The 72,089-nt window shown below is 36.2% G+C and overlaps 1 protein-coding gene and 1 non-coding gene across 2 annotated transcripts; both read left to right on the top strand.

The window, feature by feature from the left end:
- Positions 1–14,085: 14,085 nt before the first annotated feature.
- IPO7 (importin 7) lies at positions 14,086–65,294 on the top strand. Its single transcript, XM_077769137.1, has 25 exons — positions 14,086–14,303; positions 26,604–26,685; positions 30,276–30,429; positions 31,862–32,020; positions 35,957–36,113; positions 37,887–37,976; positions 40,928–41,022; positions 41,383–41,467; positions 44,094–44,228; positions 44,622–44,721; positions 45,681–45,757; positions 45,918–46,034; positions 48,501–48,590; positions 49,008–49,173; positions 49,351–49,511; positions 52,263–52,391; positions 54,122–54,188; positions 54,267–54,392; positions 54,839–54,936; positions 56,379–56,474; positions 57,128–57,348; positions 57,442–57,647; positions 58,799–59,005; positions 61,357–61,473; positions 62,286–65,294. The coding sequence occupies exons 1-25, from the start codon at positions 14,220–14,222 to the stop codon at positions 62,381–62,383; spliced, it is 3,117 nt and encodes a 1,038-aa protein (XP_077625263.1). The 5' UTR covers positions 14,086–14,219; the 3' UTR covers positions 62,384–65,294.
- LOC144235619 (small nucleolar RNA SNORA23) lies at positions 48,736–48,919 on the top strand. Its single transcript, XR_013336261.1, has one exon. It is a non-coding gene; the product is annotated as a small nucleolar RNA SNORA23 (small nucleolar RNA).
- Positions 65,295–72,089: the final 6,795 nt, after the last annotated feature.

Here is a 72,089-nt window from a genome sequence, read left to right as displayed (position 1 = left end):
CATTCATCATTGTCAGGGAGATTCATCCATGTTGTGTGTATATCAATAGTTTATCCTTTTTCATTGTGGTGTAGCATTCTACTGTATGAATTTATTTATCCGTTCTATTAATGGATATTTGGGTCATTTCTGGTTTTGAACAATTACAAAGAAAATGGCCATCAATATTCTCATGCTGGTCTTTTGATGTACATAAACATTACTTTCTGTGTGATGTATATCCAGGGTCATATGTATGCTTAGTTTTATTTATTTAAAGGTTTTCTTTTTTAATTAAAAAATTGATGTTTATTTATTTTTGAGAGAGAGACAGAGACAGAGACAGAGCATGAATGGGGGAAGGGCAGAGGGAGAGGGAGACACAGAATCTAAAGCCAACTCCAGGCTCTTAACTGTCAGCACAGAGCTCAATGGGGGACTAGAACTCACGAACCATGAGATCATGACCTGAGCACAAGTCAGATACTTAACCAACTGAGCCACCCAGGTGCCCTTAAATGTTTTATTTTTAAGTAATCTCTATACCCAACATGGGGCTCAAACTCACAACCCCAAGATCAAGAGTCACATGGTGTACTGACTGAGCCAGCCAGGCATACCCTTGTATACTTGGTTTTAGTAGGCACTGGCAAATATTTTTCCAAAGTGATTGAACCAAATTGTACTCCACCTGCAAAGCATGAGAGTTCTAGTTGTTTCACGTCTTAACCAACACTTTGAGTTGTCCTTAAATTTCAGATGTTCTTTGATGAGTAATGCTACCTAATGGTTGTAATTTACATTTCTTAGATGACTGATGATGCTGAACATCTTTTTATATGTTTCTTGTCCATTTTGGTTTTCTCTTTATTAAGATGTCTATTTAATTCTTTTGTACATTTTTAAATTGAGTTGTCTTTTTTAAAAAACTGATATATAGGAATTCTTTATATATTCTGGATATAAGTCCTACTCAGATTTAGATTTATGTATCTTATTAGCTTGCCACCATTTCTTTGTTATTCTTAAATAACAATTTTATTTTAAAATAGCTTTAGATTTGAAGAATTACTGCAAAGATAGTATAGAAAGCTCCCCTACACCCTAGACCCAGTTTCCCCTATTATTAACATTTATGTTAGTATGGTACATTTGTTACAATTAATGAACCACTACTGGTATATCATTATTAACTAAAGTCCATATTTTATTCAGATGTCCTGTTTTTTCCTAACGTCCATTTTTCCTTCTAGAATCCCACCTATGATACTAAGTGGCATTTAAAATTTATATTTACTTAGATGTCTCTTGGTTATGATATCTATTTTAAAAACTTTTTTATTATGCAATTATAGATTCACAAGAGATTGCAAACATAGTCCAGATAAACTGTGGAAAATAGTATGTAGATTCTTCAAAAAATTAAAAATAGAATTACCGGTACTTCTGAGTGGCTCAGTTGGCTAAGCAACCAACTCTTGATTTTGGCCCAGATCATGATCTCACAGCTTGTGAGATCGAGACCCGTGTTGGACTCTATGCTAACAGCATGTAACATGCTTATGATTTTCTGTCTCTCTCTCTCTGCCCCTCCCCTGCTGTCGTATGTGTGTATATACATGCACACTCCCTCTGTCATTTTCAAAGTAAATAAAAATAAACTCAAAAAAAAAAAAGAATTACCATATGATCCAGTAATTCTATTATGAGTATTTACTCAAAGAATATGAAATTACTGGGGCACCTGGTGGCTCAGTCTGTTAAGCGTCCGACTTTGGCTCAGGTCATGATCTCACGGTTTGTGGGTTTGAGCCCCGGGTCGGGCTCTGTGCTGACAGCTGGCTCAGAGCCTGGAACCTGTTTCAGATTCTGTGTCTCCCTCTCTCTCTGACCCTCCCCTGCTCATACTGTCTCTCTCTCATAAATAAATAAAACATTTAAAATTTTTAAATAAAAAAATTTTTTAAAGCAAAGAATAGGAAATCACTAATTCTAAAAGATATATGCACATCTATGTTTATTGCAGCATTATTTATAAAAACCAAAAGATGGAGGCAACCCAAATGTTCATATAGATGAATGGATAAAGAAGATATGATCTACAGCTATATCTATATCATCTATATAATTTAATGGAATACTACTTAGCCATTAAAAAGAGTTGAAATCTTGCCATTTGCAGCTACATAGATGGATCTAGAATGTATGATGCTAAGCAAAGTAAGTCAGTTAAAGAAAGAAATGCCATAGGATTTCCTGTTATGTAGAATTTAAGAAACAAAACAAATGAACCAAGAAGAAAAGAGATAAACAAAAAAGCAGACTCTCAAATTTAGAGAACAAACTGGCAGTTACCAAAAGGGAGGTAGGTGGGGGAATGGATGAAACAGGTGAAGTGGATTAAGAGTACACTTATCATGATGAGCACTGAGTAATGTGTAGAATTGTTGAATCACTATATTGTACACCTGAAACTAATATAACACTGTTAATTAAAAAAAGAGTACAGAGAAATCCCGTGTACTCTTCACCCAGTTTCCCCATTACACATTTTTTAAATGTTTGTTTATTTTTGAAAGAGAGAGAGAGAGAGAAACAGAGCATGACTGGGGGAGAGACAGAGAAAGAGGGAGACATCGAATCCAAAGTAGGCTCCAGGCTCTGAGCTGTCAGCACAGAGCCCCATGTGGGGCTTGAACCCATGAAATGTGAGATCATGACCTGAGCCAAAGTTGGATGCTTAACAAACTAAGTCCCCCAGGTGTACCCCCCCATTATATCTTAAGTAGCACAATAGTAAAATCAGGAAATTGACATTGGTGTCAATTGGTATGTGTGTAGTTCTATGTCATATTATCACATGCATAGATCACCACATCTCCATTGTGCTATCTTTTTTATAGTCCCCCTTCTCCATTACCATCTCTAACCCTTGATAACTACCAGTTTGTTCTCCACTTGTATAATTTTATCATTTTACCACTACTGACTTTTGAATTCACTTTATTTTCTTCAGAGTAGTTTTAGGTTTATAGAAAAAGTGAACAGAAAGTACAAAGGGTTCCATTTGTCCCTTCACTCCTCCCTACATAGTTTCCCCTATCATTAGTATCTCTCTTTAATATGGTACATCTGTTATAAGTGATGAGCAGATATTAATATATTCACTCTTTGTGTTGTACATTCTATGGGTTTTAACAAATATAAGAACATGGACCCACTATTACAGTTTCATGTGGAATAGTTTTACTACCTAAAAATCCCCTGTGCTCCACTTGTTCTTCTGTATTCCCATCCACTGAACCTCTGCCAACCACTAATCTCTTCATTTTCCCCGTGGTTTTGCCTTTTCCAGAATGTCATACAGTTAGGACCATATAGTATGTAATCTTTTCATGTTGGTTTCTTTCACTTATCAGCATACACGTAACGTTCTCCTGTCTTTCTGTAATTTAATAGCTCATTTCTTTTCATTGCTGAGTAATATACCATTACATGGATGCACATAGTTTTATTTATCCATTTAGCTATTGAACAATATCTTGGTTGCTTCCAAGTTTAGCAATTATGAATAAATCTACAGTAAACATTCATTTACAGATTTTGGGATGGTAATATGTTTTCAGCTCATCTGGGTAAATACCAAGGAATGCAATTGCTGGATTATGTGGTAAGAATATGTTTAGTTTTGTAAGAAACTGCCCAACTGTCTTCCAATGCGGCTGTTCTATTTTGCATTCCCACTAGCCATGAAAGAGAGCTTCTGTTGTTTACATTCTCACCAGCATGTGGTGTTATCAATGTTCTTTACTTTAGCCATTCTGATAGGTATATAGTGGTATCTCATTGTTTTTTCCTTTTTTAAGTTTATTTATTTTACTTTGAGAGAGACAGAGAGAAAGCGCATGAGTGCACACAAACTGGGGAGGGGCAGAGGGCAGAGAGAGAGGGAGAGAGAATCACAAATAGGCTCCATGCTGTCAACAGCCTGACATAGAGCTTGATCTCACAAACTATGAAGTCATGACCTGGGCTGAGGTCAAGAATTGGATGCTTAACTGACTGAGCCACCCAGGTGCCCTGGTGTCTCATTGTTTTAATTTACAATTCTTTACTGACATGACATGGAACATCTTTTCATATACTTATTTACCATCTGTTTATCTAATTTGGTGAGGTGTCTGTTGAAATTACCACTTGTTGAGTTTCCAGTACTATGTGCATGGCTTGTGGTAATTGCTTGGTATACATGATCTTACAACAATCTAATGATACAATTACTATCGTTCCTATTTTACAGAATAGAAAATTGAAGTATTCATTCATGTTAAAGCTGAGAAATTTTAGAGCCCCTCCCTTTCTGTCTATATAAATAATGGAATATTACTCAGTGATGAAAAAGAATGAAATCTTGCCATTTGTGATAACATGATTGGAGCAAGGGGTATTAGGCAAAGGAAACTAAATCAAAAAGAGAAAGAAAAATATCATTGATTTCACTTATATGTGGAATCTAAAAACAAAGCAAACAGACAAACTTAACAGAAACAGTCTCATAAATACTGAGAGCAAGTTAGTGGTTACTAGAGGGGTGGGATGGGGGAATGAGTTAAATAGGTGAAGAGGATTAAGAGATACAAACTTCCAGGGGTGCCTGGATGGCTCAGTCAGTTAAGTGTTTGACTTTGGTTCAGGTCATGAACTCGTGGTTCTTGAATTTGAGCCACACGTCAGGCTCTGTGCTGACTACTGGAGCCTGGAGCCTGCTTTGGATTCTGTAGCTCCCTCTCTCTCTGCTCCTCCCCAGCTCTCACACTCTGTCTCTCTCAAAAATAAATAAACATTAAAAGTTTTTTACAAAAGATACAAACTTCCATTTATAAAATAAAGAAGTCATGAGGATAAAGTATAGCATAGGGAATATTGTCAATAATACTATAATAACTTTATAGGGTGACAGATGGTAACAACATTGTACCATGGCAAGCATTTTGTAATGTATATAATTATCAAATCACTATGTTGTACAAATGAATTGTACAAATAATACAATATTGTATGTCAACTATACTTCAATTTTTATCATTTTAATTTTTTAAATGCTTATTTATTTTTGAGAGAGAGAGAGCATGTGCAGGAGGGGCAGAGAGAGAGAGAGAGAGAGAGAGAGGAAGACAGAGGAACTGAAGTGGACAGCAGAGAGCCCAATGTAGGGCTTGAACTCATGAACTGTGAGATCATGACCTAAACTGAAGTCAGACGCTTAATCAGCTGAGCCACCCACGTGCCTCAAACTTCAATTTTTATTTTTTTATTGTTAAATTTTTTAAATGTTTTTAAAAATTTATTTATTTATTTTATTTTTTTTAATGTTTTATTTATATATAGGAGAGAGAGAGAGAGAGAGGGAGTCACAGATTGAAACAGGCTCCAGGCTCTGCGCCGGCAGTCAGCACAGAGCCCGACGCGGGGCTCGAACCCACGAACCGCAAGATCATGACCTAAGCGAAAGTCGGACACTTAACCGACTAAGCCACCCAGGCGCCCCTTAAAAATTTATTTTTGAGAGAGAGAGGGAAACAGTGTGAGCAGGGGAGGGGCAGAGAGAGAGGGAGATACCGAACCTGGAGCATGCTCCAGGCTCTGAGCTAGCTGTCAGCACAGAGCCCAAAGTGGGGCTCGAACCCATGAACTGTGAGATCATGACCTGAGCTGAAGTCAGCCGCTTAACTGACTGAGCCACCTAGGCACCCCTGTATTTTATTATTTATTCTTTTAATTTTTAAAATTTTATTTTAATCAAAGTTAGTTAACATATAGTGTAATAATGATTTCAGGAGTAGAATTTAGTGATTCATCACTTACATGTAACATCCAGTGTTCTTCCCAAAAAGTGCTCTCCTTAATGTCTATCATCCATTTAGCCCATTCCCCCCCACTCAACACCTCTCCAGAAACCCTCAGTTTGTTCTCTATATTTAAGAGTCTCTTATGGTTTGCCTCCCTCTCTCTTTTTATCTTGTTTTCTCTTTCCCTTCCTCCATGTTCGTCAGTTTTGTTTCTTAAATTCTACGTATGAGTGAAATCATATATTTATCTTTCTCTGATTAACTTATTTCACTTAGCATAATACACTCTAGTTCCATCCACATAGTTGCAAATGGCAAGATTTCATTCTTTTTGATCTCTGAGTAATATTTCATTGTATGTATATGCCACATCTTCTATATCCATTCATCAGTCAGTGAACATTTGGTCTCTTTCCATAACTTGGCTATTGTTAATAGTGCTGCTTTAAACATTGGGGTGCAGGTGCCCCTTCGAATCAGCATTTGTGTATCCTTTGGATAAATACCTAGTAGTGTAATTGTTGGGTTGTAGGGTAGTTCTATTTTTAGTTTTTTGAGGAATGGCCATATTGTTTTCCAGAGTGGCTACACCAGTTTGCATTCCCACCAGGAGTGCAAAAGGGTTTCTCTTTCTCTGCATCCTCACCAACATCTGTTGTTTCCTGAGTTGTTAATGTTAGCCATTCTGACAGGTATGAGGCACTATCTCACTGTGGTTTTGTTTTGTATTTCCCTGATGATGAGTGATATTGAACATCTTTTCATGTGTCTGTTTGCCATCTGAATATCTTCTCTGAAAAAGTGTCTGTTTGTGTCTTCTGCCCATTTCTTCACTGGATTATTTGTTTTCTAGGTGTTGAGTTTGATAAGTTCTTCATAGATTTTGGATACTAATCCTTTATCTGATATGCCATTTGCAAATATCTTCTCCCATTCTGGCAGTTACCTTTTAGTTTTGTTGGTTGTTCCTTTGTGTGCAGAAGCTTTTTATATTGATGAGGCCCCAATAGTTCATATTTCAATTTTTAAAAATTCATCAAAAAAGAGAGAGCATTAAAGAAATAACTAAAAATAATAATAACAAAATTAAAATTTAGTGTGCTTTCCCCCCAAAATCTAAATAGTCCCATAGCTATTAAAGCTTGCATTCATAATTCAAAGTCTTTCCAAAGAGAAAATTCCAGGGCTCAGTTTGTTTCACTGATGATTTCTACCAAATATTTAAGGAAGAAATAATGTCAGTTCTACACATGTTCTTTCAGAAAACAAAGGAGGAAGGAGTACATTTTATGAGACTAGCTTTACCCTGATACTAAAACTAGGTAAAGCCATTTAGGAAAAGAAAACTACTGACCAATTTCCCTCATGGAGATAGATACAAATGTCCTCAAAAAAACTGGGTAATGGAATTCAGCAATACATAATGTTTTGTCTAATGTTCACACATTATGACCAAGTGAGGCTTATCCTAGGAAGGTAACATGTGAAAGTCAGTCAGTATAATTCACCACATTAAAAGAATAAAGAAAATCCATATAATGATATCAATGCTCTAGAAAAATATTTGGCAAAATTCAACATCCTATTCATGTTAAAGACTCAAAGAAGACTAGAAATGAAAAGAAATCTTTTCAATGTCATAGAATCTGTGAAAACCCTACTGCTAAAGAATGGGAAGAAAGTAAAACCATTTTTATATGCAGAGTACCTGATTATATGCACAGAAAATAATAAGGAATTTAGAAAAGAAACTACTAAAATCAATAAGTTAGCTTACCAGGGCTGTAGAATACAAGGGCAAATGTGAAAAATCAATTGTATTTCTAGATATAAGTAAAAGCAGGTGGAAATATTTTAAAATATTATTGACTATAACATGAAACATTTAGGGATACATTTAAGAAAATGTGTGTGAAAATATGTGTGTACTGAAAACTAAAAATATTGCTGAGAGAACATTTTTAAATATTCAAATAAATGGAGGTATATTCCATATTCAAGGATCAAAATACTCAATATTGTTAAGATGTTAATTTTACCCAAGTTGATGTAATGTAGGGCATGAACTCATGACCTTGGGATTGAGAGTTGAATGCTCTATTAACTGAGTCAGTCAGACACCTCTATAGATTTTGTTTTAAGATTATTTTTAAGTAATCTACACACCTGACATGGGGCTCAAACCCACAATCCCAAGATCATGAGTCACGTGCTCCACTGACTGACTCAACCAAGCTCTCCTGATGTGTAGATTAAATGCACTATCTTTCAAAAATCTATCAAAATCTCAACATACTTTTTAAAAATTGGAAATTAGCAAGCTGAATTTTCCAAATGTATTTTGAAATGCAAATAACCTAGAATAGTTTAAACAATTTTGAAAAAAAGTAACAAAGTTGGAAGATTTACACTACTTGACTTTAAGACTTACTAGAAAGCTACATTAATTAAGACATTGTGATATTGGCATGGCGATAGATAAATAGATCAATGGAACAGAGTAGAGAAGTCAAACATAGATCTACACATATTTGGTCAATTGATTTTCAACAAAGGAGCCAAAGTAATTCAGTGGTCAAGTATAAACTTTTTAACAAATTGTGCTATACTAACTAACTGGACATCCACATGCAGAAACAAATAACCTCAACCCTTACCTCACCACACACACACACACACACACCTCAAACTGAACCAAAGTTCAAAACATAAATGCTAACGCTGCAAAATTTCTAGAAGAAAACATAAGAGAAAATCTTTACAATCTAGGTGGGAAAAATTTCTTATATAGAATACAAAGGCTTAATTATAGAAGAAACAGTATATAAATTGGACTTTATCAAAATAGACAACTGCTTTTTGAAAGATAAGAAGATGAAAAGACACAGACTAAAAGAAAATATTCACAATATAGAAATCTGACAAAATTGTACCCAAGGTATCTTACAACTTAATAGCAGTAAGGCAACAACCAAATTTTAAAAATGGGCAAAACAGACACTTCAGAAGATGATACAAATGGTTAATGGCAAATGAAGAGAAACTCAATATTATTAGTCATCGGAGAAATACATATAGTGCATTATGACATGCAAAATGATATAACCACTACACATCCACTTTACTATATACACTTAAAAAGACTGAGAATTCAAACTGTTGTTGGAGATATGGAACAATGGAATGTCCATAAATTGCTGGTGGGAATATAAAATTGTACAACCAATTCAGAAATGATTTGGCAGTTTCTTATAAAGTAATATACACACTTAGAATACAGATCAGCCATTCCAGAGATGCTTAACTACCAGATGGTAAAGTGTGTGACTCTTGATCTCGGGGTTGTAAGTTTGAGCCCTATGTTGGGTGTAGAGATTACTTAAAAAAAAAAAATCTTTAAAACAAATCAGCCATTCCATTATTTGCTCTTTACCAGAGGAATGAAACATATATCTATATTCAGACTTGTACACAAATGTATATATCAGCTTAATTCACAATAGCAAAAAACTATAAATGACTCAAATGTCCACCAACAGATGGATGCCGAATTGTTATATATCCAGGCAACAGACTGCCATTTAGTAACAAGGAGGGAACTACTGATAACCTCAACATCATGGAAATAATCTTAGAAGCACTATAGTGGGTGAAAAAAGCCAGACACAAAAAGTACTTACTGAATGATTCCATTTATATGAAATAGTAGGAAAGGCAAATCTAACTGATAGTGATAGCACCTCAGTGGGTGTACATGGCACAGAGCTGAACATTTAAGGATTAACTGGGAAGGGCTGGCTGATGGAGACAATCTATATGTAGACTGTGGTACTGTGAAATGAGTATATAACTTTATGAAAACTCATTGAATTTTATGTAAATTATACCTTGATGAATTGATCTTTAAAAATTTTTATATGGTTTAGGGCACAAACTTCAATTTTGTTTAGATCAATGTACTTAAAAGAAATACAATAAAAAATGGTCTTCGTGTGACAATTTCAGTACAAGATGGTCTTTTACCTTGTCTTGCACATACTTTTAGATACATACATACCAAGTTGCTGAACATGCAGAATTATAGCTGCTATGAAGGATGCTGTACAGAAAGTCCTCATTTCTTTGCTTTCTTTAACTCTCTTTCTTTACCCTCTTACTTGACTTTCTCCTCAGCCCTTTCTTTAATACCAACAACAATTTACTTTTGTTCTGAACTTTATAGTTACAAATCACTTCCCAGACTCATTTGATTCTCAGAATAATTTTGGGTGCCCAGGCAGGATTATTTATTGATTTCACAGGTGGAAACACAAACTGAGGGTCAGTGAGATAACAGTTTTACCCAAGGCAGCACAGTGTCTCAGAACATAATCACTCTTTTCTTGGCTTCTAGGTCTTTTTTTAGCCCCCCTACATTTTTTTTCCAGATTGTGGTCCCAGGAGTGAGCAGACACCTGGGAAAGGATAAGGCACAGGAAAGCTTATTTTATTTACTTATTTTAAAAGTAAACTCTATCCCAAAGTGGGGTTTGTACTCACAACTTCAAGATCAAGGGTCACATGCCCTACCAGCCGAGCCAGCCATGCACTCTAACCCCCTACATTTTGAATTGTTTAGAGTAAAAATCCTACCAAGATGTAAAAATGAATTTCACTTAGCTATAATGATTATTATTAGTGAAAAAAACAAATTTCATGAAAAATTTTATCTAAAATATTTTTGTTATCTGAAATAGGGCTAATATAAGATGTATAGGATGTGGAGTTTCAGTAATTATAGGATGTCTTGACAAAAGCCAGTCACCTCAGACAGATCAGTCTAGGCCTTAAGATAACTTTGGGTGCTAGGTATTTATCATCAAAACCTTATCACAGTGTTCATCTATGAAAGCCTCCAAAGGAGGTGTGTACAGGGAAAATTAATTCTTTTATTCCCTTATAGTATAGCTGTATGGTCATTCCCTGAACCCTCCTTTCCTTTCATACCTGCAGGAAGACATGAGTTTTTTTTGTTTTTTGCTTTTGTTTTCTGTTTGAACAACAAAACCATCATTTACAAGCCCAGTTAACCAAATCACCCCTTGTATTCTTCCTTACCTCTATTTTTGTCCAATTCCATTCCAGTTCAAAACCAGCTCTAAAACTTTTCATTTTATACTTTTCTGATTTCCTTAGGCTAATCTTGCCCAAGAAGGCCTACATACCTATATTGGCTATAGTGGCTTGGGAATTGGGATTGAGCAGTGAGGTAAGGTTATCTATTTATGCTTATACTGGTCTAACATAGCACTTCTTTCTTTAATCTTCACATTATTTATTGAACACATGCTCATTTCTGTGTTTGTCACAGAGAGATAGACATGGTCCCTGCCCTGGAGGAGCTCACATCTAAATTTCCAGTCACATAAGTCACATTCTCTGTGTCAACGGCTTGACAAAATAATAATAATAAATAAATAAACTTACAAATAAGTTGTGTGTGCTAATCACACTGCCTGCTAAGCTTCTGAAGGATCCTGGAGCCAAAATCCTTGTGTGGATAAAGGAACTGGCTCCCTAAATGGTATCTATGAACTCTATTCTCTCTGAAGCATGCGACACAGCCTAGTGCTCACTTGGGCAGCACATATATTGCAAATTGAAATGACACACAGGCCCCACTCCAGCTTTAGATGTGCAAACCTTGCTGGCTCCCAGTTTCCAATACTATAGCTTAAAAATAATTTTTTCCGGGGCACCTGGGTGGCTCAGTCGGTTAAGCATCCGACTTCGGCTCAGGTCATGATCCCGCGGTTTGTGGGTTCGAGCCCCACGTTGGGCTCTGTGTTGACAGCTAGTTCAGAGCCTGGAGCCTGCTTCAGATTCTGTATCTCCCTCTCTATCTGACCCTCCCCATACTCATGCTGTCTCTCTCTCTCTCTCTCTCTCTCTCAGAAATAAATATTTTTAAAAATGTAAAAAAAATAATTTTTTCCATCACCATTTCTCCCTTTCAGTTTCGGGGAAAGGGAAATATTTTTGGAGCACATTTTATGTGTCAGGTCTTTTACATACATTGTGCTATGCTGTCATTGTCACAATTTCATGATGGACAAGTCAATTCTGGAATCTAAAATAGATACGTAGTAGTGCAACAAAGACGGCTTTGGAATAATGAAGATTGAGGTTTCAATTCTGGTTGAGCCACCAGAAGTCATTACGAGTTCATTCATTCCCTTTTTCATTTATTCACTAAAACATTTACTGAACTCTTTAGCAGACATTCAAGCTTCATGGTAGGAGGTAAGGATACAAAAGTGAATAAAACATAATCCTTATTTTCAAGGGCCTCACTATTGAGGGATGGGTAAGGAGGGGAAATCTTTTTCTTTCTTTTTAAGTTTATTTTTACTTTTAAGTAATGTTAAGGTGTGTAGACCCAATGTGAGGCTTGAACACATGACCCCAAGATCAAGAGTCACATACTCTTCCAACTGAGCCACCCATATGCCCCAGGGAGAAGAAATTCTTAAACAAATTGTATTAGTACCCTGATAGAGCTAACAACAGGTTATATTATGGAGATTTTATGACCTTTCACAATTTACGTAGCTTATGTGAGCCTTAGATTCTTCATTTGTAAATTAGGAATAGTTATGTAAACCACAATTCCAGGCACAGTGGTCCGCATATAAGGGATATTAATATTGTGAAGTTCACTATTCCAGGGAAAGACTTTTTTTTTTTTAATGTTTTATTTATTTCTAGGAGAGAGAGAGAGAGACAGCATGAGCAAGGGAGGGTCAGAGAGAGAGGGAGTCACAGACCGAAACAGGCTCCAGGCTCTGAGCTGGCAGTCAGCACAGAGCCCGACGCGGGGCTTGAACCCACGAACCGCAAGATCATGACCTAAGCGAAAGTCGGACGCTTAACCGACTAAGCCACCCAGGCGCCCCTCCAGGGAAAGACTTTTGTGCCCCCTTTCTCCTTCTTGCAAACTGAACACAATAAGTGATCTTTTAACAAGTTGCATTTAAAGCTTATGATTCATTTGAAGTATATATGTGTTTACATAACTTCATTATAATGAAGACAGATATGAAAGGAAATTACTTAAAATATCACCATCCTAGAAAATCAATTAATTTTATTTGTCAGCTTTATTTCCCAGTCTTTGTCCATGTTACAAAGCCGTATCCTCACATAACTGTTTTTGTGTTGTTACCAGGTATATTATATATACATATTTAAAATTTTTGTCTTCAAAGTTTACTTATTTTTGAGAAAGAGAGAGACAGAGTGTGAGCAGGGGAGGGACAGAGAGAGAGAGGGAGACACAGAATCTGAAGCAGGCTCCAGGCCCTGAGCTGTCAACACAGAGCCTGACGAGGGCTGGAATCCACCAACCGGAAGATTATGACCTGAGCCACCCACGCACGCCAAGGTATATGATATTTGTAGTTTTTAATGCCTGTGAAATATTTAACTGACTGAATTCTTTTAATTTGCTTAACAATTCACATATCACTCGACATTTCTCTTGAAAGGCAGAGTGATACAGTGAAGAGAATGAAATCTTTTAGAACAGAAACATCTATGTTTGAAATCCTGGATGAACTTTACTATCTAAGTGACCTTGGGTAAGTTATTTAACCTTTCTGAAACTATTTCTTTAACTGTTTTAAGGTAGGTAGGATTCCAATAGGGATTATGCTCTTACTCTTCTGCATTTACAGGTGATTTATATAGAAAGTTCCTACCAAAATTTGGATACTCAATAAAAACCGTATTTTTAGTATTTGGTAATCATAAATATGTAATATTATAATATCTTTCACACATAAAGGTAATTTAATCTTTTGTGTTATTTCCTTAAGATAAAGTCTCATGAATGGGAATACTTGGGAGCAAAGATGATGAATACTTTTATGGCATTTAGAAACACATCTCAAACTGCTTTTCAAAAGATTACCTTACCTTCCATTACAGAGCTACTAGCAATGGATTGCATCACACATTGCATTAGATTAACCTCACGGTCACCAGAGGTATATTATTATGGGAAATCCTTGTGTCTGATTGTTTTAATTTTTTTACTGTGAAGTTTGAACGTCTTTCCTTTTTGAAAAGCAAGAGTTGTCTGTAGGAGCGACAGTTCAGAGCCACGTGGGCTCGGAAAGCTCACGTGGACTACATCTCCCAAAGCGCCTCGCGGGCGCGCCGACAGGAAGTGGCTGGAGCATCTCCCGCCTCCACGCCGAGGCGAAGAGGTTCTATCCGGGGCCTTGGCGCTTCTCTTTCCTTTCGCGCCGGTTGCCGCTGCGGAGCGCGGTGGGTCCATGTGCGCAGTGAGCGGCGCTATTCCTGGCCCAGTAGCACCCGAGCCCCGGGTTTGACCGAGTCCGCGCCGCGATGGACCCCAACACCATTATCGAGGCCCTGCGGGGCACCATGGACCCAGCCCTGCGTGAGGCCGCGGAGCGCCAGCTCAATGAAGTAAGGACGCCGGGCGGGCGGCAGACTGTGGCAGGCCGAGCCCTCGGGGCCTGGCCAGAGGCGCGGACGGCGTCGCTGAGGGGCCCAACTGGAGGGGTGGGGCGGGAACCTAACTACGAGTGCCACGCCGGGGCGCCTCAGGCTGCTGCGGTGGTGGCGGCGGCCAAGGCAGCCTTTGCGTCGGATCCTGAGCTGGGCCTCTGGCTGCGGTCAAGGCATGAGGAGCCGGCTGAGGCGAGGCGGGCGTGACGGGCTGGACACATGGCTGGCTCGGGTGGCCGGCCGCCCTCTGGCTCATACCCAGCTGGTTCCTAGCGCCCAGGAGGGGGCGAAACTCACTGAAAGGTTTTTCAGACGTTTCCGGGAGCAGTCTCGCAGGCGCCGGGTTTGGAGGGGCTCCTGTGAATGCAGAAGCTGGTCCTTTGGGGGCTGCGCCTGTCAGCCTGTCACTTCAGTGGGCTGATCGGTGATGGGCACAACTTTTCTTCTCTGCGACTGAACTGCGAAGGAAAGCTTTCAGAGGAAGCCCCCGCCTCGTAAGCAGAGTGAGGGTAGTGCTGGAATCAAAGTGCAGTTTGATTCACTGCTCTTTTACTCTAATAATGCCTCAGTCGGGGAGGCAGGACAGTGTAGTAGAAAGTCAGGTGAGTGCACCCTTCTAGGTAGAGCTGAACCACTAATTTTCTTGACTGACCTTGGGCAAGTCGCTTAACCTTTTGATGCTGAGTGTCTCCCATTCATAAAATTAGGCCACAAGGTTGCTGTGACAGTCAAGTGAGACTATCAGTGTAAGGCAGAGTGCCTTGAAATGTGCCGAGCTCCATATCAACTCGCTAATGATTGGTTCCTTTTTTCCTCTTTATTTTCGAGGGACCGCCTTTGGAAAACAGCCTTAAGATGTGGGTATATTATTGTATTATTTTCAGTTTTATGATTTCTAAATTTCTGCAGCTTTTCATATTTTAGTGAGTATTTTAAAGGCTTCTTAACAGGACCCCTTCAATTTTCTATGCCAGTTAATAATTGTCTTTTGGTATACGTCTGAGCTCAAGCTTTGTGAAGTTCAGTGTACATTTATTTTTAAGCGGAAAAAGAAGTCCCTCTTTAAAGTAGAAATTCAGTTATTTTATACTTCTCTTAACTGGTAGGTAACTCTTTTAAAAACACTATTTAGGGGCACCTGCGTGACTCAGTGGAATAAGCGTCTGACTTCCGCTCAGGTCATGATCTTGCTGTTTGTGGGTTCGAGCCCCGCATCAGGTTCTGTGCTGGCAGCTCAGGGCCTAGAGCCTGTTTCAGATTCTGTGTCTCCCTCTCTCTCTGTGCCCTCCCCTGGTCATGCGCTGTCTGTCTCTCAAAAATAAATAAAACTATAAAAATTTTTTTTAAAAACCCAAACATTATTTATATTTACTTTCCAGAAGCTACAGGAGTAATCCTAATTGGGCATCTTCAGTGTACAATGCTGTTTTAGAGATCTCTGCCCTCAAGGAACTTAACATTTTAAGACGACCACCCACAGAGTTTAGACAAATTAGGTGTAAAATTATTTCAAGATAAAGATAAAACTTTTAAAAAATTTTTAATGTTTATTTTGAGAGAGAGCACATGAGCAGGGAAAGGGCAGAGAAAGAGGGAACCAGCACAGAACTGACAGAGCCGGAAGCCGGGCTCGAACTCACATACAGTGAGTTTGTGGTATGAGTGGAAATCTGTAGTCAGTTGCTTAACTGACTGAGACACCCAGGTGCCCCTAAAAAAGTTAAATCTTACATATATGAATGAGACCATCATTAGATCATACCAAGAGTGATGCTCACAGTTGTTTTTTAAGATGTTTTTAAATATTCTCTACCCTCAAGGCGGTCCTCCAACCCACACCCTCATTGAGCTCAAGAGTCCCACACTCCACCCACTAAGTCAGTCAGGGCTCCTTGCTCAAATTTTTAGGCTCAGAGTCACCTTGGGAGGAGATTAGATTTCTTTTGGATGTAAAATAATGCGCTGAAACAAATTCCCATATTAAACCATTATGAAACTATGGAGGTGGTTATGGATCATTTTTTTATTTTGATTTATTTTTATGATAGACACAGGTTAAGATGGACATTTTGTTTATGAAGTATTAATGAAAGTTCAGTCACAGTGATTTCTATCATATCATGACTTTATTATACTGCCTGAACATGCTGTGTGTAATTATTAATTTTAAAAATTACTTTTTGAAAAAAAAGTTGATTTCCTTATAGAAAAATTTGAAATTCATTCATTCTTCAGGCAGTTATTAAATGTCTGGTTATATATGCTGACATTTTGTAACGAGACCTGGGATAAATATTTCACAATGTGATTTTTGGAAGATGAATCAACAATAGTATTTATAGCATTTTTTACTTAACTGTTAAGCTTCTGTTAGAGTTTTGGAGTACTTTGGAATAGTGAACACTTTTTCTGTGAAAGAAAATTTGGTTTTTAGCCTGTATTTCTGTAATAGTTAGCTGTTTACATTTTTCAAATTTCTTTCAATTATCATACCTTGATTTTTTACTAATTTTCCCAAGGTAACTTTTCTTTTAATTAGAATATTCTCCTCTCTAGTCTTCATTCCACTTTAATGAAGTGGTCCCATTTCAATATTTTTTGGTTTGACTTTTTTGGTGGCAGAACCTTGATTTAGGAAATAGATTCCAGGTAAGTCTTGAAGAAGCTTGACTGTAGCAAGAATGAGGAACTAACATTTATTTCCATCAGGCTCTTCCTGATTTTGGATAAGACAGGATAAAGCAATCCAGTCATTCCATACGGATTTTATTCAACTAGTTATATTTTGGTTCATCTTAGTTAAAAGAAAAAGATCATTGACATTTGAGTGAATCTTTCAGCCAAGTGAAGTAATCACAAACTGTAAAAATTGTATATGTTATCAAAGTTATTAATAGTGCAGATAAAACAAAAACGAAGTGCTCTTACCTCACAGTGATTGCACTTAACTGTTTCATATGCTCTTTTTCTCCGTTATCTCTCACACTTGTTCTCTTACTTCCCTCTATCATGGTTGAATTGTCTCCGTATCACTAAGGAGTTTACCAGGCTATGACACCCCAGGCACACTATATCTCCCTTAGTTTATTTTTCTCTGTAGCACTGGTTTGTCATGCATATTTTACTTATTCTCACCAGTATAATTTTCAAGGTTCATGAGGTGAGGAATTTTTGTCTTTTGTCACTGCAGTTCTTTGATTTGTCAGTGTTAGGCTTTTTACTTTATTATGACATAAGAAACAATATAGGCTTTAGCTGTTATACCACTTCTCCTTAGAGAATTTTTAGAGTATTTATCTATTTTTTATATTTCATATAGATAAAATTAAGACAGTTCCATGAGACTGCTAGAGACCATAGTAAGGAGACTCTTGGCAGATATTTTCAAGACATATTTTAGTATTCCCCACTGATTTACTCTGTAGCATGGCATGACTTTTGATCTTTTTTTTCCTCATTGCTGTTATAATTTTAGACCACATTGTCATGTCTCAATTTGAAATTTCTTCATGTAACAAACTTCGCCTCAAAGACTGGAGAAAACCATTAAAAAGTACAAGCATTCTTGGAAATATGATTGAAAACTCCCTTAGTTATTTGGGTTTTTTTTTTTTTTAACCTATGAGAAGTTCTGTACTAACTAGAGGATCTTAGGAAAGTTATTTAACTTCTAAGCATCATTTTCTTTTTCTTTAAAAAAATTTTTTTAATGTTTTATTTTTGAGAGAGAGGGAGACACAGAATCCGAAGACAGGCTCCAGGCTCTGAGCTAGCTGTCAGCACAGAGCCCGACACAGGGCTCAAACCTACAAACCATGAGATAATGACCTGAACTGAAGTTGGATGCTTAACTGGCTGAGCCACCCAGGCGCCCCTGAGCATCATTTTCCTTATGTACAAAGTAAAAGTAGTAATAGTATGTCTATCATTGTGTCATGTGGGTTGAATGAAATGATGCATGTAAAAAATGAGGAAAGTGCTTGGAACCTGCTAAGTTCCCTCCAGGTTATTTGAACCACTGCGTCAGTGCCAGTTGATTAACAAGTCTACCATACCATACATTTTATTTCCTGTCTCAGTCTAACTATAGTAGTTGTATATTTTAGTGGACAATGAATGGAGAAAGAACACAAGTTCCTATTTGGACGCTGAGATAGTTAGTGGATAGCATTATTGTATCATGAAAATTGGCACAATTATAAGCACAGTGCCTGACACACAATGGGCTCTCAGTAAATATTTGTTGTACGCATGGAGAAATAAGAACTTGAATAATAGAAGTATCTTTCCAACTTTAAAAAAAAAAAAATTAATGTTTTATTTATTCTTGAGAGAAACAGACACAGAGCATGAGCAAGGGAGCGGATGAGTGAGAGAGGGACACAGAATCCGAAGCAGGCTCCGGGTTCTGAGCTATCAGCACAGAGCCCGACGCGGGGTTGGAACTCACAGGCCGTGGAATCAAGACCTGAGCCGAAGTCGGATGCTCAACTGACTGAGCCACCCAGGCACCCCAAATCATCTTTAAAGTAGATTTGTGTACAGAAAATGGTCATTTGTCATCTAATTATATACTTTGAGATTAATTGACTTCTATAGATCTAGAAGTACAATTTTAAAATTTTTTAGGAAGTCTAAAATATATGACATTTTGGATTTATTCATTCAACATTGTTATGTTTCCAGAGACTGTTTGCTACTTCCTACTCTCACTGTCACTCACTCACTCAGAAAAACTTGTTTCTTCCTTTATAAGATAAAGTTAAGACATCTGTGAAGGTTTTTGGCAGACTATTATAATAGACCGTAGTCTCCGCGTTCTTCCTGCTTTAGCTGCCAGTATTCAGTGGAAACCTTTCATACAAACCTTTGCTCATGCTGCTCATTCCTCCTGTTAAACTCTTATTATTACCTAAAAATAAAAGTTTTCCTATTCACAAATCTCATCAATACCATCTTAAATGCCATCTTTTCCTACTCTGACCTTCTGTGGTACTTTGTAAACTCAGAACTCACCTTTTTAATACCTAGCTTTATATATTCTTAAATTTGAACTATTTTAATTTTATTTGAACTAGATGATTGCTGTCTCTTCTACTCTAAAAGTGCATTCACTTTGAACTTCTCTCCAATGGGAATAAAATCTGTAGATGAAGACTTTTTTTTTTTTTTATCTTGGGAGTATTAGCTGAGCATAGACATTCAACAAATAATTGTTGCTGTTATTTTTTAAATGAAGAAGGGCACCTGAGTGGCTTAGTTGGTTAAGCATCCAGTTTTTGGTTTCAGCTCAGGTCGTGCTCTTATGGTCGTGGGATCCAGCCCTACCTTGGGCTCTGTGCTGACAGGACAGAGCCTGCTCAGTCAGGAATTTTCTTTCTCTATCCCTCTCCCACTGTCTGTCTGTCTCTGTCAAAATAAATCAATAAATTGTTATATATATATATATATATATACATATATATGTATTTGAGGGGTGCCTAGGTGGCTCAGTTGGTTAAGTGTCTAACTTTGGCTCAGGTTATTAGTTCGAGCCCCACATTGGGGCTCTGCATGGACAGTGCTGGGCCTGCTTGGGATTCTCTCTCCTGCTGTTCTGCTCCTCCCCTACTCATGCTTTCTCTCAAAATAAATAGAAATCTGGGGCGCCTGGGTGGCTTAGTTGGTTAAGCGTCCGACTTTCGCTTAGGTCATGATCTCGCGGTTCGTGGGTTCGAGCCCCGCATCGAGCTCTGTGCTGACTGCCGGCTCAGAGCCTGGAGCCTGTTTCAGAGTCTGTCACTCCTTCTCTCTCTGACCCTCCCCTGCTCACGCTGTCTCTCTTTCTCCTAGAAATAAATAAAACATTTAAAAAATAAATAAATAAAAATCGAGTGACTATCATGTGGCAAATCCTATCTTTGATGGATCTAATACTCTACATAAGACAAAGTCCTCACTCCTATGAAGTTCATATTTGAACTTGAGTTTTAAATATAATATCAGGAAAAAATTTTTTGAAACGTTCATTTAGAATGACAGCTTCCAGTCTAGTTCATTTAATAGCAAATGTCTTTGTGGTAGGTGCTGAGTTAAGTAATTGATTGAAAGAAATTCATGAATCCTACCATTCTGGAGTTTCATAGTCAACATGGCCTTATAAGACATGTGGTGGGACTTATAATAGAGCTATGTGTAAGTTTTGGAAAGGAAGCTTTTAAATCTGACTTTGGTTAAGGCAGATCAGATCTAAGCATCAGTATTCCTTACCCTCTTAATACTTGCAGCAAGAAAAAATGCTGTAAGTAGAATTAGAAGGCTTATCTAGAAGCATCTTAAACCTTTAATTCCTAAGCTTAATGTGCTATAAAATGGTCATGCAGTTAGAAATGCAGCTTTCTCTCATGCTTTATGTGAAAACCTAAGTGGACTTAGTTTTGATACATTTCTTGATACTTTGTGTTTATCATTTAAATACTTAAACTACCTGAGTCACTTCTAGGATTTTTACAGATGATCACAATTACTATTGTAAGTGATACATTTTTATTTATAAATGGTGAATTTGATTGTTTTACTAAAGGACTTTTGAAATTTTCAATTAGTGAAAATCTTAGGTCTGGAAAAGTACAAAATGATGGCATCTTTATAGGACAGTTTGGCATGTTTAGAAATTCAGCAAAATATTGTGAAAATAAAATATTTTTGGAAGATAGAAGAGTCTGTAGTCTGAGCAGGTAAAATTCCTTAATTAGGAATATCTCTTAAGTAGATACTCTTATGAATTTGGGAGAGGGAAAGTATCTGGATAGTTTGGCTGTTAGCAAGTTATTTAGTGTACAGCATGTTAAAGATCTGAAAGAAAGACATTGCCTTATTAATGTTTATAAGAAAAATTTTTTTCAGATACAGTAAATGCCTATATTATTTTACTTATTGTTTGCTTCTATCAGTGGCACATTAATGATGTTTGATTTAAAGTGGGTTTTTTTCTTTTGGTTACTAATATGATTAAGTTTTTTAAACTCCTTAGTTGGAAAGCATTCATGTATTACTGCTATTTTTTTAAAGGTTTTATTTATTTCTAGGAGAGAGAGAGAGAGAGAGAGAGACAGCGTGAGCAGGGGAGGGTCAGAGAGAGAGGGAGTCACAGACTGAAACAGGTTCCAGGCTCTGAGCTGGCAGCACAGAGCCCGATGTGGGGCTCGAACCCATGAACTGCGAGATCATGACCTAAGCGAAAGTCGGACGCTTAACCGACTAAGCCACCCAGGCGCCCCCATGTATTACTGCTCTTGAAAGGCTGGAAGACTTAGTGAAGAGCTTCAGACTGGTCCTGATTCTACCACTATGATGACTTAACCTCACTGTGCCTAATGTTTTGGGTAGACAAAATAGGGATGATAATTGTCAAATTCTCTAGTAATCCAGAAAAGTTAGAAATCCCTCTCCTCTTAAATTATCTGGCTGTATTCATTTATGTACTCTGATGTCTGATATGTATTCAGTGCCCTTGTGCCCATCTTTTCTCTTGTAAATAGTGTTAAGTACAGTAGCTAATTGAAGGTCTTTCAGGTTGCATTCCAGTGGGGAAAAATAATAAAAAGTTACCTCTTAAAGAGTTAGCTTTCAAAGATATTGACGTTAGGTAATTACATTGGAAAATGTGCGTCTAGAGGAGAAACTGATATTGGAGAAAACATGACTTAAAATTTTTTTTCATGTTTTTTACTTATTTCTGAGAGAGAGAGACAGACAGTGTGAACAGAGGAGGGACAGAGAGAGGGAGGTACAGAATCTGAAACAGTCTCCAGGCTCTGAGCTAGCTGTCAGCATAGAGCCCAAAGCGGGGCTCAAACCCACGAACCGGGAGATCATGACCTGAGCCAAAGTCGGACGCTTAACCGACTGAGCCACCCAGGCGCCCTAGAGAAAACAAGACTTAAGTTTTAAGTCAATTAGAGGAGCTGGTAAACATCAGAGGGAAAATGTGTAGCAAGCAATAGGGAATGTGCAATTGAAGGTTAGGAGAGAAAGCAACAATGGAAAGGTGACTTGGTGAATTGAGAGGGAGGGAGTGTGGTCTAGAGATGTGGGGTGGACTGGAGGACTTCACTTTTGACCATGCCGATTTTTGGAATTTTGAGAAACAGAAAAAAGGAGACTGGAGAATTGCATGTAAAAGGAGGAAGCCAAGCAAAGGAGTTTTAAGTAAGAAGGTTTGTTGTGGATAATTTCGTTTCCTTTTTACTTAAATGATTAGATTTTCTGTTAGAATTCGTCAACACGAATTATGTAGTAAGTAAAAAGCTATAAAAAGAAAGGGTTGTTATTTCTAAGTGAGGGAGGTTAAAGCAAAATTAAGACTTTTTTTTGGTGGGAAAAGCTTTTAATATATTGGTAACATTACAGAAAACAATTTTCTGAATACAGAGTTAGTGAGTAGAATGCTAGTAAGGAGGTTGGGATAAGATTGTAGGTTAAAGGGTGATAGGGTCTGGCGAAATTTGTTTATGTGGATATGTGTAATCATTTTTCCTTTTGTAAAGTTAGACTTATTTGGGGAGTGGGGGAAGCTGCCCTTGGAGTAGAAGTTTTTCAGGCCTATTATTACCTGTTGTAATAACAGCTTTCCACCTGTGATGTTTTATGTTCATCTATCCTAGAAGTACATCCTTGATACTGCTTGAAGACCTCATCTTCCTTATCTGGTTGTGTAAAAATTTGAGGAAAAAAAAGTTCACACTTAACTAGATCTTGATGTGGTCACAATTTACCTATTCATTTTTGTCTTTTATTATTGTCTTTCATTCTCCTAATAATCTGAATATAACCCATTCTACATAATCTCCTGAATATAACCCATTCTACTTTTCTTTTTAAAAATCCTCTCCCCACCATTTTGTATGGGTTTTAAGTCCTTTTGGACCCAACTCAAAATTTTATGTCCAATTAGAATTAATACCCCACTCTATCTTACAGTGATCTTTTATCTCTGTAGCATCTGACACATTGTAAGTACCAGTAAGTAGGTTGGAGTGGAATTAAAGGAAATGGAGTTGGAGTTGTGACTGTTGAAGAATTTTGATGAAATGGATTAAGGGTGAATGTCGAATTATCTGGGTTGATGACAATGAGAAGGTATGAAGTTGTCTAGAAAGGTAATTTTGTGTTGTGGTTAGCAGCTTTTAAACTTTAGTATTAGCAGTTGTAGCTCTACTTAATGATGTGTGATGACCCATTTGTTCCTTCAGTTCTTCTAGTTTTCTGATTGCTGGAAACCAGGAACTTGAAGAGGTGCCTATAATTAGTGCCAGCATCTCTAACTCATATTGCATCTTGAGGCCCACATCAATGTTTGCCAAGCTGTTGAGAATGATACCATAATTACTCGGATTTTATTTATTTTTAAAATTTATTTGAGAGACAGACACAGAGCACACTCAAGCAGGGGAGGAGCAGAGAGAGAGAGGAGAGAGAGAGAATCCCATGCCGGCTCCACATCAACTCAGAGCCCAATTTGGGGCTCAAACTAACAAACTGAGATTGTGACCTGAGCTGAATGAAGTAAGATGCTTAACCACCTGAGCCACCCATGGACCCCAATTACTCAGATTTTAAAGGATCTTTGTGATGAAGAATGATGCTAGTGATAGTTTTACTTAAATTTGTCTTCTAAATTACTTAAAATTACTTTTAAATTACTATGAAATACAAAGATCTTTTAAATATACGATAATAAATGTAACAGTTAATGTGTGGTAGAAATTCTTTTAAATGTTATAGTTTGCTATACCCAAGAATGCCAAAAAGTTGGTAGAGATAACCTAGAGCTTAAAAGGATAGGTTTTCCTGTTTAAACAGTTAATGTGTATCTTTATTTATTTATTTACTTTTAATGATCTTATTTATTTCTGAGAGAGCAGCATGAGCAGGGGAGGGTCAGAAAGAGAGGGAGACACAGAATCTGAAGCAGGCTCCAGGCTCTGAGCTGCCAGCACAGAGCCCACTGTAGGGCTTGAACCCACGAACCGTGTTATCATGACCTGAGCCGAAATCGGACACTTAACCGACTGAGCCATCCAGGCGCCCCTGTGTATCTTTATTTGATCACTGTTTTATAATGGTACCAATCCATAGTCTTTTTTCCTTCGTTTTTAAACTTTATTGAGGTATAATTTACATGCTGTAAAGTACAACTGTTTTAAGTGAAACTCCGTGGTTTTTATTTTTAGTAGATTCAGCAAGTTGTACAACTATCACCACAGTCTAGTTTTGGAATATTTTTGTTTTCTCAATAAGCTGTCTTTCCATTTTAATCTTGTATCCCAGGTCTGGGTAATTGCTAATCTACTTTTGCTCTGAATTTTCTTGAGAATCTCATGTCTAATATTTAGTATTTATGTCCATTTGTTACCTTCTTTGGGAGAATACAGACATTAGGGATTTCAGCTGGTTGGAAATTTGTATGAGGGCAGGTATACAAATGTCCCAGGTTGAGTTTGCTTGTGCTATTTCTGTAGTCAGAAACATCCTTTTTTTCTTACCACTTGGTCTAGCTCAGTTGCCTGAAAGTAACACTTCTGGGCACCTGGATGACTCAGTCAGTTAAGTGTCCGACTTCGGATCAGGTCATGATCTCACGGTTCGTGGGTTTGAGCCCCTCGTCGGGCTCTGTGCTGACAGCTCAGAGCCTGGAGCCTGCTTCAGATTCTGTGTCTCCCTCTCTCCGACTCTTCATGCTCGCTCGCTCTCTCTCTTTCAGAAATAAATTAAAAAAAAAAAGAAAGTAACACTTCTTTTCCTCACTTGCATTTTTGAGATTTGTACTTGTGTTTTTGAAGGAAAAGTAACTTAAAAGAATAATAAAGTAAGCACTTATTTTCATAGTTCAGTTTTGCGTATTTTTATAACTTGAATTCAACCACTTAAAGTATCCAGTTCTGTTGTTTTTAGTATATTCAGTTATGCATCCATCACCACAAACTAGAACATTTTCATGACCCCTCCAAAAAAAACTCTGTGCCTGCTAGCAGTCACTCTCCCATCTCCCCTTCTGCCCTCTGCCACCTCCCAGTCCTGGAGTATTGGTGTCTTTCATACAGTGTATTTTTAAGGTTCACATATGTTGTAGCATGTATTAATACTTCATTTTTTTTTTAAACTACCAAATAATATTTTATCATTATGTATGGATAAGCCACATTTTGCTTGTCCATTCATCAGTTGGTAGACATGGGTTGTTTTCACTTTAGGGCTATTATGAATAATGCTGCTATAAATGTTCAGGTAAAGGTAGTCTTGCCCTTTTTTTTTTNGTGTGTGTGTGTGTGTGTGTGTGTGTGTGTGTGTGTGTGAGATGGGCAGAGGGAAAGAGAAAATTTTAAGCAGGTTCCATACCTTGCATAGAGCCAGATCCTATGACACTGGAATCATGACCTGAGCTGCATTCAAGAGTTGGACACTTAACTGACTGAGCCACCCAGGTGCCCCCATTTCTTTTTTAGAAAACCTGGAAACAAATATGACAACTTTAGGAGTCTTTATGTAACTTTTTTGTACTGTTAATGAAAGTGACCAGGGTCTGTTATTATAAACTGGAAAGTAGAAAATGTGTGAAGAATAGCTCCTTAATAATCCTACCACCCAAGATCAAACTATAGTAGCATTCTGGGTATATTTCATTATTTTCTGTATATGTTGCATTGGAATTTCATATAAATGTATTAAATAACCCTATAGTTTGTATCCTGTGTTTAACATGTTCAAAGCTGTTGGTTTTTAATTTTATATTTAAATGTAACATGCATACAGAATAGTCATTATAAAGGTACAATTGATTAATTTTCACAAACTGAACACACTCTGTAAAATAGTCATATTCAGAAGTAAAACATTATTAGCACCTTGGAAACCACTTTCCATGCTGTTAATTTTTACTGATTTCGTTTGAGTGCAGCCACTCAGTAGAACATATCTCTATTGAGAAATTATTACTGAATTGGGGAAATAGGCATTACTGAGGATATTGTCTTTGAGCTCTTGCTGCCAGTGTAGGCTAAGAATGCTAGTTAGGATAAATGGGAAGGCAAATACAAACCTCCAAAATATTTTAGGAGTTAGGCTATTAAATTTTTCTTTTAGTTCATAGGTGGTGAATGATGGGATATAAGGCTGGGGACCAGCTTGTAGGTGGGTAGCCTTTTGTGCCAAACAGTGGAATAGAGTACTGAGAATATTTATTTGCAGAAATTTAAAACCTATTTTTTTTGTTTGTAGGCACACAAGTCTCTGAATTTTGTTTCAACACTGCTTCAGATTACCATGTCGGAACAACTGGATTTACCTGTGAGACAGGCAGGCAAGTTACTAAATTATTTTCTTGGTTTTATGTAAATCATCTATTTAAAAGATTTATGGTAGAATAGCAGAGGTATGTTGGGATGGCCCTTCATTGAATTTCTTCCCTGAAACTTGGTTTGCCCTCTAGTGTTTACTACAAACAGCTAGTGCCTTGGTATTTGGTGGTAGAGTTAAAAGAATGTGATATTTCATTGAATTAAAAGAGAAGCTAAAAAGAGAAATTGATAGGATTTATTAAAAGATTGTGTTTATTCCGTTTCCTTGCCCAATAGATGATTCTAAGATACAAACCTCTTTATGTAGTTGTTTCTTTAGTGTTTGCCTTTATTGTTTTAATCATTTAGAAAATACAATAGTAGTTCCCCCCTTATCCATGGTGGATACATTTTAAGACCCTCCGTAATTGTCTGAAACTGTTCATAGTACCAAATGCTGTATATACTACATTTATTCTTACATATCCATACTAAATGATAAAGTTTAATTTATAAATTAGGCAAGTAAGAGATTAGCTACAGTAACTAATAAAAATTAGAACAGTTATAACAGTATACTGTAATAAGAGTTATGTGAATATGGTCACTCTCAAAATATCTTTTCCTGTACCTACCCTTGTGATGGTGTGAAAAGATAAAATGCCTATGCAGTGAGATGTGGTGCGGTAAATGATGTAAGCATTTTGACATGATGCTAGGCTACTGTTGACCTTCTGGTAATACGTCAGAAAAGATCATCTGCTTCCTGACTGTGGGTGACCACGGATAACTGGAACCACAGAAAGTGAAACTGTGCATGGGGAGGACTACTGTATTTCTAGTTCCGGTTTCAACAAGATATTGAGCAGTTTTCTCAGTACCAAATAGTCTGTGAAAATGTGGTACACTACTTCTGATTTTACCTGTTAGTCTGCAAAATAATGGAATTCACATCTTTAGTGTCCTGTTACTTAATTTATTTGCAGATACATTAATTTTGTTATAGGAAATATATAAAGTACTAATAATTTCACCATTCTAGAAAAACCAGTTTTGCTGTGATATTATTTCTTGCTGTTCTTTTTCCCTATATCAGTCTTGTTAAAATTTTTTTGCTTCATTTAATGTATAGTAATCATTTCCCTTTTCTTCACATAGTGCTTTAAAATTTGTATTTCAGTGGCTAAATAATTTACCATAACGTGCCATATGCAATGAACCATTTCTCAATTGTTAGCATTTAATTTTAGATTTGTTTCATTAACAATTGTATTCCCAGTACCTAAAATACTGCCTGATACACCAAAAATACTAAAAAAATTAAATGAATGGATATAAGTTTATTATTTTTTATAATACTGGAATGTAAGTAGCACAATAATAGAGTATTTTTTATGCCTGTAAAATATAGTGATTTCATGGGAACCTGGTCAGCAGTAAATCATTATTTTAACCGTCCTTTCTCTTTTACTAATGAAGTTATCATTTTCCCATTTGGTTATTCTTTTAAATAAGAATCTTTGCCTTTAAATCTCAGATTTTTACTAAGATGTTGAAAGTAGCATTTAGGAGGGACCTTAATATTTTGAGACTTGATTATGTGCATTAGCAAAATTAAATTGTTCCAGAAAGTTGTTTAGTATGTACAAAGCTAGAAGAAGCCAAACTGTGGAATTAGTCAAAATTTTAAAATATAGTCATTACTTTAAAAGTTACATTCTTGTAATAATTGAATGATCCTGAGGCACCTGGGTGGCTCAGTCACTTAAGAATCTGACTCTTGATTTCGGCTCAGGTCATGATGTCACACACGGTTCTTGAGTTTGAGTCCCATGTTGGGCTATGTGTTGACAGTACAGAGCCTGCTTGGGATTCTCTCTCTCTGCCCCTTCTCCATATACACGCTCTCCTTCTCTCTCAAAATAAATACATAAACTTTAAAAAATAGTAATTAAATGCTACTCTTTAGTATAGGGCATATGGTGGTGGCAACTGCTAGATGATAGACATACTATGCAGAGGACATAAGGGTGTATTAAGTGTTAATTTTAATCTTTGTTCTCTTTTGGAGCAGAGGAATCAAAATTCTGAAAATAGTAGTAGTCTAAAATATGTTACATATACTGAGTCAGAGTTTTTTTGTTTTTTTGGTTTTTTTTTTTTTTTAAATTTTTTTGAGAGGGAGAGGGAGTGGGAAGGGACAGAGAGAGAGGGAGAGAGAATCTCAAGCAGACTCCACGCTCAGCATGGAGCCCTACCTGGGGCTCAATCTCATGACCTTGAGATCATGACTTGAGCTGAAATCAAAAGTTAGACGCTTAACTGACTTAGCTACCCAGGCTCCCTGAGTCAGTGTTCTTTATTGTAGATGTAGTTTGTCTTAAAACTTTGTTGAAGGGCGTTTTAATGTATTGTCTTAATCTCTTTTTGCCATACTCTAAGGTGGGGTATTATTTTAGTTACTAAGATAAACAAAGTAGAATATAAAAATCATAGATGTATCAGTTATCCTTGTTCAAGTAGGTATAAAACTTCAGGTAAGAGTTTATTACTAATCAGAGAATAGTTGATGTTTTGTAGAATTTAGTAATTGATTAATTTTGAGTACTTTCCCTTTCCTATACATCTTATACATTTGTGATTGAGGGTTCTCTCCTGGGAAGGGGAAGACTGGATAAAAAGCATTGTTAGCAATCTAGTTCATTTCATGTTAACTAGTAATGTTCAAGATAGCAGTATGATTAGTAACAGAAAATAGTAATCTGTAATTTTTAAACATAGCAGATTTTCCCATAAAATAAAATGAATTTGAAGTAGTATGGTTGTGATATATTAATGAAATGCTTAAATTTATAGACTAGAGGTTTTTATACTGTAATTTTTCTATGATAAAAATAACAGCCTTTGTGTGTCTTAGTTTGGGCTGATGTAACAGAATATCATAGACTGCATGAGAGAAGTTTTCCTCACAATTCTAGAAGCTGAGGAATCTAAGATCAAGAAGCCAGGAGATTTGGTGTCTGATGAGAACCCACTTTCTGGTTCTTAGAACTTCATATGGTGGAAGGGGAAGAACCTCTAGGGTTTCTGTTTTAAAGGCATTATTCACCTACAAAAGGCCTCAGCCCTAATGCTGTCACATAGTGGGTTAGGATTTCAACATGAACTTGAGGGGGGGGCCACAAACATTCAGTATCTAGTAGTGTTACTAATTGTAGAAGCTATATTGGTATGTGTATGTGGTTTTATCTTTAGAGGCTTCATTTAGAAAATTAATATGGTGAAATTAAGCTAAATAGCTTTCCTACAGAAAACAGGATAAAAAGTATTAGGAATAAATGTGATATAAAAAGTCTTTAACAGTTTTGTTTGTATAGTGTGTTTATTTGCAGAGTTGTCTAAGGCTATAGGTCAAAACAGTAGCTAAGAATTAAGCTTATATTTTGATTATCAACTTTTAAGATAATAGAATGCAGTATTTTGTTTTTAAAAAGGATAGCTTTACTAACAGTGGTTGCTCTGAAAGAAATAAATTGAGGTGTGGACACTTATAAGGGGTATTCATAGTGCTTTCACAGTAAATACTCTTTTGTCAAATTGATCTACGTTTTAGGTGTTATCTATTTGAAAAATATGATAACACAGTATTGGCCTGATCGGGAAACAGCACCAGGAGATATATCTCCTTATACTATTCCAGAAGAAGATCGACATTGTATTCGAGAAAATATTGTAGAAGCTATTATCCACTCTCCTGAGCTCATCAGGTATATGTTTATTTTTAAAACTTACCCATTGTTGCAGGTATATAATTTGTGGAGCTTGGGAGGGGGTCTTTTCAGAACATAAAAACCTGTCCTTTTTTTTTAACTTTATTTTAGAAAAAGAGAGAAAGTGCAAGCAGTGAAGAGGGGCAGAGGGGGAGAGAGAGAATCTCAAGCCCCTGCTCTGGGGCTTGATCTAATGTAACTGTGAGATCATGACCTAAGCTAGAATCAGGAGTCAGATGCTTAACTGACTTAGCTACACAGGCACCCCTAAAGACCTGTCATTTTTATAGCAGTAGACTTAACAAATACTGTTACAGGCAAATTTCTTTGTATTTTCTTACTGCAATTTCTACAGTTCTAGAAACCTAAAGCTTTTAAACTTCCTGTAAAACTTGTGAAACATAGTGATCAGGTGAACAGGGGTAAAAAAAAAACTTTAGAATGCTATCATATACTTTATATTTTATTGTCTTGGTCTTGTTCTTTTTTGTTTTTGTTTTTTTAAGTTTATTTTGAGAGAGAGAGACAGAGAGAGACATGCAAGTGGGGGAGGGGCAGAGAGAGATGGGGAGAGAAAATCCCAAGCAGGCTCCATGCTGCCAACGCAGAGCCCAATGCAGAGCTCAAACTCATGAAACCGCAAGATCATGACTCAAGCTGAAACCAAGAGCCAGATACTTAACCGACTGAGCCACCCAAGTGCCCCATATTTTATAGTCTTGATATATATTTTTTTGATGAAGGAAAGAGATACTGGGCAGAGGCAGGGGAAGGGCAGAGAGAGGAGACACAGAATCTGAAGCAGATTCCAGGCTATGAGCTGTCAGCACAGAGTCTGGCAGGGCTCGAACCCAAGAGCTGTGAAATCATGACCTGAGCTGAAGTCAGATGCTTAACCGACTGAGCCACCCAGGTGCCCCTATAGTCTTGATATTTAAAAGCTCTTATTTTTATATGATTTTGCAGAATTTTTAATGAGAATAGCTATGTCTAAATGAAACTTGTCACTTTATGATAGGATGGTAGAGGTGAAAAATAAAATCACCCACATTAAAAATTTTTTTTTTTAATTTTTTTTTATTTTTGAGAGAGAAAGAGAGAATAAGCAAGCGGGGAGGAGCAGAGAGAGGGAGCCACAGAATCCAAAGCAGGTTCCAGGCTCTGAGGTGTTAGCACAGAGCCCGGTGTGGGGCTTGAACCCACAAAGCATGAGATCATAACCTGGGCTGAAGTCAGACAGTTAACCAACTGAGCCACCCAGGGGCCCCAAAATCACTTACACTTGTAACATTTGTTGGGTTTCTTTTAAATCAATAGGAACAGGTGGATTTTGCCCAGTGACTTATTTTTGTCTAAACAGCCATTTTCTTTGAGCAGAATTTATCTAGGTAGCATTTCTTCCTCTTTATTGTTTATTTTTGACTTTCAGGGTACAGCTTACTACATGCATTCACCATATCATCAAACACGATTATCCAAGCCGCTGGACTGCCATTGTGGACAAAATTGGCTTTTATCTTCAGTCTGATAACAGTGCTTGTTGGCTAGGAATTCTTCTTTGCCTTTATCAGCTTGTGAAAAATTATGAGTAAGTGTCTCTCAATTTCTACAGACATTTGAGAAGTAGGGAAAGCTTGGAAATTTTAAGGTAGTCTGTTTGAACATCCTAAATTACGTTTGGTATATAAAACTTAGTGAATTATATGTTGATTTTAATTCAGTAGTTTCTTTTTGAAATAGCATTCATATTTTAATTCTACAATTGCTTCTGTTCATTCAACTAAGAAACTCCTTACACCCTTTTTTCTTATTATCTGTTTCGCTATTCAAAAACTGAGTTATCTTTAATTTCTCAATATGGGCTCATCAATTTGTGCTGATTAAAGGCCTAAACTAAACGTAAGCTTTTTTAAAATGTGAAGGGTAGCAGAGTACTTTGAGCATTAGAGCTCTTTATTTAACTTCTGGTTTTCTGTGAATTTTTTATCTTAATTTGGAGTCTTGATAAGATCCTTTAAGAAGGATGTGTTGAAATTTCATATGATCATTTTTAACCATTGTATTTTGAGAGATCCTGTTTCAGTGTTTGCATATTTGAACAAATTATAGTTCATATAAGTAATTAGTAAGATATTAGGGCAAGGGATCATTTTAGATCTGGGTTTAGGGATAAGAAAAAATGTATAACCTTGGAAGTTGAGGCATAGCCCAAAAGTGGTAAGCCAAATGTTGAATGGATTATCTCCAAATGTGTAGTGAAAGTAATGAAATTTATAGGCACTTAAAAGTTTTGATTTTAGAAAATTATGAGGAAGTCATGAGGAACACTTAACACCATGATGGTGGCTTTATTTCCAGTCCTAACAGCTACACAGATACCATTGTGAGCCCTCTAATTCTGGGGCTTGTAGTTAGCCTCCAATACCCTTTCTGGGTCCCAGTTCAAAGTAGCTGATGAACTGCTGCTTTTCTTCTGAGCAGGAGAGAAATACCATTTACAGCATTGGTACTGGTGTTTTCTTGTGTTCCCACCAGCTACCCATCTTCCTGCTAAGGAATGTTCCAGCTGTTGCTCCAACCTCTGTCAAAGTGCCAGTTGTTGTAGTTCTGGTAAGTGAGTGACTAAAATGAGAGAGAATAACAATAATCTGTTATTGTCATTGAGGAGGTTCAAATCTCTCCTGTCCTATAATCTTAGCAGGAGAGAGTGTGACAGGGATTTTTAATGGGAGACATAGGAGGCTGCTACACTATTGGAATTCCATCCCATTCGTTTTCCGCCAGTGTTGATTGTGGAGCAAAAGGTGTTCACAAGGGATCTGTGTGGACTGAAGCAGTTCTAAGAAAATTCATGGAGAAATTGGATATTGTGGTGGTCTGTAGGAGCATAGATGGCTCAGGAAATGATTGTCAGTTGAAGGAGCATTGAAGGAGCATTTGGAAAGGAAGGCATGTCACACCATATGGAGTAGTATGAACAAAGAAAGAAGGGTACAGAGGTGGAAATGAGATACTGTCTTTAGTCGGTAGTGAGGAGACCGCTAAATGATATGGATAATTTCTGTTGAGAGGTGGGGGCTAATTTTGGTCTAGTAATTGGGACCATGTTAAAGAGTTTTGAATGCCATGATGGAGAACTTGGGTGTGACTCTTTTAGATACTGATATACCATTGAATTTTTTTGTTGTTTGTTTTTGTTTTTTAAAAGAAAAGTGATGGACTAGTACTTAGGTTTTCTGGTGAGCATGGCTCATTGGCACATTATAGCTTGTGGTAGTCTGGTTTTATTGGTGTCAAAATTTCATGCTTTCAGGAACTTTCAGGTCTTATGGGATAGTAATTTGTTTCCTACCATAATTATTTTTACATACCAACTAGCTTAGATTGGCAACTAGTACCATCTAACTTGTAGCCCCCTCCTTGATACAGAGAAGGAGGTAGGAAAGAAGAATGTATAATATGAAATGGGTACTCAAACACTCTTAATGTGGGTGGTCATTTGGGTTAGATAAATAGAGAGAAGCACATAACATAGTTCTACCTTTATTGTTAAAAGGAAATATTTTCTATAATTACTGTATGTATACTCAGATTGGAGAGTGCAAATGGCTTCCTTTCATAAATTCTTTTTTTTACTCAACTGTACAGATAATGTTTTAAAATGTATGCTACGTGTAATTTCTTAGCACATGGAAACAGTACTTAAAATAATGTCAGTTAATTGTTTAATAGTCTTCGACTGTTATTAGGGAGAACATTTGTCCTGGTGTTTTTTTATTATGGACAGTTTACTTTGGTTCTAATTTCATCCAGTAGGGAAGAAGGAATCTGACCTTTTTACTTTTACCTTTTAAAAATGTGCTCAGATATTCAATTCTTAAATACAATTTCTTCCTTCAGGAAGGCTACCAGTAGATAAAACTGGAGTCTGGTAGGGAACATCAGTTTAAAGTAATATAATTTGAAAAGATAAATTGTGTGTTTTAGAATAATAACTAGTCTGTATTTTGCAGAGCTTTTACCTATTCCTTAATAATAAGCTGGGGTGTCTTTCCTATATTTCTAATCCATTAAGTTACTTAAAATTTTTTTCACTGAAGCATATTTGACAACTTTTTCTAATTGAAGTATAATTTAATTTTTTAAGAAATAGGCCAACGACCTTTTTAAATAATACTGTTAAAATGTTAAGAAATCTATATGTGGAAGTTTCTCACTTAGAACAGCAATTCTTTTTTTTTTTTTAATTAAGTTTTATTCATTTCTGAGAGAGAGAGAGACAGTGTGAGCAGGGGAGGGTTAGAGAGAGAGGGAGACACAGAATCTGAAGCAGGCTCCAGACTCTGAGCTAACTGTTAGCACAGAGCCCGATGTGGGGCTCAAACCCACGAACCGTGAGATCATGACCTGAGCCAAAGTCGGACGCTTAACCGACTGAGCCACCCAGGCACCCCAGATCAGCAATTCATTACATACATCCTTAACCAAATATGATCCTGAATTCAAGATTTTATGGATTTTAGAAAGGTAACAAGGCTTACATAATTAAGGTATGTTAAACACTTCCTTTGAAATTGAACCATCACTCAGTATTTTTTTCAAGCACACATTATTATATCTGCTACAAAATATGTGAATATCCACTCTGATGGGATAAGTGAAGGTCATAAATAGCCTGTTAAGTCAGGTTTTGTTGCCAGATAAGTTACAAAAGATCTTCCTGTTTAGAGTACTTATAAATTTTTTTTTTTAATGTTTTATTTATTTCTAGGAGAGAGAGAGAGACAGCGTGAGCAGGGGAGGGTCAGAGAGAGAGGGAGTCACAGACTCCGAAACAGGCTCCAGGCTCTGAGTCGGCAGTCAGCACAGAGCCCGATGCGGGGCTCGAACCCACGAACCGCGAGATCATGCCCTAAGCGAAAGTCGGACGCTTAACCAACTAAGCTACCCAGGCGCCCCTAGAGTACTTTTAGAAGTAGAATATTTTCTGCTTTATAGATGCCATTTCTGTCTTAATGCTCTTGGTATGTAAATAACAAGGATGATAGTATATAATTGATTTTATACCAATCAGCTGCTAATATTTAAAAGTCAAGTCATTGTAGCTCCTCAGTTGTATTAGTATTCACAAATAGAGACTGTGTAGTGACATGGTTAAGAGGGCCGATCTTGATCTTGACTGCTGAGGCTCATACCTTGATGACTATGCAGGGAAGGATACTTCTCTATGCCCTAGTTTTCTCAAACTATGGAAGTAAGGATACTAATGGAGCCTGGAAGATTATTGGCTTCATAATGAATGCTCAGAAAATTTTAAACATTTTATTATTATTTCAGGTTTTTCTTAGGTTGCTGTTGCTTCATAGTTGGTTTTTCTTTTTCTTTCTAGGACTCTAAAGTTGCTTAGGAAGTATTTGCTTATATATTTGTGTGAACAAATAAGCAGTTTAATTTTGTAACTTATACATATAAATCAAATTGTGAAATAAATTCTTACAGAATTAGTTTGTATTCCTACCCAAAGGTACAAGAAACCAGAGGAACGGAGCCCATTGGTAGCAGCAATGCAGCATTTTCTGCCAGTTCTAAAGGACCGTTTTATCCAGCTTCTTTCTGATCAGTCTGATCAGTCTGTCCTAATCCAGAAACAGATTTTCAAGATCTTCTATGCTCTTGTTCAGGTAATTTTTATAAAGCAGTTTTTATATGTAAAATGTCTATCTTTGCTACATTAAAAGATAAAGAATTTCCATATCTTAATAATTTCATCTGAAAATGTAGATTAAATGGATCATTTGCTAGTCAAATATAAATTGCCAAAATTGTAAGTATGTTAAAAGTCTAACCAACCACACTTCCCTAAATACACAATTTCAGTAAATCTGAAATTATAACTGGTCAATCTTAAACTCCCTTAAACCGTCTAACACTGTTTACAAAATCAGTAAAAATTTTTTATGCCTTTCACCTTAAGCATTCACAAGTCTGAAAATAAATTACTGAAATTACAGTTTATATCTAGCATGAACTTGATATGCCAAATGTACCTAGATTGTCCAAGTAATTGCAAAACCTATTCCTAAGCTTAACACAAAAATGTTAATACTGTTGACTTGACTGACACACAATAACGGGCTTCATCATTTTTACGTATTCTAAATCTTTCTGTGATAAAAGATATCCACAAAGAAAGCACTTGTATGTATATTCTCAGTGGGTTGTAATTATTTATATGAAACAGTTTTTGATCAAGATTCAAAGTCTGGTTCTTTTTGTGCCATGTAGCCATAGAAGGATTCATCTTATCTACTACGACCTTTGGGTCAATTCATGCCCTTACTTAACTTTTAAAATATCACTTAAATAGACCTGTGATTTTTACTTCCACAAAGATCGTAACTGACTGACTCTATTGTTTGGTTGGATTTTGCATTCATTTGCTAACTCTGTAGAGACAATGTATTATCTCCCAGTCTTAAGCAAAGGGCATTTTAAAGTGATTTGGATAGGGGCGCCTGGGTGGCTTAGTCGGTTAAGCGTCCGACTTTCGACTTTCGCTTACGTCATGATCTCGCGGTTCGTGGGTTGGGGCCCTGCGTCGGGCTCTGTGCTGACTGCCAGCTCAGAGCCTGGAGCCTGTTTCAGTCTGTGACTTCCTCTCTCTCTGACCCTCCCTCCCCTGCTCACGCTGTCTCTCTCTATCTCTCCTAGAAATAAATAAAAACATTTAAAAAAATAAATAAATAAAAAATAAAGTGATTTGGATATATCCCATCTATACTGTTTTCGTTTGTTTTTTAATTGGTAAAATTATAACTTTTTTAGATTAAGTTATTTTTATGAATTATTCTAGGGCATAGGGCAGAATATTTACCTCCCCAACTAATCTTTTGACACTAGCATACCCTGGTATGCTCACTTGTGAAAATAGATATCCTAAAATTCTAAATAGGATATTGATTTTATGAGCCCATTAAAGAGAGAATTTATCCAAGAAACACAGAATGGATCAACAGATCAGTTTTTGTGATTTAACTCCTATTACACAGGGAAAAAAGACTAGTAACCATCTTTTAAGAATACCAGATAAAGCATTTGATCAAATTTAATAAGCATTTCTCCTTAAAAAAAAAAAAGAAAAACAACTCTTAGGAGTCCTGGAATAGAGATTTTCTTCACTTGATAAAAGACATTCATTAGAAATCCACAATGTCACTCCTGTGGTAAAAATAAGATATATGCCCAGTAATTTCGTTGACAAAGATGCCCACTGTCATTGCCACAATTCTCCATTGTAGATAACTGTCTAAATCAGCTAAATAAGAAATTTGCTTGTGTACTAAAAACAGTGAATTAAATGAAATACTTTTTTGTAGGTTTTGTGAAGAATTAAAGGAAGTGAGATTTTTCTTTTGTAAGGATTTTAAAATAATTGATTCTTGATTTTCATTCAGTATACATTACCACTGGAGCTGATAAATCAACAGAACCTGACAGAATGGATAGAAATTTTAAAGACTGTTGTGAACAGAGATGTACCTAATGTAAGTAAGTCTCTTTGTGTTCTTACTTAAATATTTAATTTTATCTTTTGAAAATTTTAACTGATCTTTCCTGTAAATTTTTAAAGAGTTTATATAATGCATAATACAAATTATTCTAGATAAAGAGACCATTTTATTTGTTTACATATATGCATATACTAAGTAAAAAATTGTAAAGGGTTATTTCGTATATTTAGGTACTTACATATAGATCAAGAGTTGTATGCTCTTCTGATTACATCATCTCACAGTGTTAGAAAAATTTTTTTTTTTTTTTAATGTTTTATTTCTGAGAGAGAGAGAGAGCGAGCGTGAGCAGGGGAGGGTCAGAGAGAGAGGGAGACACAGAATCTGAAACAGGCTCCAGGCTCTAAGGTGGCTGTCAGCACAGAGCCGGACATGGGGCTTGAACCCACGAACCGCAAGAGCATGACCTGAGCCGAAGTCAGATGCTTAACTGACTGAACCACCCAGGTGCCCCCAAAATTCTTATGATAAAAATTTTAAAGATCTACTCTTTTAGCAACCTTCAAGTATACAGCACAGTATTGTTGACTATAGTCACTATGCTGAACATTACATATCCAGAACTTTTTTGTCTTGTAACTGAAAGTTTATGCCTTTTGACTACCTTCCTTAAATTTACTGTAGTAATAGTTTCACAGTATATGCATATATCAAATCATTGTGTTACACATGTTAAATTAACACAGTGATTATATATTTTTTTAAGACACTCATAGTTTGATTTTATCCTAATAATTTTTCAGACACTCATGAATTGGGAAGAATTTGATTAGCAAGTTAATAAAACTTTATAGTTAGTTACATTGTTTTTTAAAATAACAGCTTTGTAGAGAGATAGCCATATTCCATAAGATATACCTTTTCAAAGTGTATGATTCAGTGGTTTTTAGTACATAAAGAATTGTCCAGCTGTGTGTTTTTTAATTTAATCACAATTTTTAAAATAGCATTTTTTATAATCTAGTTTTCTAGAGAGGTAGGAGAATCATAAGTCCCAAATATATAATGTGTTTTAAGTGCTTTTACATACTTTAAGTTATTTAATCCTCAAAAAAAACCCTCTGAATTCATTTTTTTTTGAAGTGTTTTTTTTTTTTTTTTTATTTCTAGGAGAGAGAGAGAGACAGCGTGAGCAGGGGAGGGTCAGAGAGAGAGGGAGTCACAGACTGAAACAGGCTCCAGGCTCTGAGCTGGCAGTCAGCACAGAGCCTGACGCGGGGCTCGAACCCACGAACCGCGAGATCATGCCCTAAGCGAAAGTCGGATGCTTAACCGACTAAGCCACCCAGGCGCCCCTGAATTCATTTTAAATAGAGACCTAGACGGGTTATGTAATTTCTCCAAAATAATTTTATTAGTGGCATAAGTGAGACCAATCTCCTGTGTTTATTGCTTAAATTTTTATCTTTAAAAAAAAAAAACAGTGTAGAAGAAATAAATAGGACATTTCTCCTACTCTGCAAGAAACTAGTTTGGTGTATATTTTTCTGTACACTTTTAACAGATACAAAATATAATTTTGTTTAATTTATTTTGAGAGAGAGGGAGAGAGAATCCCAAGCAGGCCTCATGCTGTCAGTTGCACAGCCCGATGCAGGGCTCAATCTCAATGAACCATAATATCTAATAATCTGAGCCGAAATCAAGAGTTAGATGCTTAACTCCACGAGCAACCCAGGTGCCCCCGTAATTTTTCTTTTTTTTTAAATAGTTGTTGTCAAGTTGGTTTACATATAATACCCAGTGCTCATCCCAACAAGTGCTCTCCCCCATGCCCGTCACTCCCTTCCCCTCTCCCCCGCCCCCATCAGCCCTCAGTTTGTTCTCGGCATTCAAGAATCTCTCATGGTTTTATTTTTCAGAGAGCATGAGAGAAGGGGGGCGAGAGAGAGAGAGAGAGAGAGAGAGAGAGAGAGAGAATGAATCTTCAGCAGGCTCCATGTGTAGCCTGAGTGTGGCATTTGTTCCCCCAACCCTGGTATCATGACCTAAGCTGAAATCAAGAGTCAGTTGTTCAACCCACTAAACCACCCAGGAGCCCCACAAAATATAATTTAAAAATTTTCATTTATATACCCTACTTTTTGGGTATAATTTATAAATATGCGCATACTATAAATAAATAGTCCAATGAGTTATCTGTTATGTGTATCTATGTAATCACCTAAAATATTTGCTGGTAGTTAGTTTTAGTCATTCCTACCATTACCATTCTAGCACCATAGATTAGTTTTGCCTGTACTAGAACTTAATAAAAGTAATTTTTTGCATTTATCTTGTTTTGCATAATGTATTTGTGGGATATATTTGTGTTGTGTGGCAGTAGTTTGTTTCTTATGTATTCATGTTGTATTGTAGGTTGTTCTTTTTTATTGCCAAGTAGTATTTTGTTGTGTGGGTATACTATTATGTATCCATTCACAAGTTGATGGATATCTGAGTAGTTTTAAGATTTTAGTAGGACAAATGAAACTGCTATGAATGTTCTTACAGAAATCTTTTTATAGTCACAAATTTTCATTTTTCTTGAGTAAATGCAGTCTCTAAGACTACCTACGATCTCTAGACTCTTTACATCTGAATAACCATGAGTAACACTGTTTTTACTTTAGAAACATTTCATGTTACCTTTTAGAGAACTTTACCCAAATTTGACTTAAGAAAACTGAAAATTGAAGGATGCCAGTGGCTCAGTCAGTTAAGTGTCAGACCCTTGATTTCAGTTCAGGTCATGGTATATGGTTTGTGAGATAGAGCCCCAACCTGGGCCTGTTCTGACATTGTGGAGCCTGCTTGGGATTCTTTTTCTCTCTCCATCGCTCTCTCTGCCCCTCTTCCATTCTCTCAAAATAAATAAACAAAAAAAAGAGACTTATTTTTTAAAAATATATGTTTATATTTTTTAAATAAATATCTCTTCAAAGGAAACACTTCAAGTTGAAGAAGACGATAGACCTGAGTTACCATGGTGGAAATGTAAGAAGTGGGCTTTACATATCTTAGCAAGGCTTTTTGAAAGGTAAGCTTCTCTCTGTATATGATGATTTAAGTTTATTTTTTCAAGCTCTTGATTTTATAAGTGTTGATATATAGAGCACTATAAAGAAACAGTGTGGGGGCACCTGGGTGGCTCAGTCAGTTTAGCATCTGACTCTTCTTTTCAGCTCAAGTCATGATCTCACAGTTTGTGGGATCAAGCCCTGCTTTGGGCTCCATGCTGACAGCAAGGAGCCTGCTTGGGATTTTCTCTACCTTCTTTCTCTCCCCTGCCTGCGCACATGCGCGCATGCTCTCTCCCCCCTGCTGTTTCTCTCTCTCTCAAACATTAAAAAAAAAAAAAAAGAAAGAAACAATGAGTGTTTTAATAATGTTCTTTTAGATATGGAAGCCCTGGCAATGTTTCCAAGGAGTATAATGAATTTGCTGAAGTATTTCTGAAGGCATTTGCTGTTGGTGTCCAGCAGGTAAGTCTAAGAATTTTTCTAAGTTGAAACATGGCATTATTAGGTTAATTTCTGTCTTGCTCTTTGTAGTTTATTGGTATCCAAAGCTGAGTGAACTCTGTAGCAGTTCTCATTTTTGGTCCTAGGTGTTCATTATTCTCTTTAACTTTTTGAGCACCTCAATAAACTTCTATTTATGTGAGTTATATCTAGTGGTATTTGTCATATTAGAAGTTAAATTTTTAAGAGCATTAATTCATTTAAAAATAATAACAAACTTCTTACATATTTATAACACAGAATACATGTGATTTTTTTTTTTTTAAGTAACTGTTTCCCCAAATGAAAAGTTTTTAGCAAAGGGAAATGGCATTATTAAACAGTTTTACTAATATGTCTGCCTTAAGAAAAGACAGATACATACTCATCTACCTATGTAATCAGTCTGTTTTGTATTGGTGGACATAAATAACAGTGTGGCATGTGCTCAGAGATAAGTTGGAAAAGGAAAGGCCTTTTTTTTTTTAACTTTATTTATTTGTTTTTGAGGGAGAGTGCAAGCAGGGGAGAGAGAGAATGAATCCCAAGCAGGCTCAGCACTGTCAGTGCAGAGCCTGATGCAGGGCTTGAACTCACAAACCATGAGATCATGACCTGAACTGAAATCAGACTCAGACGCTTAACCAACTGAGCCGCCCAGGTGCCCTGGAAAGAATGTCTTAATAGACTTTTCATATCGTTGTGGAAATTCTTTGATACCACATCAAAATTTGATAGTGGTAGTTCCTCTCTCTTTCTTTTTAAGTAAACTCTACAACCAACCTGGGGCTTGAACTCGCAAGTCCAAGATCAAGAGTTGCATGTTCTATGGACTGAGCCAGCCAGGTGTCCCAGGTGGTAGTTGCTTAAAGGTTAATTGCAATATAGAGTTTGTAAGAGCAAATATTTTCTGGTACATTAACACCTATTGATCTATATTGCACTTTGAATGAGTCTTTTATCCATGCATGATTTTGTAACATATGGTCATTTGGAAAATTGAGATAATGAAGATTTTCCAAATGTTAATACATTTCATTATTCATATTAAAAAACAATTACAAGGGCACCTTGGTGGCTCAGTTGTTTAAGGTGTCTGACTCTTGATTTCGGTTCAGGTCTTGATCTGACAGTTCCTGATATCGAGCCCCTTGTCAGATTCTACACTGACAGCTCGGCGCCTGCTTGGGATTCTCTCTCCCCCTCACCCTGCCCCTCCTCCACTCACACACTTTCTCTCAAATAAATAAACATTAAAGAAAAATAAAAAAATCATATTAGCTAATATCACCATTGATGTCATTGGAGATATTTTTAAATATTGGAAAGCTGATTAAGTAGATCTAAATGTTTAGGTGTAGAATTTGAGAATTCTAATTTTTGTTTGAAAACTCAGATTTTAGCACCAGTAACATATTTTTGGTTATTTTTGGTTATTTTCCTTGAAGGGTAAAAGCTCTTTTTTTCATTTTTGAGGAAAGATAAACACAGAAGTAAATAACCATAATACCATAATTTGTCACTTTTTCTTTCAAGTATATTGTGGTGTTTGATGGGAAAAACTATTGCTTCGTTTTTTCTTCCAACCACCATACTTCGATATGTAGCAAAAGTGCTACATATATACTCCTCGTTTAATAATATTTATTTATATTTCTGATTCATTAAGAAAGCTCTTAAGGAAAGGTTGTTATGCAGTAAATATGGTTGTAAAGAATATGACAGCTGCTTGTACACTTTGGTGCCTGCCACTCCTTTATTCGTTTAGGCACTAGAAGTTTTGCCACCATTGCTTTTGTAACATTGATGCAGAGGTCACACAGTAAAAAGGGCAAGTAAAGTTTTAGCATTATTATGAAAATAGCTTTGACCTCACAGACCTATGAGAAGTCTGTGGGCCAAATCTTGACACTATCAAGTAGAAATAGAAATTATGGCAGACATGGTTTGGGCAAGGTTTTTTGGGAGGTAACTAACAATACAGGGCTGTCTCAGAAAACTATGATAATGTTCAGTAAGTAACATATGGTTTTCTCTTTCTATACTTAATCAAAAACTAGTCATTTGACGTAGTATTATATCAGTTTGTTTATAGGAATACCTTGAGATTAAATATGGTTCTCTAATACATTATTTTAAAAATATTTTATCTTTATTCAAAAATAAAATATTTTAAAAATAATATGGTTATTTTATAATGATGATTTTTGTATTAAGATATGNATGACAACTTTGACAAGGATGTAGAGATACGGGACCCCACGCACTGTTGCTGGGAATGTAAAATGATAGCAGCCTCTGTGGAAAACAGGGTGGCAGTTCCTCAAAATATTAAAAAATAATTAAAAAATAGAATCACCAAATCCAGCAATCCCACTTCCAAGTATACACCCAAAAGAAGTGAAGGCAGGGTCTTGAAGAGATATTTGCACACCCATGTTCGCAGCGGTAGCAGTCACAGTCACAATAGCCAAAATGTGGAGCTCCAGTGGCGCAATCGGTTAGCGCGCAGTAATTATAAGATATGTATGTCAGATGTTTTTGCTGGCTTATAAGTGGTTAAAATTTCTATTTAACTTTTGTTTTTTGCTCAAAATTTTTTTCGAAGGTTTTATTAAAGGTATTATATCAGTACAAGGAGAAGCAATATATGGCTCCTCGAGTTTTACAACAGACATTAAATTATATTAATCAAGGAGTTTCACATGCCCTCACCTGGAAGAATCTGAAGCCTCATATACAAGTAATAATTTTCTATCTGAAATGTTTTTCTGGGAAATATAATAGAAATAACATTAATTATCATAAATACGAATAATGCATATTTTGTTGACTTATGTATGAGTAATGTATTTGCTTTATTATAACTATAGGATTTGATGGACTAAAATTTCATATTTTTTTTTCTCAGAATACATAATTGCTACCTACAGACACATATATCTTATTTTATAATTACTTGCACAAAGGGTAATAGTATGTACCTTGACAGTTGATCTGAGAATCATTGTTAAAGTTCTATATTAAGCTTTAAAATATATATTGCAGGGTTGCTTTTGCTTTAGCACTTAACCAAAATTCAGGATTTAAATTGGAAGACTGACTTAAGGTTACTTTCTTAACTCTTAAATCACAGGGCATTATCCAAGATGTTATTTTTCCATTGATGTGCTATACAGATGCTGATGAAGAACTTTGGCAAGAAGATCCTTATGAATATATACGCATGAAGTTTGGTAAATTTTCACTTTCTTAGAAACAAAATGTCAGTAACTAAGTTTGTATAATAAGCCAAGGGGAGTTTTAAGGCCTCACCTTTGGTACTAAAAAATATTGTTTTAATGTAATTTATCCATTGTTTAGACTTCTTACAGTCTATTCATTAGTTATGGCATGATGATCTTCATTTTTTTTTTAATGTTTATTTTTGAGAGGAGAGAGGCAGTGCAAGCATGGAAGGGGCAGAGAGAGGGGAAACAGAATCCAAAGCAGGCTGCAGGCTCTGAGCTGTCAGCACAGAGCCCAATGCAGGGCTCAAAGTCACGAATTGTGAGGTCATGAGCTGAGCCAAAGTCAGACAGCTAACCGAATGAGCCACCCAGGCACCCTGATGATCTTCATTTTTAACAGACACAAATATAGTAGTGTTATGAAGTTACAGTTTGTGGATGTGTTTCTGGCAAATGCCAGAATTGTTGCAAATTCAAGATTATACCTTAATACTAAGTGTCTAAACTATACTTTGGATCTCATGTCAGTCATCATACGCGTGGGAATTGAGAGGATGCATATTGGAAGCTGTATCACATGGAGTCTCTGCATAGAACTAAGGAATTGTAATTTGGCTAATGTTGAATATTAGTTCTTGTTCCTACCAAAATCTTTTGTATTTGCAGTAGATGATTATTTTGTGACCATATTGTAGAAATTCTCACAGTAGAAGTGCTCTGTATTAAAGAAAATAATCATTAGGAGAAATTGATGGATTAACCTTTTAATTTGTACAGAAAAGACATGAAATTAGGCTATTGTAAAATTATATAGGAATCTGGGTTCATTTCCATACCTTGCATGAAGATTTAGAAAAATTTTAAGGTCTGTTTTGTACAGAGCATCATTTGTAAATTATGTGAAAATGTTTGTTGAAGAAATGGAAATTACTGGGTTTTGTATTAATTTTAAATTTATCTTTTAGATGTGTTTGAAGATTTCATTTCTCCCACTACTGCTGCCCAAACACTTTTGTTCACAGCTTGTAGCAAGAGGAAAGAGGTAGGTTATCTAATGTAGATAATTTTTGCTTTAATATTGAAAATTTGTTCAGATGTACACTCAGCTTTTAATGTTAGCCATGTAAGTCATTTTGTCTTTTTGTTTTTGTTAAGGAGTGTTTGTAAATCGAGTAAAGTATTACTTTACTTTTTTAATCTAGGTACTGCAAAAGACAATGGGATTTTGCTACCAGATTCTTACAGAACCAAATGCTGATCCTCGAAAAAAAGATGGAGCCCTGCATATGATTGGATCTTTAGCTGAAATACTTCTCAAGGTATTTCTTCTTTTGTGTGCAAGTTATTAACAGTTTTATTTATTAAGATACAATTCACATACCATACTGTTCACCCATTATAGTATATCCTTTAGGGGTTTATATACACAGAATTGTATAACTGTCATCCCTAAGTGTTAGCAGTCACTTTCCATTTTTTTCCAGACTTCTCAGCCCTAGGCTACCCCTAATCTACTCTTTATCTTCTGTATAAGTTTACCTATTTTGGACATTTTCATGTAAAGGGAATGCTATAACGAGTGCTCCTTTAGGAGTGGCTTTTTTCAGTTATCACAATATTTTCAAAGTTCATCGATATTGTGGCACATGTCAGTACTTTATTCCTTTTTGTTGCCAAATAATGTTCCATTGTATTGATGTATATTTATTTTATTTATCCATTCATCAATTGATGGACATTTGTATTGTATCCATTTGCAGCTATGATTATTTATATACACGTTTTTGTGTGAACATAATGTTTTTACCTTTTTGGGTAATACATACCTAGATGTCAAATTGCTGTCATTTTTTGAGAAACTGCCAGACTGTTTTCCGTAGTATCATTTTGTTTTTATCAGCCATGCATGAGGTTTCCAGTTTCTTTGTCTTCACTGATTCTTATGACCTTTTTTATTGTACTAGCCATCCTAATTGGTGTCAAATGATATTTCATTGTGGTTTTGATATACATTTCCCTGATGGCTAACAATATTGAGAATCTTTTTTGATGTGCATAATGGCCATTGTTTATCTTTGGTGATCTATTCAAATTCTTTGCCTATTTTCTAACTAGATTATTTGTCTTTGCATTGTTGAATTGTTAAGAGTTTTTTGTATATTCTAAGTACTAGACCTTTCTAGGGGTGCCTAGGTGGTTCAGGTGGTTGAGCATCCAACTTCGGCTCAGGTCATGATCTCACGGTCTGTGACTTTGAGCCCCACGTCAGCCTCTGTGCTTCCAGTTCAGAGCCTGGAGCCTGCTTCAGATTCTGTGTCTCCCTCTCTCTCTGCCCCTCCCCTGTATGTGCTCTGTCTCTCTCTCAAAAACAAATAAACATTAAAAAACAATACTAGACCTATTTCATAGATAATGATTTGCAGGTATTTCTGCCGTTTTGTGGGTTATCGTTTTACTTGATGTCCTTTGAGGTACACGTTTTGATATGATTTTGAAATTATGTCCAGTTTATATTTAGTTTTGCTACTTCTGCTGAAGTTACTTCTTTTTGCAGGAATTATTTCCATGTTTTTATTAGATATGGAGGGTTTTCTTTGAAAAATTTATCTTTAAAGGAAATTTATAAACATGAATGTATCCATTTGCAATCTAGGAACATCATGTTTTTTTGTGACATAAATTTTCCAGTAAAGAATGACCCTGAGTTATAGATTTATGTTTAAGAACTTCAACTTAATTGTATACATTGTGTCTGGCTTCATAAATTTAAAATTTGTTTTTGCTTAAAAGTTAATAAATGGTAACCAAAGTACAAGTAAATATTTAGTCACAGAATCATCCAACTCCCAAGAACTTTGTTCCATGTCACCATTGTAGGTACATTTTGTGTATTTTTCAGCTCTTCTTATACCTGTCTATTCATCCTTCTGTTAGTTTATAAAGACAGTGGTTACTTGTTGTATTTTGAGTGAGTGGTCTTGAAAAGTTCAGATTTTTCTGTTTTAACTTTTTATTTTTAGGTAATTTTAGACTTAGAGAAAAATTGGAAAAATAGTTCCCATTAGTCTTCCTCTACTGTTACCTACCATCTTAGATAGCCGTACCACATTATCACAACCAGGAAATTAATATTGCTAGAATACTATAAACTAATCTTACAGATCCCTTTCACATTTTGCAAGAATTCCCTCTAAGGTCCTTTTTTCTGGTCCATGATCTAGTGCAGGATCCCACATTTCATTTAGTTCCCATATCTTAGTCTTTAGTTCTTGAAGTGTTTATTAATTTTTAATGTTCATGAAATATACAATTCCAGGAACTCTTAAAAAAGCTTGTTACCACTTAAATAGAAAAGATCCTACTTTAAGATTTATGAGAATATCTTTTTAGATACCAGATTAACATTGAAAGCAAGGTCTTTTCTCAATCTATGTTATATTCCTTTAAGAACTTTTCTAGAGAGGTTTTTTCATTGTGATAGTTATTATAAGGTAAGGAATAAAATTAACCAAGAATAATCTTCCATTATTCAAACATGATTGTTGTTAAGATTTGGCGTAATTATTTTCTAAGCAAATGAGGTAAAAGATTAAAGAAAAGGTATTCAGTGTTTTTTGATGGTGATGTTTGAGAATGAAAAAATTAGATATGGGTACTGAGGTACAAAGAATCAGACTAAATGTATGTTTTGACATCAGTAGTGATTTTTAACATTAGTGTACTTATTTGGCATTTAAGGTTATATTTGGAATTCTTTCAATAATAATTGTTGTTTATATTTGCAGAAAAAGATCTACAAAGATCAGATGGAATACATGTTGCAGAATCATGTATTCCCTCTCTTCAGCAGTGATCTAGGCTATATGAGAGCAAGGGTATGTTTTGAAGCTGTATTAATTTATATACTTCTGCCTTGCAATGAATAACTGCTTATGTGGACTTTTACGTGGAACCTTTTTAATGCTCACCTTAAAAGCCATATTTCATTTATCTCTGTTTCATGTAAATATTTAAATGGCTGCTGTAATGTGTGCATGGTTTTCATCTGTGTCTGATAGCAGTGTCTGCCTGTGTTTTGCATTCAGATCTTGCTATCCACACAAACATCATGCAGCCAAAGAATAAGTTGGGATCATAGTACTGGTCTAGTGTTGTCTCTTGGGACATAACTACCACTGGCCAGCCTCCAAATTCCCACACACACAACTTTGGGAATAGAGGTGCTGTAGCTTGGGGCATTTTAATGTAGTATATCTATAGTAACTCACTGCATTGTTTTTTTTTTTTTAAAGGCTTGCTGGGTCCTTCACTATTTTTGTGAAGTGAAGTTCAAAAGTGACCAGAACCTACAAACAGCCTTAGAGCTGACTCGAAGATGTCTGATTGATGATAGGGAAATGCCTGTGAAAGTGGAAGCTGCCATTGCACTTCAGGTGTTGATCAGCAATCAAGAAAAGGGTAAAGAATTTAGCTCTCAAAAATAATGCAGTGTTTTTACACATAATTGTACAAGGCATCCTAGAAACTTGATACCTTGTCTTTTATGTGCAAGTACCTATTTTTTATTTTATATATATCAAGTTTTAAGGAGTATTAGTTGTTTCCAATTTCCTTTCTCTTTCTTTTTTCTCACAGCTAAAGAATATATCACACCATTCATCAGACCTGTAATGCAGGCCCTCCTTCATATTATAAGAGAAACAGAAAATGATGATCTTACCAATGTAATTCAGAAAATGATATGCGAATATAGTGAAGAAGTTACTCCTATTGCAGTAGAAATGACACAACATTTGGTATGTTTTTTGAACCAATCACTTACTCATTACTTACAGCAAATATTTTAAAGTTTATTTATTGTGAGAGAGAAAGAATGCAAACAGGGTAGAGAGACAGAGAGGGAGGGAGGGAGAGTGAGAATTCCAAGCAGATTCTGCACTGTTGGCACAGAACCTGATGTAGGACTCGAACCCACAAACTGTGAAATCATGACCTGAGCTGAGATCAAGAGTCTGTTGCTTAACCAACTGAGCCATCCAGGAGCCTCAAGAATATTCCTATACTGGGCACATGTACCCCAATGTTCATAGCAGCACTCTCAACAATAGCCAAAACATGGAAAGAGCCTAAGGGTCCATCAACTGACGAATGGATCAAGAACGTGTGGTTCATCCATACAATGGAATACTACATGGCAATGAGCAAGAATGAAATCTGACCATTTGTAGCAACATGGATGGAACTTGAGGGTGTGATGCTGAGCGAAATAAGGCAGAGAAGGACAGATACCATATGTTTGCATGAATAGGTGGATTATGAGTAACTTAACGGAGGGCCTTGGGGGAGAAGAAGGGGAAAAATAGTTGGGAAGAGGGAGGGAGGCAAAACAAACCATGAGAGACTCTTGAATGCTGAGAACAAACTGAGCACATTCAAGATGAGGGTAGGGGAAGGGGGGTGATGGGCATGTAGGAGGGCACTTGTTGGGATGAGAACTGGGTGTTATATGGAAACCAACTTGACAGTAAACTATTTAAGAAAAAAGAATATTCCTATACTGAGAGAAAGTGTAAGCTATAAAAAGGTGAAGTAACTTGCCCAAGCTAGAATGGTGGAGCTGGGACTCACCCTTGAAGTGTACACGTCCACAACACACATTCGTGTGTGTGTGTGTGTGTGTTATATAAAGTAATTTTTTTTAAGTTCATTTATTTAGAGTGAGACAGAGATAGCATGAGTCAGGGAGGGACACAGAGAGAGAATCTTAAGTAGGCTTTGCCCTGGCAGTGCAGTGTTTGAACACCATGGGGCTGTGATATCATGACCTGAGCCAAAACCAAGAGTAAGACACTCAGCTAACTGAGCCAACCAGGTGAACCCCCTCTCCCCCGACCTTTTTAAAATATTTTGGGAATTGAGAGTGTGAGCAGGGGAGAGGGACGGGGTCGGGAGGAAAGGATGAATCCCAGGCAGGCTGCATGTTGAGTGTGGACTCAATCTGACCCATGACCCTGGAATCATGACCTGAGCTGAAATCAAGAGGCGGACACTCAGGGTGTCTGCTTAGCTCAGTCGTTCAGGCATCCTTCTCTTGATTTTGGCTCAGGTCATGATCTCACAGTTTGTGGGTTCAAGCCCTGGGTCAGGCTCTGTGCTGAATGATGACGATGTGGAGCCTGCTTCGAGTTCTGTCTTCTATCTCCCTCTCTCTTTGCCCCTTGCCTGCACATGTGTGCGTGTGCTCTCTCTTGTCTCTCTCCTTCTCTCTCTCTCAAAAGTAAAAAAAAAAAACAAACGATAATAGAAAAGTCAAATATTCAACGGACTATGCCACCCAGGCACCACATATATTTATAATATATTAAACTGATTTAGCTGACTCCATCCTTTGTTTCTCAGAAGTTTCTTGGAAAATGATTGAATTTTGTAACAAAAAACCTTGATTAATATGCCTGTATTTGGCAAATCAAAACCACACTGAGATACCACCTCACGCCTGTCAGAGTGGCTAAAATGAGCAAATCAGAGAACTCTAGATGCTGGCGAGGATGTGGAGAAACGGGCACCCTCCTACACTGTTGGTGGGAATGTAAACTGGTACAGCCCCTCTGGAAAACAGTGTGGAGGTTCCTCAGGAAACTAACACTAGAACTCCCCTATGACCCAGCAATAGCACTGCTAGGAATTTACCCAAGGGATACAGAAATGCTGAGGCATAGGAGCACATGTACCCCAATGTTCATAGCAGCACTCTCCACAATAGCTAAAACATGGAAAGAGCCTAAGTGTCCATCAACAGATGAATGGATCAAGAAGATGTGGTTTATCTATACCATGGAATACTACATGGCAATGAGAAACAATGAAATCTGGCCATGTGTAGCAACATGGATGGACCTTGAGGGTGTTATGCTGAGCGAAATAAGTCAGGCAGAGAAGGACAAATATCATATGTTTGCACGTATAGGAGGATTAGGAGGAACTTGACGGAGGAACAAGGGGGAGAAGAAGGGCGGAAATGGTGGGGGAAAGGGAGAGAGGCAAACCATGAGAGACTCTTGAATGCTGACAAAAACTGAGGACTGATGGATGTGGGGGGGAGGGGGGATGGGCATGGAGGAGGGCACTTGTGGGGATGAGCACTGAGTGTTATGTGGAAACTAATTTGACAATAAACTATTTGTAAAAGAAATAAATAAATAAAATTTTAAAAAATATGCCTGTATTTGGGCATTATTTAATGTTAGCCAATAAAATTAATAAAAATATTCTCAATTTAAAGACTTTCTATGCGTTGCCTCTTTTGATCCTCACAGTATCTCTATGAGATGTTAGGAAACAGGTCAAGTAACTTTAAGGTTACCTAGTTAAGTGGCAGCGCTGTATTGTTTGATTGTACAGTCCAGACTCTTAATTATTATTAACCAGTTTGGTGATATAGATTGGTTTTGCTATTCTAGTGAAAACATTTTAAAAATGAAGTTTTAGAGCAAAATGTGTTTATACTGCTTTAATGGTAAGCTTAAATTATATTCTTTTGAACCTAGGCAATGACATTTAATCAGGTAATCCAGACTGGGCCAGATGAAGAAGGAAGTGATGACAAAGCAGTTACTGCTATGGGAATCCTGAATACCATTGACACACTTCTTAGTGTAGTTGAAGATCATAAAGAGGTGAGAAAATGATCCAACATTACAAGGTTTTGATGCAGGTTTTAGGGAATTTAAAGCCATTCTTCAGCAACTGTACTACTGCTTTTGTTTCTTAATTATGATATACTACACATAACATAAAGTTTACCATCTTAGCCATTTTTAAGTATATAGCTCAGTGGTGTCAAGTACACATTGTTCTGCTACCATTACTGTCATCTTTCTAGTTTTCTTCTTGAGAGATAAAGCAAGTCAGGGAGGAAGAGAGAAGATCCCAGAAAAACTCTTCAGTGTCACTGCACAGCCCAGTGTGGGCGTGGAACCCATCATGAACCATGAGATCATGACCTGAGCCAAAATGAAGAGTCGAATGCTTAAACAACTGAGCCACCCAAGCGCCACTCAAATAAACATTTAAAAAATGAAAATTAAAATGAAAAAACTTAAGACATAAGGGTAAAGAACAGAGAAAACTCTAATCAATAATACCCTTTAACTACCACCTAAGTTTATTAGATTTTAAAATTTCGTATTATATCCTTTAAATTTTATTTCTACTATAGTAAGAAAAATAATTTCAGATAGATGTTATTGAATTCCTTGAGGTACCACTTTCCAGTCTCATTTCCCTGCTTCTTTCCCTTAGAGGTAACCAGTATCCTGAATTTGGTGTTAAGAATTCCAGTGCAGATACTATATCCACAAATCCTGTTTTCAAGTTATCTGCAAACTGCGTTTTGCAATATGACATTTTTTTGTAAGCTATTTGTATTCTAGATTATAATTGGAAATAGAAGCCATGAGGAATTCTGTAGCTGCCTTATGGTTAACAAATCAATTGTCACTGTATATTTGAAGACTTGACAGTGTTGTAAGTATATGTATTTGAAATGGATGTCCGGGTTCTGTATTCAACTAGTAAATTTTATCTTTCTCCCCTCCCCACCTTTTAAACATTCTGATGGCTTCCATGGATTCGGGATCTGATTGAGGACCATACTGACAGTTAAAGAGAAATTTGGTTTTTTCAGTCTTTCTTAATTAATATGACTTGGGGCATGGTTCCCTATATCTAACGTAATTATATAAATAAGAGTTAATTATATAAATAAGAGGTGACTTAAGAATTGGTGGTCATGGTAGGAATAATGCCTTCTTTGGAATAATTTTGCTGTTAGCCACTGACAGTGACTTTTCAGTTACATCTGGAATGATTATATATAAACACAGAATGATGTGGATCCTTTATTTTCATAATTATTTACATTTCCCCAGGATATTATTTTTTCCTTTTTAAGTAAACTACACATTATTCCTTGTGTTTGTTTCATTATAATGGTATTTCATTAAATTAAATTCCATATTGACCCACAATTTTATAATGAGTCACTTCAAAACAAAGATTTAAAATGATTTCTTAAGGGGCGCCTGGGTGGCTCAGTTTGTTAAGTATCCAACTTCGACTCAGGTCATGATCTCGCGGTTCATGAGTTCGAGCCCTCCGTCGGGCTCTGTGCTGACAGCTCAGAGCCTGGAGCCTGCTTCGAATTCTGTGTCTCCCCCTCTCTCTGTCCCTCCCCTGCTCATGCTCTGTCTCTTTCTGTCAATAATAACAAATAAACGTTAAAAAATTAAAAATAAAATGATTTCTTAAAATACTTTATATTTCAATAAGCAGTGAATTACATTTACATTATTTAATAATTCAGTGATATAAGGCAGTTACAGAAGATTTTTTCCTTCTCTTTTAGATAACCCAGCAGCTTGAGGGCATCTGCTTACAGGTCATTGGAACTGTTTTACAACAACATGTCTTAGGTATATACCTCTGTGTTTAGAATTCCTGCTTTTTTACATCAGCAAGCATTGTCCTAATGACTTCATACTCTCTTTTAGAGTTCTATGAGGAGATCTTCTCTTTAGCACATAGTCTGACATGTCAACAAGTATCTCCACAAATGTGGCAGCTACTACCTCTGGTATTTGAGGTTTTTCAGCAAGATGGGTTTGATTACTTTACAGGTAAGTCAAGTCAGCATAGAAATACTGAGAATTTCCCCCCAATTTGACTCATTTTTAGTATATCACCTGAACATATGCTATTGAATATTCTAAGTGCTTCATTTGTTTAGATGTTACCACTAGCAGTTAATGCTCAAGGACGATAACATTGATTTACATTTTGTATTTTGATTAGTTATCCTTTTAGGTTTGTTTTCTTTAACACATAGTCTCACCTTCTTGTCCTCTGTTAGTCTTTTTTGTATAATAGATAATAATCTTTGTATAGTATATACCACCTATTATTAGTTAGGGACCAAACAACCTTATATTTGCTTTCTTTTCCTAAGAAGTTTTTTTTTTTTTTTTCAGAAACAAAGCATTTATATTAGTAAAGATAGTTAACTTTTATTAATTATTTGGTTTAATTCATTTTTTAAATATTTTTTATGCTTTTATTAATACAGATATGATGCCTCTGCTTCATAATTATGTAACAGTTGATACAGACACACTTCTCTCGGATACCAAGTATCTTGAAATGATATATAGTATGTGTAAAAAGGTAGGTCATATTTAATTAATTTATGGATTAAATTTATGGATTAATTAATTTAAATACATTACATTAATTAAATGTAAGGATACATACAACATCATCATACATTCAGCTGTTACTACAAAAAGTATGAAATTGTAAAGAATGAAGATACATGATACATTATGGCAAATATATTATATGGCTCTGAAAGAATAAGAGCTTTAAAAGCTACAAACTAAAAAAGACTGATTCCCAGATGCCACAGTAATGGCTTTGACACGTATTTGTTTTCTGCCTGACATTTAATTGGACTTATAAATGTTTTTTGATTTTTAGAGTGCCTGGAGCTTACTTACTTTAGCCTAGTTCTTTGCTAGGCTTTGGATCAGAAGAAGGAAAGAATCAAGAACTGATTTTTTTTTGATGTTTATTTATTTTTGAGAGAGCATGAATGGGGGAGGAGCAGAGAGAGAGAGAGAGAGAGAGAGAGAATTCCAGGCACAGAACCTGATTCAGGGCCTGAACCCACAAGCAGTGAGATCATGGCCTGAGCTGAAATCCAGGAATCAGACACTTAACTGACAGAGACACCCAAGCAGACTAGTTATTTTATTTATTTATTTATTTATTTATTTTTAATAATGTTTTTCTAAAACAGACGGTAGGGAATAAAATTGTTGAATTTGGGTCCTTCAATATCAATCAGTATAATTGGGTAGCATTTGCATTTCTAACAGTGTTGAGAGGCAGCAGGCTGTTTAATACCAAGCATTTAATAAAATGATTTTGTTCCATGGGTTTTTTAAGATGGGTTTGTCTCATTGATACCTTTTCTTTTTGAACACTTTGTCACAAAATTATTATCTGGTATATTATTATTTATTGCCAATTACAGTTTATGTTACTACTCTGGGAACACTGATATCCATACTGTTTATTTTCCTTAACACTTCGAGTCCTCTGGTGTTAACTAACTAGCACAAGTCCAGAAATTTCTTGTCTGGGAGCAGCATTTGCCATCAACAGACTGCTTTTTCTTCTCCTTTCTCATTTCAATGACACTTTTTTATTTTGTGAGACTTGTAGAGAGAAAAGGCTTTCCTAGTCTTTTCCTTTGTTTGTTTATCACTTCATAAGAGCCAGATATCCCTAAGAAAGGTATGGTGCTTTAGCTACTATGGTTATATGGGAAGATAGTTGTTTTCAACATGCAGTAGTCCAGGATGACACTACAGGGGAAGTGATTTGATTAGACCAGGATGTTAAGATTGCTGAAATAAGACCAACCAGTAACTCCCAAATCCTGTTGTTTCAGATTATAGTCTTTATAATGAATATTACAGTCATATATATGAATTAGAATACCTTAAGAAAAACTCCAGAGACTGTAGACAGGGGACAGAGAAATTCCTTGATTTAAAGGTTTCATGATGCCTCATTGCAGTTTTATATTCTGTGTTGATCAGGTTCTTACAGGAGTTGCAGGAGAAGATGCAGAGTGTCATGCAGCAAAATTGTTAGAGGTCATCATTCTACAGTGCAAAGGGCGTGGCATTGACCAGGTCAGTGAGGGAATGTTTAATGTTTCCTGTTTGAGGTTTCAGAGAGAGAATCTTTCTCTCCAGTTTTTTTCTTTTGGGGTATTTGTTGTATATTTGGTATGTTACTGTTTATTATGACATTATAGATAACATTTTAAATTATTGGTTTAAAATTAATGATCATATGTTTAATATGTGTTAAAATATGACAAGTTTTATGGCTACTTGTTATCATGCAGAGTGAGACTTTTTTTTTATAGTATGCTGCGGGAGTATTGTTTGCCACATTATCACTTTGTAGTGAGATAGATTTAGTTGTTAAATTTCCATGCTCAGTTTCAGTAGGAGTTTTTTTTCCCAGCTCTGTTGATATAATTGAAATATAACGTCATGTAAGTTTAAGGTATAATATGAATTGATACACATATATTGTGAAGTGATTACCACAATAAGGTTATTAGTAAGAATATTGTGAATCCAGTTGTTTATTGTGATGAGGCTCAGTGAAGATTTGTCTTCTCTAAAGTTAGGGTTATCAGTGAATGCCTCAACAATAAAAACTATTGGGTATCCATTGGGGAGAAAAAGAGGTTGTTTGAGGCAACAAGTTAATAGGGGTAGGGTGGTTAGGCTACTATTACGGTTTTAGAATATTTTGCTATTTGTCTTTATAGTGCATTCCCTTATTTGTGGAAGCAGCTTTAGAGAGACTGACAAGAGAGGTGAAGACAAGTGAACTTCGGACAATGTGCCTACAAGTTGCCATTGCAGCTTTGTATTATAATCCACACCTCCTTCTGAATACCTTAGAAAATCTTCGCTTCCCTAATAATGTTGAACCAGTTACAAATCATTTTATTACACAGTGGCTTAATGATGTTGATTGTTTCTTGGGGTAAGTGACATATATTCGATCTTTGTTTTTTTAACTTGGTGAGAAACTTTGCTTATTAAAAAAAAGAAAATCTTTGTTTTGTTTATTTTTTAGGCTTCATGACAGAAAGATGTGTGTTCTGGGCTTGTGTGCTCTTATTGATATGGAACAAATACCACAAGTTTTAAATCAGGTTTCTGGACAGATTTTGCCAGCTTTTATCCTTTTGTTTAATGGATTAAAAAGAGCATATGCCTGTCATGCAGAACATGAGAATGACAGTGATGACGATGATGAAGCTGAAGATGATGATGAAACTGGTAAGGAATTTGTGGTGGAGTAAGCCAAACTTACTGACTTAGAAATATCATTGGACTTGTTTGTTAGTCCTTCTCCTAAAGAAATAGGGGATCATAGCCAAATGCTTTCATGTTCATTCATTCATAGAAAGATTGCCTTATTTTCCAACTAGAGTAAGGCATATGAAGGCAGGAACTTTGGCTATATCTCCAACATGTAAAGCAGTTCCAGGCATTTATGGTTTTGAGTGTGGGCAAACATCAATCTTCTGTTAGTGCTAACACCTAAGTGTAATTAGGTGTTGGCTAATACATTTTACCTGTAGAACACTATAGACTGTAAGAGTAAATTGATAGAAAGTTGGTTAAAAGAAATTACTAAATGGTTTAAAAAAGAAACTCAAAAAAGGTACTCTATGGATATAACATAAACTATGTAATTTTTGTATTGGTATTTGGTTGGGTATGTACCGTAAGGTTCAGAGCACAATAAGAGCTGAATCTTATATTACGTATTCCTTTTTCAAACCTCTAGCATTAAGAATTGTGGTTGGGTTTCTTGGATTTCTATGATAATTTTTTTATTCTATTGCTGAGAATTTTTTATATAAATATTTGTTTAATTATTTTGAGAGACAGTGTTTCTGAGCAGGGAAGAGGCAGAGAGAAAGAATCCCAGGGGTGCCTGGGTGGCTCAGTCGATTAAGCAGCCGACTTCGGCTGAGGTCATGATCTCACGGTTCGTGGGTTCGAAACCAGCATCGGTCTCTGTGCTGACAGCTAGCTCAGAGCCTGGAACCTGTTTCAGATTCTGTGTCTCCCTCCCTCTCTCTCTGACTCTTCCTCTGCTCATGCTGTCTCTCTCAGAAAAAAATAAAAAACATTTAAAAAAAAATCGCAAGTAGGCTCCACATTGTCAGCACAGAGCCTGACACAGAGCTTGGTCTCACAAACCATGAGATAATGAGCCAAAATCAAGAGTTGGACACCTAATCAACTGAGCCACCCAAGTGCCCCTATTGCTGAGTATTTAAATACCCCTTCCTGAAACTTGAATTTATTCAGTTGTGATTTGTAATTTACTGACTGTGGTCATTGTTACTTGGTTGAGTAACAGAATAAGAATACTTCACTGTTAACATATGTACATGTACCTATTTATGACTTGGTAGAGGAATTGGGGAGTGATGAAGATGATATTGATGAAGATGGGCAAGAATATTTGGAGATTTTGGCTAAGCAAGCAGGTGAGGATGGAGATGATGAAGACTGGGAAGAGGATGATGCTGAGGAGACTGCTCTGGAAGGCTATTCCACAATCATTGATGATGAAGATAACCCTGTTGATGAGTATCAGATATTTAAAGCTATATTTCAAAGTAAGTCATCTTGTTATATGTAACTTAGATAGCTCTATATGATCCATTTCCCTGAATCCATCTGTTCTCATTTGTGTCTGTCACTTAAAGAAGGAATTTTAGGTGTATCAGACCAAAACTAGAATATAATTTAGGGATTGGTAGCTAAAGTATCCAAAGTTACTTCTACTGTTACCATAGAGCTTCACAGTATTTCCTTATTTTATTATTTTTATTTAGGTTAGATTGTCATGCTGAAACATGCACATTATAGGAAAATAGCACAGTTGAAAGTTTATACAATGACAGTTCATCTTTCCCACTTCTGATTCCTAGCTTTTCAGCATTCTCCTGAAGTATCCACTCTTATATATGTTTCTTGTGTTTATGTATTTGTGTATCTTTTTTTTCCCCTGGCCAAAACCACAATTGACTTTCGAGAATTTGACCATTTTTAGCATTAGTGATCTCAGAACCCCTTTTCTTTTTTCCTGTAACACATTGTGTGTGGCTTTACCATCTTTTACTTGGACTTCAACAAACTATAACATCTGAGTTCCATCCAGCCTAAGAAATTTAAATTGGCACTATATTTGAAACACCTTTTCCCCACAGTTAATGACAATGTTGACTATCAGTCCTATATATTATGAGAACTTTGATGTATTTTCTGGTAATCAAAGCATTAGTGTTCCAATCTCATGATGAAGCATTTTTGATACGAGGTTAGAGAAACCCAGTAGCTTCTGAACTACATAGCAGGCAGCAAGAACTGATTGAGGTGCCAGTAACTACTGACTTGCTTTTGTTTATGACTTTGTAATTTATAGACTGAAATACATGTTAATCCCAGGGAGGACTTATAATAGAAGGCCCATGCATAGTAAATGCAGTAAAGCAGAAGTAGAAAATCATGTGATTGAATGTCAGGTTTCACCACAAAATACCTGGCACCTGAGGAAATCAGTTTCCATTCTTGGAATTACTGTTCTAAAAACATTTTTTGGGGTGCCTGGGTGGCTCAGTCAGTTAAGCGTCCGACTTCAGCTCAGATTATGATCTCACAGTTTGTGGTTTCAAGCCCGCGTTGGGCTCTGTGCTGACAGCTCAGACTCTGTAGCCTGCTTCTATTTTTTTTTTAAATGTCTTTAATGTTTTATTTATATCTGAGAGACAGAGTGAGCAGGGGAGGGTTAGAGAGAAAGGGAGACACAGAATCTGAAACAGGCTCCAGGCTCTGAGCTAGCTGTTAGCACAGAGCCCGACGCAGGGCTCAAAGCCACGAACTGTGAGATCATGACCTGAGCCGACGTCGGACGCTTAACCAACTGAGCCACCCAGGAGCCACATCTGGAGCCTGCTTCAAATTCTGTCTCCCTGTCTCTCTGACCCTCCCCTGCTCAGCTGTCTCTATCTATCTCTCAAAAATAATTTATTAAAAACATTTAAAAAAGTAAAAACTTTTGTGGAAAGTCTTATATAGAGAACTTTTTTTCTTTGATTAACTCAGCACACACCTACCCCTTTGTATAGCTACTCAACTGAAATAGGGAAATACATGGTCAGACTTGGTACCCTTATACATCAATTTATCTAGTGCATGTTTTCATGAAACACTGAGAATTTAATACCTGGTCTTAGATTGGGTTTGACCATTATTTTAAGCTCTAATGTGAGCGTTTTAAGTACTGCAGAGATACCCATGGAAGAAGATAGTAGATATATTTTTAAAAGGTTTTTGATGAGACAGTACAGAAAAAAATAAGGCATTTATTTTGTACTACTCACTCCTTCTTGGATCTACTCAGTGTTTCTCATTTTTTTTAATGTTGGGTTTTGAGAATTTTTTATTTTTTTTATTTAAATCCAAGTTAGTTAACATTGTATAATAATTGTTTCAGGAGTAGAACTTGGTGATCCTTACTTATCTATAACACCCAGTACTCATCCCAAAAAGTGACCTCCTTAATGCCCATCACCCATTTAGGCAATCCCCCCACCCAGTACCTCTACAGCAACCCTTGGTTTGTTCTCTGTATTTAAGAGTCTCTTATAGTTTGCCTCCCTCTCTGTCTTTATCTTATTATATAAGACCTGGTTTCAGCTCTGATTCCTTATTTGCTTAGAGATATAAATTATGAGAATGATTAGATTTTTTTGAAACATAAAGCCATACCAGACATAAAGCCATACCAGAATTTTTTGTCCCTATATCTTTTGTTTCACAAATAAGTAACTTAAATTATTATTGGGAAAATATAAAATAGATCAGAATATCGGTACTGGAGGTGAACTAGAAGGAACAGAATAGAAAGGAACTACCAGGCCTCTCATATAATTGCCCATTTTCCCCCTTGTTTTCTTTTTGATAGCTATACAAAATCGTAATCCTGTGTGGTATCAGGCTTTGACTCATGGTCTTAATGAAGAGCAAAGAAAACAGTTACAGGATATAGCAACTCTGGCTGATCAAAGAAGAGCAGCCCATGGTATGTCAATTGACCACAACACCTCTTTAATGTAATTAATGACATAATAGAGCTTTAAAATTTTTAAGTTAAATGATTTAAAATTATATAAAACCTACAATTATTGCAGGTGATAGGAATTCTGAAGGAAGGAAATCTGAAGGAATGAAGAAATGAATTCTGGTTTTAGCCATAGTTCACTGATTTTAAGTGTAATGGAAGACTACTTTCAGTGCGCAGTAGCTTTGATACAGTTGCTCAAGCTTTCGGTGATGGCTTGATAGTAGAAAATTCTACTGTGTAAACAGTTTTTTAGGAGGTATATTAAAGGATATCTCAAATATCATCCCATATTACCGTCTTCAAACATTTCAGTATGCCTTTCAGAAAAGGACATTTTAGATAGACAGCCTACCAATTTTCTATAGGTCTTAATACTATTAGACTAGTTTAATATTCAGGGAAGTATCCTCCTTACAAAGAAAGCATAGCTTTTTAAGGTATTTTATGTTTGGATTTGCCAGCACTAGATTGATTTGAAGACTGAATCCTGATTTAGTATTTGACTCAAAAAGGTTTATTTAAAAATTTTTTGTAACATAAGAAAGTGAAAGTTGGCTAAGAAGTCAGTAGCATACAGCTAGTAAGATTATCTTCTGTATATAATGTACCTCTCTTTTATTCCTATGTAAGAGAAGGGGGACAAGGACAACTTTGGAACATCTTGGCTAATAGTAGCAGGTTAAGTTTTTGTTAACATCTGTCAGTTCCTTCTCTTCTCCAAAGTAGTAAGATCAGATACTGTATTAAACTTTCACTTACTTGTTTTTTAGAATCCAAAATGATTGAGAAGCATGGAGGATACAAATTCAGTGCTCCAGTTGTGCCAAGTTCTTTCAATTTTGGAGGCCCGGCACCAGGGATGAATTGAGTTATCACTTTCTTTCCTGCTGTGTGATTGTAGTGAAGAGCTTGTGTTCCTCCTAGTAGCGGTTCCAGAACTGGTTCATGTTATCTACTCTAAACTAATTGATCAATAGATGGACAAAAAAACCCAGGAGGTGGGACCTGATCATGCAACTTGGCACTGAAAAAGAAACCAGAGGGATTTTGGCGGGGGGGAGGGAGGTAATTTGGGGCGGTATTTTCTTTATTTTTTGAAGAAAGTAAGATTCTGACTGAAAGTTCAAGTGACACTGTGGAAATCTGAAATGAGGGGATGTCATGAAGGCAGCTTTTCTTTTTCTGAGGAAAAAATAGGCATGGGCTACAGGACTATTTAAAATGTCTCATTTACAGTATAAGCTCAAAGGTAGATGTAATTTTTACACCTATGAGTATTGTCCATTTTCTGTCTCTTCCTCACCATTGGGTATCCTTTATATGTAAATAAGATAAGGTAATCAATAGCCTTATTCAATCTTCATCATTTTCATTCATCAGAGATTGTTCCTATGTAGATTATTGGACATTTATTGTAGCACTACATAACTGATTAAAAAAAATCTGTAAATGAATTAGCACTTTCATATTGAAACAAGCCTGCTAGCCTATGTATAAAATAGCAAAATGTTTGCTGTTTATAAAAAGAAGGGATGTAATGGGGTGGGGGGCAGGGGTAATTTCAAGTTATTAATTTAAAAATGAACTAGCAATTTTGTACCTGGTGACTTTGTGGTGCACTCACCTCTGATAGTGACTTGAATTCGGTATGTTAAAAGGGGTTAGTGATATTTCATTGCTGCTAAAAAATGGCAACTCCCTCTGTCCTGTTTTTTCTTAAAGCTCTCAGTGTACAAGTGGATACTTGGATACAAGACCTTACTGTATCAAATAAGAAAGGTGATATTTGAAGCATGTAAATTGGATATAAAGTTCTACTCTTAAAGAGTTGATCAAAGAGTATGGTTAAACATCTATATATGCAATCTATTAAAAGAACTTAATTCGGCTATTATGTCTTGATTTGATTGCCGTTTTTTTCCTAATTATAAAACTTTTTCCTTATTGGCCTATTTTTATCCTGTACCTGGAAGGAGTGCAAAATGCACACTTTTAAGATTTACATTTAACACCTGCCCATATCCACCTCTCCCTATCTCCCCTACCCCACTTGTTGATTGTGGTATCTGATGTTAATAGATAGGCTGAAGGCACACGGTTCCCTCCAAAAACCACTAATGATACCACTGCAGAAACAAGCCAGCAACAAAGACAATGTGGAGAGGTTGGCTTGCTTCCCTCTCTCCTAACTGCATGTTCAAAAATAAGCCTTTATTGATCTTAAACATCTGTCAGATGAGTCATACATTGGGTTATTTTTTTATATACATGTATACACACAATATTTCAAATTGAAAGCAACATCTCAATGGATTCAAAACTATTAAAAGCTGTTGTCTATAACAGACTAGGAAATTTATAACTGTAAAAAAAACAAATGCACATATTGATATTTAAAACGCATAATGAAGAAAACCCATTGGTGGTGTGTTTTTCTTGTATGCCAATAATTAAGCCATTACAGTTGGCACTGTTTGGTTTTCTATTTTAACACTGAAGGAGTGAAAGTATTTCCTATATTTATGAATTTACTATGAAAATCTTGGCAAAAAAAGAAAAAAATTGTCTGTCTAAAATGTGTGGGTGAAAACTGTTAATCAAGTGTGTTTCTACTTTTTTCCCCCAAGTTGGACACCATCTGTATACCCTAGGTTGCTTAAGGGGATTTCACTATTATATAAAATCAATAAAATTAAAATGGAGTAGTTGTATATATGCAACATTGTGTACAGAGGGGATATATTGAATAGTATTAAACATTTTCGTCTTCCTTTACCTTTTATCCCTTAATATCTAGTCTACTTTTTTAAATTTCAGACTTCAATGCTCTTTGAATTGATAATTCCAATTTTCACATTGTTATTGGAAAACCATATCTAATAAAGGTTTTAGTTATTCCCATGCACAGTATGAAAATTCTCATTTGCTGAGCTTTTATTCCAAGAAAATGTATTGGTATATCTTTGAGAAGTTTTGTGGTCTCCTCTGTCATACAATCTAATCTCCATTTACAGATTTTAATAGAAATTAAAGACCTTAAAATTAAATTATATTTAATATTAAATAGTATTCCAGTGTTAGTTTCTAATGTATCAAATATATATATCTCAGTTATTCACAGTATTTCCTTAAAATTAACATCAAATTATAGATTCTTACAGATTATGCACCTTGGTATTTGTCAGTGCTTCTGGATAAGGTGGTAGGACTTGAGATAATTTCAAGAGTATTTACAGACTTGTAATTGGTTGCATGTGGATATTATTTATTTTAACACACAGCCTTTCCCATTTTCACTAACCTATAACTTTTTAACTTCTGGAAGTTAATTATGAGGTTGTTTGGGTTTCAATTTTTGTTTTGTTTAATGGCTGAAAGCATAGAATCTTCACCTTTTTGTAAACTTAAGCTATCTATTTTTTAAAAAGGTATTCATTTATCACTGTTAAAGTTAATCTGTTTCTCTTCAGGTATAAATGGTGATTACTAAGCTACACACCTTATCAAGCTAGTGACTGCTGTGCTCACCTCTGGAAGAGACTAGAGTGTAGAGCAGGGATGACCAGACCACAGCCCTATGACTATATGCCTTTATTCAGCTCCAGATGTAGGCCCTGAAGCAAGCATGAAGAAAAAGTCATTAAGAACTGTATTAATATGACTAAACCACATGTTTGGGAAGATCTAACACAATGCCTTAAACATAGTAGGCATTCCATAAATGTTTGTAAAATGAATTACCTAAAATTACATTAAAACTTATCCATTATAAAATGTCAGTTTTGTTCTATATAATTTAAGTTTTGGTGAAGATTATCTGTGACTGTTTATTAGCATCCCTGAATTCTAGGTTTTACCCTTGATGAAGCTGGCCACTCTGGTGCATGTGGTTCTTACAAAAGGAAACTAGATACCCAGCTAGAAATCCGGGATTTTATCAATATGTAAGGGGAAAGTATCTTTTAAGTAACTTCTTTGTTACATAATTCCCCCTCTCTAGGTTTTTTAAAGCTTAGGCAATCATATATAGGTCTCAATTTTGCTTTCATGTATAGATTGAAATTTGTTAGTTACAGTCAATACTTGAATCCTTTATTTAAATGCTTCCTATCTAAGTCTTAAAGATTTTTTCTTTCTTTTTCAGAGAGTGCATGCATGTATGCAAGTGGGCAGAGGGAGAGGGAGTGGGAATCTTAAGCAGGTTCCACTGCCCAGCAGAGAATCCAACACGGGGCTTGATCTCATAATTGTAAGATCATGACCAGAGTCGAAATTAAAGGGTCAGGCACTTCATCATCTGAGCCATCCAGGTGCTCTTTATGATTTTTAGGGGCACCTGGGTGGCTCAGTTGGTTAGGTGTCTGACTTTGGTTGAAGTCATGATCTCACTGTTCATGGGTTCAAGCCCCACATGGGGCTCTGAGACGACAGTTCAGCCTGGGGCCTACTTCAGATTTTGTATCTCTCTGTCCCTCCCCTGCTTGTGCTCACTCTCTCTCAAAATTAAACATTACCAAAAAAGATTTTAAAAAATCATTTAATAAGCTGAAGCTAGAAATACAAGGGAATTCCTCAACCTGAAAAAAGGTATTACCAGAACCTTTTAAGTTTATTTCATTATTTTATTTTTGAGAGAGAGAAGAGTTACAGCTAAGGGGGGAGGGGCAGAGAGAGGGAGACACAAAATCTGAAGCAGGCTCTAAGCTGTCAGCACAGAGCCCAACGTGGGCCTCAAACCCACAAACCATGACCCACAAACCATGAGATCATGATCTGAGCCGAAGTTGGTCGCTTAACTGACTGAGCCACCTAGGTGCCCTTCAAAAACCTTTTTTAAAAAGTTAATTAAAGGACCTAATGATGAAAGGCAAAAAACTACAATCAAGAACCAGACAATCAAGTAACCTGTTGCCAGGTTACTGGCATTTTACTTGAGGTTGTGTAGCCAGGGCAATCAGGCAAGAAATAAAACCCTTCCAGATTGGAATGGAAGAAGTGAAACTTTGCAGATGACATGATCTTATAGAAAGTTTATAGGAATCCACACAGAAAAGAGCTAATGATTTTATCATGGTTGCAGATCACTAGATTAATATTCAAAAAAAATTTTCTATACAATAGCAACAAAATTCCATTTATAATTGCATCAAAAAATTTGGCAAAACTGAACATACTCTGAAGTCTATAAACACTGTTGGAAAAAGACCTAAGTGGAAAGATCCAATATTCATGAAAGTGTAATGGCATCACTCCCAAAATTGATCAATGGCATCACTCCCAAAATTGATCTACAGATTCTGTGTAATCCCTATAAAACCCCAGCTACTTTTTTTTTCACAAAATTTTTTCACAAAAATTAACAAACTAATCATAAAATTGTATGGAAATGCAAGGGACTCAAAATAGCCAAAACAATCTTGAAAGTGAACGTGACTTGGTAATCATTAAAGTGAGGTGATGGTGGGAGAATGTAGACATGCTGACTGATGGAATAAAATTGAGAGTACAGAAATAAAACAATTATGGTCAACTGACTTTTTTTTTAATTCTATTTATTTCTGAGAGAGAGAGAGCATGAGCAGGGGAGAGTCAGAGAGAGACAGCATCTGAAGCAGGCTCCAGGCTCTGAGCTAGCTGTCAGCACCGAGCCCAACGCCGGGTTCGAACCCACAAACTGAGATCATGACCTGGGTTGAAGTCGGACGCTTAACCGAATGAGCCACCCAGGTGCCCCATCAACTGACTTTGACAAGGGTCCCAAGACCATTCAATATAAAAATCTTTTCAAGTGGTTTTGAGACAGCTGGGTATATACCCTCACACCATACACAAAAGTGGTTCAAAGATTTAAACAGAAGACCTCAAACTTTGAAACTGTTAGGAAAAAATGCCTTAATCTTTGTGATCTCAACTAGGCAACAGTTTCTTGGATCTAACACCAAAGCACAAGCAACAAATGGTTAAAACCGGTAACTTGAACTTCATCAAAACTTTAAACTGCTTTGGGGTGCCTGGGTGGCTCAGTTGGCTAAGCCTCTGACTTGAGCTCAGGTCATGATCTCAGTTCGAGCCCCACATCTGGCTGTGCGGACAGCTAGCTCAGAGCCTACAGCCTGCTCTGGATTCTGTCTGTGTCTCTTTCTCTTCTCCCCCACTCATGCCCTGTCTTTCTGTGCCTCTCAAATATAAATGTTAAAAAAAACAAAACTTTTAACTGCTTCAAAGTGAAGAGACAACCCAGAGTATGTGAGAAAATATTTGTAAATCCTGAATATATAGAGAGGACAATTACAACTCAACAACATAAAAACCCCAATTGAAAAATGGGAATCATGGGTTGCCTGGCTAACTCAATTGGTAGAGGATATGATCCTTGATCTTGGGATCAGGAGTTCTAGTGCCATATTGGGCATAAAGCTCATTTAAAAAGTTAAAAAAATGAATTTTTCCAAAGATGAATGGCCTGTATCAGAAAAAGATGCTGAATGTCACTGGTCACTAGGGAAATCACGAGGAGGTATTTCACACCTACTAGCATGTCTGTAATCAAGGTGAACAATTACAAGTTTGGTGAGGTTATAGAGAAACTGGAATACTCATAAATTGCCGATGAGAATGCTTATCTGTTGTAGAAAAGTTCCTCAGAAGATTCAAAATAGTGGAACACAGAAATCCTACTAGATTTACATATCCAAGAGAAATGAAAACACAAGTCTGCACAAAAACATGCACATAATTGTTCATAACATAGAAAAGGTAGAAACAACCCAAATAACCATTAGTTGATGGATGGATAAACAAAATGTATATTCAGTCCTACAACCAGATATTAGCAATAAAAAGTAATAAAGTACTGTTAACATGCTACAATGTGGGTGAGCCTTGAAACAGTGAAAAAAGTCAAGTCAAAATGTTCCATTTATGAACATTTGTCTAGAATTGTCAAATCCAGAGACAAATTAGTGGTCATGGGAGTGGAAGAGGGAATGAAGAAAGAATGCTAATATAGGATAAAGGTTTTCTCTTGGTGAAGATGACAATGTTTTATTTTTTCTTTAAGTTTTTAAAAACCCCATGGGGCTCAAACTCACGACCCCAAGATCAAGAGTCAAATCTCTTCCAACTGAGCCAGCCAGATGCCCTGATGAAAATATTTTAGGCAGTGGGGATGGTTGCACGTCTTGTGAATATACTAAAAACTACTCGTGAAGTAGTTCAGAATGGTGAATTTTATATAAATATCCCCATTTTCATTTTCTTCAAAATGTTATTTTTTAAGTTTATTCATTTTTAGAGAGAGTGTGTGTGCAGGGCAGAGGCAGAGAGAGAGAATCCCAAGCTGGCTCCACATTATCTGCATGACTGGATTTCACCAACTGTGATCATGACCTGAACTGAAATCAAGTCAGATATTTAACTGACTGAGCCACCCAGGCACCCCTCTTCTTAAGTCAAATTTGGGTAAAGTTCTCTAAAACGTAACATGAAATGTTTCTAAAGTAAGAACAGTTTTACTCATTGTTATTCAGTTGTAAATAGTCTAGAGATTGGAGACAGTCTTAGAGATTGTATTTTCATATTTTGTTTTGTTACTAGTTGTTTTTTAATTTTTATTAAGGAACTGTAGGCCCAAGATAGAGCTCAAATCCATGATCCCAAGATCAAGAGTCACACACTCCACCCAACTGAGCCAGCCAAGTGCTGCATTCAAATTTTAATTCTCATCACCCTAATAAGTCCTACTACCTGTAGTTGGTGAAGGAGCTATAAGGGGAAGGATCCTTAAAATTCTTTTTTTTTTCTATAAATGTTGCATCTCTTTTATCTTCTGAGGTTATACATAGTATTAAGAATTTAAGACTGAGCCAGACTTTCCTAAAAATTACAGCACTTAATGTTTTTCTATAAAATGATGTATCAATCTTATTATTTGGAGACATGAACTTCACCTGAAAAAAAAAAATCTTTGTCTCAAGAGAATGTTTTCCCAGAAAAATAAAATCTTGTTAAAACCACTGGTGTCATTCTTGGGACTACTCGCTGCCTATTCTGCTGAAATGGCAGATTTACTATGCAGATTAATTGGTTTTCCTTTGTGTCTGTAATGCTGTACTTCAGATTTAAGTACATGTAACTAAAAGCCAAAATGAGAGTGTCATGGAGATAGCCAGTTTCAAAAGGACACTTGGAATCTTAAGGGGCTTCAGAAGATTTATAATTTGTAAATTTCCCTTTAGTTTGGCAGTAAAATAAACACACAGTAACAATTAGTAAACCTTGAAGCTCATTATTTGGGTGATCTCTTCAAACGAGGTTAACAAACTGATCCAATGAGAATTGGTAAAAAGAAAAAAATGCATTCATATTGGCATTATTATAGATCAGCTTGAAATATGGGAAATTGTGCAATTAGCCACTAACATTAGAGTTGTATGATATCCATGATTATATATACAAAGAGCTGAAATTGAAAAGGAACATTTTAAATAACCTGATCATACACTTTCTAAAGTATATTCTAATTAAACCCTGATTAATGTGGAAGCTGAATGAGGTTAATTCCAGGAGTTTATCTACAGGCCAAGGACTCAACTCTGGGTCCATGAGCCTTATGGAACTTCAAACTTTTTTGTACTCTTTTCATAGCTTTCATCTGAATCTCAAAGGAGTTTAACAAGGTGCTTAAGAACCACCACTGTACATCATTAAAGTGAGGATTAGAGACAGGCTAACATTAAGTACCTAAGAAACATCTCTAATAAGCACTGTTGATCTATATTATCATATATCCTCCCAATTACACTGTGAATTACCTTGCTAATGAGTTAACAAATTCTGAGACAAGGACACATCTACAGCCACAACACCCAAAGGAGAGCAGATACTAGTTTGGTTTTAAATTTATTAGTGTTAAAAAGAAAATCTACAAATTCATTAAAAAAAATTCAAATTTTTTTTGAAATTTGAAATTTACAGTATTTACAGAAATACTTTAATAAAGTGAGCTATAACAACTTCTCCCAGAGATAATTTCTCCTTTAAGAAAAAAATTTTATTTATTTTTGAGAGACAGAGCGTGAGCAGGGGAAGGGCACAGAGAGGGAGACACAGACTCTGAAGACACGCTCTAGGCTCTGAGCTGTCAGCATACAGCCCAGCACGGGCCTCGATCCCAAGAACCACAAGATCATGACCTAAGCAGAAGTTGGACACTTAACCAACTGAACCACCCAGATGCCCCTATTTTTCTTTTAAGTATGCTTCACACCCAGTGTGGAGCCCAACATAGGGCTTGAGTTCAGAACCTTTCGATCAACATCTGGGCTGAGATTGAGTTAGACACTTAGCCAACTGAGCAACCCCGGCACCCCCAGAAGATAGTTACTTTTAAGAGTTTTATGCATCCTTTCTCTTTTTTCTGTACATATAATATTTTAATGGTTATATCATAGTACAAATATGACAAACTCAACTAGTTCTCCATAAAGTTTTGAGGTACTGGATGGAATGTTTTAAAAAACATGATGGTAACAGTTTTTAAAGGAGGCTAGAAATGTTAAGCTTATTTAGAAAACTGGGGAAACGGTCCAGCTTTATCTAAGAGCCTGAAATAGCGCTGAATGGAAGTGAAATATTTTCAAGCCATTAATGTGACAAGATGTAGTACGATAGGAGACTTGTGATTGGGCAAAATCTGAACATTATGAATGGCCTTGAATACTGTGTACTTCAACTCTGTTACAGTCACTGGCAAATACTATTGACACAAAGCATCATTACCTGTGACAAAGGCAGAATTAAGGTTTTTTTCTCTTAATCAGCTTAGAATTGTAGCACTCTATCCCCACCACCACCATTCAATTTTTCAATCACTCAGAAGGTTCTGGGGTATAACGATGTCCTGTAATTAGAATCTGTGACTAAGTACAGGGAGATTTTAAAATTAATTTTGAGATTCTGTATTATAATGTGATTTTAACATTTATTTATTTTTTAGAGACAGAGAGAACAGAGCGTGAACAGGGGAGGGGCAGAGAGAGACAGACAGAATCCAAAGCAGGCTCCAGGCTCTGAGCTGTCAGCACAGAGCCCGACCTGGGGCTGGAACTCACTGATCCATGATCATGACCTGAGCCAAAGTCGGACACTCAAGTCGGAATCAGCCACCAGACGCCCCTATTATAATGTGTTTTAAAGAGTGGACTAAAGGCATGTGACTCCATAATAACTGGCTAAACTGCATAAAGTACTGATTCTTTTAATGATATTTCTGTTTATACAAGTATAACACCCGTAAGTACTGAAAGATTAATTAAAACATCTTGTTTTTCATCCAAACTCTACATCTCTGTGACAAAGGGAATGTATCCATTGCGTACAAATCTGTTTTGTAAGCGTATTCCTCCAGTTTTAAGTAACTGAATCCAGTTTTGTGCCAATTTTTCATCTTTAGAAGGGTGTAAAAACTAGTAACTACCTTTAACTCCTAAGGAATACGTTTTCAAAAGAAATTCAAAATCCTATTTGGTTTCTACTTTTTTAATGTTTTATTTATTTCTAAGAGAGAGAGAGAG

This window comes from Crocuta crocuta, unplaced genomic scaffold, assembly GCF_008692635.1.
Source record: "Crocuta crocuta isolate KB4526 unplaced genomic scaffold, BGI_CrCroc_1.0 scaffold255, whole genome shotgun sequence".
In the NCBI taxonomy this organism is placed as follows: domain Eukaryota; kingdom Metazoa; phylum Chordata; class Mammalia; order Carnivora; family Hyaenidae; genus Crocuta; species Crocuta crocuta.
This window is presented reverse-complemented; position numbering and strand designations above follow the sequence as displayed.

What these genes read in the sequence shown, in the direction of transcription:
- IPO7 (XM_077769137.1), top strand. Translation starts at nt 14,220, where the DNA reads ATGGACCCCAACACCATTATCGAGGCCCTGCGGGGCACCATGGACCCA. An exon ending in CAGCTTGTGAAAAATTATGA is followed by an intron (nt 32,021 to 35,956) that starts GTAAGTGTCTCT and finishes TCCTACCCAAAG; the next exon opens with GTACAAGAAACCAGAGGAAC. An exon ending in TAGTTGAAGATCATAAAGAG is followed by an intron (nt 52,392 to 54,121) that starts GTGAGAAAATGA and finishes CTTCTCTTTTAG; the next exon opens with ATAACCCAGCAGCTTGAGGG.